This window comes from Hemitrygon akajei, chromosome 29 (genome assembly GCF_048418815.1).
Source record: "Hemitrygon akajei chromosome 29, sHemAka1.3, whole genome shotgun sequence".
Taxonomy (NCBI): domain Eukaryota; kingdom Metazoa; phylum Chordata; class Chondrichthyes; order Myliobatiformes; family Dasyatidae; genus Hemitrygon; species Hemitrygon akajei.
The window spans coordinates 47,671,073-47,743,161 of record NC_133152.1 but is presented as its reverse complement, the minus strand read 5'-3'; the positions used below and the strand labels follow the sequence as shown (position 1 = coordinate 47,743,161).

The window sequence follows — 72,089 nt, the reverse complement described above, 5'->3', positions numbered from 1 at the left end:
TTTGTAATTTACTTTTACAACCAACCCGACCATAGGATGTGCTGGGGGCAGCCCACGAGTGTCTCCACACATTCTGGCACCAACATAGCATGTTTGCAATGTTTAGCAGAACAACAAGCAACAACAACAGCAAAGTAAGCCCCTTTCCTACCTTTCCACACACCCTTCCAACAATGCTCCAACCCCAGGACAGACCATCTCTGGGCCTCTAGCCTCCAATGGACTCATTGATTCACAGAGCCAGGACTTTAGCCATCAGGCCTTGACATCCGGACTTGCCAACTTTGATCTTTGACCCTTGGGCTATAGACTTGACCCAAGAACCTGCCAATGATTGGACTCCAAACTCCAGGTGTCCAACTCCAGTCTTGCCAACTCACTAACCTGTAGGGTGTGAGGGATCACTGGCCCTCTTCAATGCTTGGATATCTAATTCCAGGACCTGCTAATTGAGGGGGATGGTGGTGGTGAATCGTGAGGCATGGCTGGGAATGTGCAGTAGGTCAGGTAGGATGTTCAATGAGGAGTGTCCCTGAGAACAAACTCGAGGAAATCTGCAGATGCTGGAAATTCAAACAACAACACACACAAAGTGCTGGTAGAACACAGTAGGCCAGGCAGCATCTATAGGGAGAAGCGCTGTTGACGTTTCCGGCCAAGACCCTTCGTCAGGACTAGAAACGTCTCGGCCCGAAACATTGACAGCGCTTCTGCCTATAGATGCTGCCTGGCCTGCTGTGTTCTACCAGCATTTTGTGTGTGTTAGTGTCCCTGAGAAACTGGTTTTCCTTTATCCAGCCTGTTGGCACGGTTACTGTCTCCGAGCTCGGTTGAGAATTAGCAGTAGCAATGAATCCTCCATTTGGAGTTGATTTGGACTGAAATTGACAGTGCATTCATCTTCCAGTGAGTTAGTTAGTTAAGACTATCACCCCTAATGGAGCATAAGCTGCCGACAGCAGTTCGCCAGAGTCCTCTGCCCTGGGTCAATCTTACAATTTGTCCCCAGGTGAAGCCTCTTTCTGTCTTCTAGGTGAAGACCCTTCCTCTCACATAGATGAGGTCTTTAGTGTTTCTGTAGCTCTGGGTGTTTATGAGATGGGGTTGCTAATCCCATGCCCAACCCTACTCCTTTAACAGCAGGGCCTGGGAATTTCCATGACGGAGTTCATCATTGTCCAGGGTCATGGAATAATAACAGCAAACAGAAATGGCTGTGTTATTAAAAAGAAAGTTAATCTATAGTTATTCTTAAAGGTTGTGTCCCTGTGTGAGATTTATTTCCGTTTTAATGCCTTCAGGAATCTATGAATTAATACTTCCTTACATTGCTTTTGTATATATTATGAATCACCTTGGAAAAAAAGATCATTATTGGCTTTTATGTCTGCTGGTGCAGAAGATTATTTAACCTTGACTTTCTACAGTTTTTTTTAACCATTATTACCTCTTAGCCATCAGGCTCCTGAAGCAGAGGAGATAATTTCACTCATCTTCACACATCCCAACAATGAGATGCTTACTTCTGAAGACTGTACAACTGGTGTTCTCGATATTTATTGGGTTTTTCTTCTTCTCTTTTGTATGTGCACGGTTTGTCCATCTCTTGTGTGCAGTTTTTTTCACTGATTCTAATGTGTTTCTATTTACCGTGAATGCCCAGAAGAAAATGAATCCCCGGGCTGTATGTGGTGGTATTTATGTACTTTAGTAATAAATTTACTTTGTATTTTGAGAAGATTTATTGAGTTCTGAGGTTTCATATGTTACGTCTGCGCCCCAACTCTGAGGGGCCGAAGGGTAGAAAGTAGCCCCCTCCTTTTTGAGAATCGCAAGATCACTATTAATTCAGGTCAGGAGACCCAGGAAATGAGAGAAAGACATGCAGAATCCACAAAGGGGTTTGAAATGTCCTGGCCCTCAGCGATACAAAGCAACAGGAAGCGGCTGTTTCTCTTGGAGATGGAATTGTGTATTGAGTACTGTGTTTCGTGGAAGCCCTCAGGCAACGTCGGCTGGTTGGGGGATGGCATCATTCCACCCTGATTGACATCTGTGTGTCAATACAGTGGGGATAAAAGAGGGTCTGGGGAATGGCCTCTTCAGACGCACCAGAAGAAACACTAGAGATCCTGTAACAGCGTAATAGCGAAAGCCGGTGAAAAGCCCACGTGCGTCCTTTTCCATTTGCCTCGGAATTGGTGGGCCTTACCACGGAAGAACGGCTTTAGCTAAACCAAAGGAGAAATCCAACGACTTTCGAAGGATTGACATCATAAAAGGAATGGGCAAGTTTTAAACTCTCTCTCTTGACTCCAACCAAAGGCTGCAGCCTGCAGCTTGAATGAACGAGTGACTTTTATATTTCCATCGGACAATACATTATCCCCTAGACAACGATAGAGCTATTTCTTATTGATTATTATTATACCCGCGCTTTTAGATTTAGTATTGACGACGTATATTATCTGTATGTTTGCATTGATATTATTTTTGTGTATTTTTATCAATAAATACTGTTAAAAATAGTACCATCAGACTTCAACGGACCTCTCTATCTTTGCTGGTAAGTGACCCAGTTATGGGGTACGTAACACATAGAGACTTGGGAAACCATGCAACAGTTACTGTCTTCCCTTGGAGTTGGGTGGGACTGAGACTGAGATACTTTGGAGTTATGGGTGTCGTACACAGTGGGTGCAATAGATGCTCTGTTCAGGAAATCACGTTCGAGTAAACGGAGTAAATGGGACTTGAGTTGTAAGGGAAGATCGAATAGGTTAGGACTTTATAGATAGATAGATACTTTATTGATCCCAAGGAAATTACAGTGTCACTGTAGCTTTGCAATTGCACAGATATACGAATATTAGAAAAGAAGCAAGAAAGAATAAAAAAACAAGTTACCTTGAAAATAAAGTTTAGAAGATTTCCAAGTTCACACTGATAAGATAGTAATGCAAAAATTAACGTAATGTTATACAGTAATGGACGCACATTCACACTATCCAGATAAGAGGAGATAGTAGTATTGCACAATATTGCACAGGGTGTCTACAATAGCAGGGTGTGGTAAACAGAGCCAGACAGAGCTCTGGTAAACAGGTTAATAACAGTCTACAGGAGGGGCTCATCACTTCCCCAGCTATAGATTAACTCATTACAGAGCCTAATGGCCGAGGGTAAGAATGACCTCATATAGCGCTCTTTGGAGCAGTGCACTTGTTTTAGTATATTACTGAAAGTGCTCCTCTGTTCAGCCAAAGTGGCATGCAGAGGGTGAGAAACATTGTCCAGAGTTGCCAGCATTTTCTGGAAGGTCCTTTGTTCTACCACAGCCTCCAGTGTGTCCAGTTTGTTGTCCAGTATAACAGAGCCAGCCTTACTAATCAGTTTATTGAGCCTGCTGGCATCACCTGTGTTGATGCCATTGCCCCAGCACACCACCCCATAGGAGATTGTACTGGTGACACCAGACTGGTAGAACAGGTGAAGGAGAGGCCCATCTACTCCAAAGGACCTCAGTCTCCTCAGGAAGTAGAGGTGACTCTGGCCCTTCTCGTACACACCCCCATGTTGGTGCTCCTCTCAACTCTGTCATCCAGGTGCACCCCCAGGTACTTGTAGGTCCTTAACACATCCACGTCCTCACCATCAATAGTAACAGGGAGCAATGCAGGCTTAGTCTTCCTAAAGTCCATCACCATCTCCTTTGTCTTACTGATGTTGAGCTGCGGATGATTCAGCTTGCACCACTTGACAAAGTCCTCCACCAGGATCCTGTATCCACATCCTCCTGTCATCAGAGAATTTCTGCAGATGACACAACTCTGTGTTGTATCTAAAGGCCGAGGTATACGGGGTAAACAGGAAGGGAGCCAATACAGTCCCCTGCGGGGTCTCAATGCTGCTTATAGCCATGTCTGACACACAGTCTGAAGCTGCACGAACTGCGGTCTGCCAGGCAGACAGTCCATTATCCAGGGTACAATGGAAGTACCGATCTGCATTGAACGGAGCTTTCCCCCCAGCAATGAGGGCTGTATGGTGTTGAAGGCACTAGAAAAATCAAAAAGCATGATCCTCACAGTGCTGCCCTCCCCTGATGGGAGGAGGCTCTGTTCAGCAGGTGGATGACAGCGTCATTGACTCCAGTGTGCTTCTGGTAGGCAAACTGCAGGGGATCGAGGGCAGATCTGACCAGGGGTCGGAGGTGAACCAGGACCAGCCTCTCTAGGGTCTTTATGATGTGTGAGGTCAGGGCCACTGGACGGTAGTCATTCAAGATTTTCATTTGGCTCTTCTTGGGTACTGGAACCACACATGAATTTTTTCACACAGTCAGAACCCTTTCCAGGCTTAGTCTCAGATTGAATATGTGCTGCAGAACTCCACACAGCTGCTCAGCACCCTGGGGTCCACACCATCCGGTCCCAGTGCTTTGCTGTGTCTGAATTTCCCCAGAGCTCTTCTCACCTGCCCAGTAGTGAAGGTGAGTCCATGATGACTGGGGAGTTGGTGGAAGGTGGGGACTGCGGTGGGGGGGGGGGGGGGGGGGAGATCAAGACGATAGCAGTTGGTATGTGGACGTGTAGATGGGAGGTGCAGGGGAAGGAGAGGGTGTAGACACTGGTAGCCTGTGTTGTTCATCCACATTATTCCCTGGAGTGTAGGAGAATAAGTGGAGATCTGATAGAGGTAAATAATGAGGGGTATAGACAGGGTAAGTGCAGGCTTCCCCCCCCCCCCCTCCAGGTTGGTTGAGACTAGAAACAGAAATAATAGGTTAAAGGTGAAAGATACATGATGAGAGGATATGATCTAGGGTTAAAGCTTAGAGTTCAAAGTTCAAAGTAAATTTATTATCAAAGTACATATATGTCACCATAGATTAATGTTATTGTGGGCATACCTAGTATATCCATAATAGAATAATAACCTTAATAGAATCAATGAAAAACTCCACCAACTTGGGCATTCAACCAGCGTGCAAATAAAATACAAAAAGAAAGATATAATAATAATAATAATAATAATAATAATAATAATACTAAATAAGCAATAAATATCAAGAACATGAGATGAAGAGACCTTGAAAGTGAATGCACAGGTTACAATAGGTACATTTAATGTCAGAGAAATGTATACAACATACATTCTGAAACTATATTTCTTGGCAAACATCCACGAAAACAGAGGAGTGCCCTAGGGAATGAATGACAGTTAAATGTTAGAATCTCGAAGCTGCCCCAGCTCCACCCTCCCACACATAAGCAGCAGCAAAGCAATGATCACCCCCACCGAGCACTCAAGTGTGCAGTGAAGCATCAATAAAGACACAGGCTTGCAGTAACCCAAAGGCTACTCGTTCACCCGGTAATTCAACATACCACAGGCTCTCTCTCACCATAGTAAAGGAAAAAGAGATGTCCCCATTTCACAGCGAGACATACCAAACAACTCACTGATTTATGATGCTAAATGTCTGTTGCGCCACTTTTTCCGAGCTCTGCGCTCAGGGAGTCGGCCCCAAGGCGCAGATCTCTGGATACACAGCCCACAGTAGATAACCCGCTGCTCCCAATGTTCCGTGTTTTCCGGTGACACCTCGGTCAGGGGAACCGGCCTACAATCAGCCCATCACCAGAGCCACGGAAATCCAGCATCCTGAAGGTGCGATGGTCTTCCAGGCCGCGTCCTTGGGATGTCAAAAAGCTGCCGGTCGTGAGGTCCTGAGAGTGGGTCCCATTCCTGCAAAGAACCAAAGTCAGCGTGTAACTCCAGGTCAGGGTCTTCAAAAGAACTTTGAAAAGGAAAAAAAGAGATATCAAAGATAGAAATAGAGCTGTTTCCGAAAATGCAAGCAAAGGATATGCCTCTTAGCATCATCATCACTTCACTCCGCCCCAGAGGCAGTTGTGGTTCAATGTTGCTCAATGGTGGGGCAAGTGAAGTTGTGCCCTTTGATTCAGGTTCCTGAAGGTCCAGTTGTTGTTTGATGGAACTAGGCAGAATAACAGTTCGGCCTGGACTAGATGGGCCAAATGCTCTCTTTCTGTGCTATAGTGCTCTGTGACTCTAAAGTTGGAGTAAGTAATGAAATTACCAGATTGTTGTAAAACTTATTTTAGTTCATTACTGTCTTTCATGAAACCTATTGAATGTTGAAAGGCCTAGATAGAGTGGATATGGAGAGAATGTTTCCTACAGTGGAAGAGTCTAGAACCAGAGGGCACAGCCTCAGAATAGAAGGACATCCCTTTAGAACAGAAATGAAGAGGAATTTCTTTAACCAGAGGGTGATAGATCTGCAGAATTGATTGCCACAGAAAATTGTGGAAGCCAAGTCATTGAGTATATTTAAAGTGGAGGTTGATAGGTTCTTGATTTGTCCGGGTGTCAAAGGTTATGGAGAGAAGGCAGGAGAATGGGATTGAGCGAGGTAATAAATCAGCCATAATGGAATAGGGAGGCAGACTTGATAGGCTGAATGGCCTAATTCTTCTCCTATGTCTTATGGTCATGGAAAGAAACCAATGTTCTTCCTCAGTTCAAATTCTATGTGAGAGCAGACCAACGTGGTTCACTCTTAACGACTCCTGAAAAGGTTCAGTGTCAGAACTGTAAGGAGCAGCAATAAAATTCAGTAACATCCCTGTCTCAGGACAGAATTGAAATGATTCTCCTCCATAGATGCTGCCTGACCTGCTGAGTTCCTCCAGCATTTGCAGTCTTGTGTTTTTGAAAAGAAGCAACTTATTTTGAGTGTATGCAAATCAGTTTAATTATAACCAATTGAAACAGCACTGGTGAGTAAGTAGAGTTCAGAAAGAACAGCTTGTACTTATAGTCTTTCAGAACGCCCCAGAGGTCTGCACAGCCAGTGAACCACCCTTGAAATGCAGACATTGTTGCCATGTAAGAAATGTAGGCCAGCAATGAAATCATGGGACAATTTTCACCAGGGAAGTTGGTTGAGGGGGTAACAGTTGGAAAGGAAACGCAAGGGAAGTCCCGCTGAACTTTTACAGTGTAGTACCACTGCATTTGTGTATTCCTTCCGAGAGCATAGACTGAAGGCCTTGATTTAAACAGTTACCTTCCCCAAGCAGTAAGACTGATCAACACCTCCACCCACGAATCTACTCCTCCACACCCCCAACCACCACTACTTTATCATTTCCTTTCAGTGTCACCTTGTGTACAGACACCCCTGTACCTCGTGTCAATTTATGGATAAACTATCAATCTATGTATACAACCCAGGCTCATTTCCTGCTGCTGTCTGTAAGGAGTTTGTATGTTCTCTCCATGAGCATGTGGGTTTCCGTCGGGCTCTCCTATTTCCTCTCACAGTCTAAAGACGTACTGGTTGGTAAGTTAATTGGTCATTATAAACTGTCCCATGATAAGGCTAGGACTGAATCAGAATCAGAATCAGAATGAAACAAGAGAAAATCTGCAGATACTGGAAATCCAAGCAACACGCACAGGAACTCAGCAATGTAGGTGCTTGGCGAAGTGGTCTCCTGATCTACATCGCCTCAACCTAAGCTCCATCTGTCAGAAGAAGCAGGATCTCCAAGTGGCCACCATTTTAATTCCACTCGCCGTTCCCATTCCAATACATAAATTCATGGCCTCCTCCACAGTCGCGATGAGGCCACACTCAGGTTGGAGGGACAACACTTTAAATTCTGTCTGGGTAGCCTCCAACTTAATAGCATGAACATAGATTTCTCAAACTTCTGGTAGTGCCCTCCCACTTCACTATTCCCCAGCTCCTTTTCCCTTTCTCACCTTATCTCCTTGCCTGCTCATCACCGCCCTTTGGTGCTCCTCCCCCCTTTTCTTTCTTCCATGTCCTTCTGTCCTCTCCTATTAGATTCCCCCTTCTCCAGCCCTGTATCTCTTTCACCAATCAGCTTCCCAGCTCTTTACTTCACTCCTCCCCGTCTCAATTTCACCTGCCATCTTGTGTTTCTCTCTCTCCTCCTCCCCCCACCTTTTAAATCTACTCTTCATCTTTTTTTCTCCAGTCCTACTGAAGGGTTTTGGCCGGAAAAGTCAACTGTACTCTTTTCCATAGATGCTGCCTGGCCTGCTGAGTTCCTCCAGAATTTTGTGTGTGTTGCTTGGATTTAATATCAGCAGCATATGTTGTGAAATTTGTTAACTTCATGGAAGCAGTACAGTACAATACATGATGAATATAGAAAAATATATATCAATTATAGTAGATATACATACAGTCGGCCCGCCGTATCCACGGGTTCCGCATCTGCGGATTCAACCAACCACGGATCGAAAATATTCAAAAAAAAATTCCGGGAAGTTCCAAAAAGCAAAACTTGAATTTGCCGCGCGCCGAGCACTGTGCTTAACCCATGCGAATGAAGTGATGTGTCGGCATACCCTGCTGTAGCCTCCCACCATTTCGCAGATCCTCAGTCTCTCTCCAGCACTCATTGTTTAAGCATTGTTCGCCTCGCATCTCGTTCATTCGCTACTTGTGTTGTGTGCACCCTTTGTTTCTGTGAAAAAATAGCTCCTAAAAGCAATTCCTCAAAGGCTAAGAGGGCTAAGATAATGAAGTGCTATCTCTCACTGAGAAAATAAAAATCTTAGATCTTTTGAAAGGTGGCATGTTGCTTGCCGAAGTGGGCCGTAAGGTTGGTAAGAACGAATTGAGCATTCACGCAATAAAGCAGAAAGAAGCTGAAGTGTTAGTGCTACCCCTACAACGGCAAAAATGGTCTCTCTGGTTCGTGATAAAGTGCTTGCAAAGACTGAGAAAGCATCAAGTGTGTGGCTAGAGGACATGTCAAAGAACCATATCCCTGTTGATGGCAAAATTATGCATGAAAAAGCACTTAGCCTCTATGAGCACTACTGTGAGGGGGTTGAGGAGAGCAAGAGGAAGGAGTTTAAGGCTAGTAATGGATGGTTGGCTAGCTATGTAAAGCGCTAAAGCCTCAAGAACTTAAAGATCATGGGAGAATCAGCATCAGAATGTGCCCAGAGGAGCTCAAGAGACTCATAGAAGAGAAAGGCTACCTTCCTGAGCAAGTCTTCAACTGTGATGAAGCAGGCTTGTTCTGGAAGAAGATGCCCAATCATACCTACATCCATAAGAGTGCCCAGCAGGCCCTGGGATTCAAGGCCTGGAAAGATTGCATAGAAGAGCATAGAGAAACCCTTACCAACAAGGAACTGGAAAATCTGCTGAAATCCTCTACAGAAGATGATGATGATGATGAAGATTTAGAGGAGGCAGAGCCATCAACTTGGACACTTTGCAGCAGTTTTTCAGCAGGCGCAAGTGTTAAAGGATATGATCCTCGAATACGATCCTTCGATGGAACAAAGCCTCCGTGTCACCCGGGGGATAACAACATGCCTACAGTCACTGCAAGCTTTGTTTGATGATGCAAAGAAAAAGAAGAAACAGCTTCCTATGACAATGTTTCTAACTAAAGCATCAGCAACTGTGAAGCCTCTACCTTCAATGCTTGAAGATCCTCAGCCCTCAACCTCCACAGTTCCTGACTTTAGTATTATTGAGCCGCCTCCAAAGCATCCTTATTCCCTAAACAAGACAGTGTCACAACTACTGTATAGGTATTGCAAGTTTTACTCATTGTTTGATCATTGTTCTCCTCGTGTCTTGTTTGTTCGCTGCTTGTGTTGTGAGCGAGAGGAACATGTACAGTTTTTATTCTTGTCAATATTCTCTAAACAAGACAGTGTAACAACTATTTACATAGCATTTACATTGTATGAGGTATTCCAAGTAATCTAGTGATGATATAAAGGATATGGCAGTATGTGCGTAGTTATATGCAAATACTATGCCATTTTATATAAGGGGGCTGAGCATCCGCGGATTTTGGTATCCACGGGGGGGGGGGGGGGTCCTGGAACCAATCCCCCGGGGGTACCGAGGGACAACTGTATGTATATTAAATAGTTAATTAAAAATAGTGCAAAAACAGTGAGGTAAAGTTCATGGGTTCAATGTCCGTTTAGGACTCAGATGGCAGAGGAGAAGAATCTGTCCCTGAATCGCTGAATGTGTTCAGGGATTGCTGGGTGATGCAAATTATTCTGCACTGTCCCTCAATGAACGAATGAATAAATAAATAAATAAATCATCTTGAGTATTTATATTTATTGTGTATTTTCTTGTCCTTTAACTTATTGTGTGTGTTTTATCTATGCTGCATCTGATCTGGAGTAACAATTATTTCGTTCTCCTTACACTGGACCCATTGCAATTTGTCTATCGCCGCAATAGGTCAATGGCAGATGCAATTTCAATGGCTCTTCACACAGCCCTTCATCTGGATGATATAAACACCTATGTCAGGATGCTGTTCATCAACTATAGCTCAGCATTTAACACCATCATTCCCACAATCCTGACTGATAAGTTACTGAACCGGGGGCTCTGCAATTGGATCCTGAACTTCCTAACTGGGAGACCACACTCTGTGCGGATTGGCGATAAAAGCTCCTCCTCGCTGATGATCAACACTGGTGCACCTCAGGGGAGTGTGCTTAGCCCACTGCTCTACTCTCTCTATACTGTGTGGCTAGGCATAGCTCAAACACCATCTATAAATTTGCTGACAATACAATCATTGTTGGTAGAATCTCAGATGGTGACGAGAGGGCGTATGGGAGTGAGATATGCCAACACGTGGGGTGTTGTCGCAGCAGCTCAATTTTTGAGAACGGCCTGTTCAAGGCAGATTTACAGCTTTGACATATTCTTTCCATTTCCTGATGATTGACTAACTGTACTCCAAGGGGATATTCAGTGACTTGGAAATATTCTTCTATCCATCTCCTTTTTACGGAGCTCCTCGGAGTGTTCTTTTGTCTTCATGGTGTAGTTTTTGCCGGGAGACTGACTCACCAGCAGTTGGACCTTCCAGATACAGGTGTAATTTTACTACAATCAATTGACAGACCTTGACTGCACATGAGTTTCCAAAAACTAATCTCCATTATCTTATTATGTGATGTCTAAAATCAATTGGCTGCACCTGTGATGATTTGGTATGTCATATTAAGGGGGTGAATAATTATGCAATCAATGATATTGTGTTTTATATTTCCAAATAATTTAGATCACCTTGTGGAGATCTGTTTTCATCTTGGCACAAAAGAGTGTTTTTCTGTTGATTAATATCAAAAAAGCCTAATTAAATTCACTGTGATTCAATACTGTAAAACAATAAAACATGAAAACTTGGTGCACAGTATTTAGAGGAACTGTACATTAGGGACATTTAAAAAAACTCTTAGGTAGGCACAAAGATGAATTAAAAATGGAGGGTTATGTGAGAGGGAAGGATTAGATTGATCTTAAAGTAAGCTAACAGGTCAGCGCAACACTCTGTGCTGAAGGGCCTGCACCTGTACTGTTCCATGCTCAGTGTTCTCAGACAGAAACAGCAAATGCTGGAGCTATTCAAAGGACAGGCAGTGCCTCTGGAGACAGAAAGAGATACCGCTTCAGGTCAGTCTGGGAAAGGTAATATCAGAAGAAATGTGATTTAACCTGCAGAGGTGAATCTGTGGAGCAAGTAAAGACAAGAGTAATGATAGGATAGAGATTAAAAGGAATGGTGATGATTGGATAGAGTAAAGGGAATGCTGATGATAGGATGGAGAGTAAAGGGAATGGTGACGATAGGATGGAGAGTAAAGGGAATGGTGATGATAGGGTAGAGAGAGTAAAGGGAATGGTGAAGATAGGATGGAGAGTAAAGGGAATTGTGTTGATAGGATGGAGAGTAAAGGGAATGGTGACGATAGGATGGAAAATAAAGGGAATGGTGACGATAGGATGCAGAGTAAAGGGAATGGTGAGGATAGGATGGAGAGTAAAGGGAATGGTGAGGATAGGATGGAGAGTAAAGGGAATGGTGAGGATAGGATGGAGAGAGTAAAGGGAATGGTGATGATAGGATGGACAGTAAAGGGAATGGTGAGGATAGGATGGAGAGTAAAGGGAATGGTGAGGATAGGATGGAGAGTAAAGGGAATGGTGAGGATAGGATGGAGAGTAAAGGGAATGGTGAGGATAGGATGGAGAGAGTAAAGGGAATGGTGACGATAGGATGGAGAGTAATGGGAATGGTGACGATAGGATGGAGAGAGTAAAGGGAATGGTGAGGATAGGATGGAGAGTAAAGGGAATGGTGATGATAGGGTAGAGAGAGTAAAGGGAATGGTGAGGATAGGATGGAGAGTAAAGGGAATGGTAATGATAGGGTAGAGAGAGTAAAGGGAATGGTGACGATAGGATGGAGAGTAAAGGGAATGGTGACGATCGGATGGAGAGAGTAAAGGGAATGGTGAGGATAGGATGGAGAGTAAAGGGAATGGTGAGGATAGGATGGAGAGAGTAAAGGGAATGGTGAGGATAGGATGGAGAGTAAAGGGAATGGTGAGGATAGGATGGAGAGTAAAGGGAATGGTGAGGATAGGATGGAGAGAGTAAAGGGAATGGTGACGATAGGATGGAGAGTAAAGGGAATGGTGAGGATAGGAAGGAGAGAGTAAAGGGAATGGTGAGGATAGGATGGAGAGAGTAAAGGGAATGGTGACGATAGGATGGAGAGTAAAGTGAATGGTGACGATAGGATAGAGAGTAAAGGGAATGGTGACGATAGGATGGAGAGTAAAGGGAATGGTGAGGATAGGATGGAGAGTAAAGGGAATGGTGAGGATAGGATGGAGAGTAAAGGGAATGGTGATGATAGGATGGAGAGTAAAGGGAATGGTGATGATAGGATGGAGAGTAAAGGGAATGGTGATGATAGGATGGTGGTAGAATATTAGGAACATGTGACGATGTGCCCTGGCATATGACTCCAAATGTTGTGGGAACAGTTGAGTGATGGGCAAGTGCAGTTATCTCCTTTTGTTCAGGAGCCTGGTGGTTGAGAGAAAGTGAGAGAAAGGGGAAGGGAGGACTAGAGAGGGGGTGGGGAGAGAGGGAGGGAAGGAGAAAGAGAGGGATAGAGGGAAGGAAAGAGGGAGAGAGAAGGAAGGGGAGAGAGAGGAAGAGGGGGAAGAAGGGAGGGAGAGAGAGGGAAATGGAGGGAGCGAAGGAGAGAGAGAGATTTATCTATCTATTTATGTACACGTTTGTGGTTACGCGGGGAGAGAGCGCAGTATTGCTCACTGTTCCTGTTCCAGGACGGCCCGCATACAGCCGAGGCTTCTCTCTGTATTTGGCAGAGAATCAGTTTCTAACTTCAGAAATGTCGGAGTGGGGGCTGCGGAAACGCCAGGGCTCTGGGAGCCCCGCCTGCGCCGGGTGGGAGAGGCAGCGGGAACCGGGGGTGGTGTCCCGGGTAGCGAGGGAGGGGTGGCCCGGAGCGAATGGGAAGCCAGCCGGCCTCTCACACACCCCTCGTACGTCAGCCATTGACATCCAATCCCGCCGCCAGTGGCGACACACAAAGAGCGGATCAGGCTGCCTCGGCTTTCACGAGCGGCGCAGCAGCGGGCGGACGCGTATCACCGGCCGGGGCACCACAACGCGAACCGGGACAAGATGGCAAGTGAGACGGCTGGAGAAAAGGTGAGAGCCTTCGCCACCCTGAGGGGCTGAGTGGGTGGGCTGTGGGGGGCTTCAGCGCAGGACACTGCCGCGATTTAGGGCACCGCGTCCCCGGACTGCCGAGGAGACCCGTCCCTCATCCTCATCGCACCGGCTGGATTGTATCGGCTCATTCCTGCTTCCCCCGAGGAGCACGTTGAGCCTCGGCGGGTGAGAGGGGCCCATGTTACCGGGTGAGCGAGACGTCTCCACGGAAAGGCACCAACTCACGTCCAAAGCGCGGACAGTGTCGGAGCCGAGGCTCACACAGCCTGGAGGAGGTGTGACAATCTCCCTGCTGTAACAAACACTAAGTGCTGGAGGGGCTCGGCGGCACCTCCGGAGGGGAAGAAGCAGTCCGAGACCCTTCCTGATGACGGGCCCTTGACCCGGAACGTCGACTCCATTTTCCGCTCGTCGATGCTGAGCTCATCCTGCATTTTGTGTATCATGCTCTGGATTTCCAGCATCTGTGGGATCTCAGTCTACAGCCGCCGGCCCGGTCCCATCCATCCCCAGAGCCCCACTCAGCGGCCGGCCGGCCGCCCTTCCGCTCCCCGGTGCGGGTTTCATCACCCTGAGCTGGCCAGCCCTTCTCCTCCGGCAGGGGCCCGAGTGCGGAGTGTATACGTACACCTCCTGCGTTTCGGCCAGATATCCAGCCTTTAGTCTCATTGTTTTAAACCCCAACTGGGTTTAATTAGGTGGGTCGTGCGGACTCGTCCCGCGTAAACACTTCCTTTCCGAAGAGTCATTCAAACGCCCTCTCTCTGAAGCAGGTAATGGCGGAGGGAGGAAGTTCTTCCTGAAACATTGAGTGTGTGTCTTTAGGCTCCTGTATCTCTTCCCTGATAATAGCAATGTACTGAGTGATGAGGGTCCTTTATTGAGGGATGCCTCCTTTTCGAGGCATGCTCTTTGAAGTTGTCCTCAATGCTGGGAAGGTTAGTGCTCATGATGGAGCGGGCTGAGGTTACAACTCTGCAGTTTTTTTGTGGTTATGTGCAGTGGCCCTCCGTACCAGAGGGTGAAGTTAAACTGTCACCCTGGGATTACCTCCGACCGGGGGTCGTGATTCCCAATAAAACACAGCCCAGACAGGGGTCGGGAACTCTCGGCAGAAGTGTGTCTGTCTGCCAAGGCCGGGGTTTGTCATGTGTGGAGGTTTCGGTGGGGTTACAGCACCGCTTTCCGCTCGAACTAATCGCAGGCTTCACCGTCACCTCCCGGCCTGCAGACTTACGCTAGGGCCTCGCTTGAAAGCAGCGTTTCCCCGGTGCACCACGCTGACTTTTATTGGGAGACGAGGGTTGTACAACGTATTGCGACGAGCAGTGTGTGTACGTGAGGAAGAGCGCGTAGCAGCCTCTCGCCATCAGTGCGGAGACTCGGGTCTGGGAAGCGACCCCGTGTGTGTGGGATTTAGAATCATTGACTGCTCCACATGTCACTCGTACAATGGATTTGGACTCTAACCGACTGTAATCTGCAGTTTTCATGTTTAACTCTGTGAGTGTGTGTCTGTGTGCACGTATATCTGTGTGCTTTCCTGTGTCTGTGTGGCTCAGTGTATGTGTCGGGCTCTGAATGTCTGTCTCTGTGTACATATTATCTGTGTGCCTTCCTGTGCATGTGGCTGTGTGTGTGTCTGTACGTATATCTGTGTGCCTTCCTGTGGCTGTGTGTGTGTGTGTGTGTGCCTGCCTGCCTGCGTGAGTGAGTGAGTATGTGTACACGCGTGCCATGCCTATGAGTTTTTGAAGGAAACTGAACTCTTTAGGAACATTTCTTTATTACCAAATTAGGAAGGTAACTGGTGGATGGCTTTTCTTGCCTTCTACCGTGGCTACTCATTTATCGTACTGTGTGTGCCTGCAGATATGGGAAAACTAACCTCTGTATAACATTTGTCCCAAGCAGCCCAGGGCGTTTAATGTAGTTTTTAATCATTTGTGACGTTTACTTTTTTGTCGGCTGCTGCTGCCGGGCAGAGACATCAGCTGGTGGCTGAAAAATGCGGACCTACTGGTCAGGTCATGTGAAAGGATATGGGAGCTTAAGTACTTTCAGGGATCTGTTGTGTAGCAACAGTGAATGTCATAAATTCCTAATCAGCACGATCTGTATGTACCAGACAGGGGGGAAAAAAACTTGCTGATCTTCCATTAGCCAAAATAACATGATTCTACGCTAATTGTCCCAGTATTTTGAATGTAGATAGGTTTCCGTTTGTTCAGTTATACATACACTCTGTGGCCACTTTATTGGGTATATCCTTGTACCTGCATATTAATGCAAATATCTATGCTCCACTAGGAGTGACAGGTTTAACTGAAGAACTACCCCAATCTTTCCTCACCAGTCAACATCTCACTGAGTTTCCTCCCGTGGAAGCACACCCCTGCTTGTGATTAAGATTATGTGAATAATACGTGGTCAAGAGATTCCGTTGTTGTTCAGACCAAACATCAGAATGGGGAAGAAACGTGATCCAAGTGTCTGTAGAATGATTGTTGGTGCCAGACGGGGTGGTACTACAAATCGATGGTTATTTTTGCTGAACTTAGTTACAAATTAATGGGTTTGAAGATGAACTCCTCAGCAGGTCTTTGCACTGGTGCATTATCTCAGTTCTCTCCCCACAGATGCCACTGAGAATCACTGTTGTTATTTCAAATTTTCAGCATGTCATCTTTTTCTTTTCAAGCTTTAAAACATTTGTGTTGATCAATATAAATGTATGCAGGTTTGAGGGGTGTTTAGTGCCTCTAGCCTTGTCCTGTTTGGAGTTTAGAGAATGGGTGGGGTATCTAATCGAAACCTATGAAGTATTGAAAGGCTGAGTTAGGTTGTGGAGAGAATATTTCCTATAGAGGGTGAGTCTAAGACCAGAGGGCACAGTCTCTGAATAGAGGGACATCCATTGTGAGCAGAGATGAGGAATTTATTTAACCAGAAGTTGGTGAACCTGTGGAATTCATTGCCACAGACAGCTGTGAAGGCCAAGTCCAAGTGGGGGTTGGTAGGTGCTTGATTAGTCAGAGTGTTGAAGTGTACGGTGAGAAGTCAGGAGAATGGGGTTGAGAGGGATAGTAAATCAGCCGAGATGGAATGGTGGAGCAGGCTCGATGGGCTGAATGGTCAAATTATAGTCCTATGTCTTTGGTTTTACTGTCCTTATCCCTGTGCATGTGCTCTGCTTGTAAAGCATTAACATCTATCCCTGGAATAGTGTGTGACAGTGACTCACACATTTTAGGAAGGTACACAGGAGGAACTGGAGAAAATAGAAAAATGAAAGGGTTTGTGGCTGGTTGTTGTAACCAACAATGACAAGGAGCCTGTGCGGAACAGTTTTTGAAGCTGAAAAGCCCTTGCACTGGTGCAGTCCCACTCTCTCAACCTCAGAATTCAGGGTCTAGTGGTACGACCAGGCATTGCCGTGATTGACCATGCATTTTTCCGAGCCTCATCGTGCCTTCACTCTCCGTAGATGGCTGCAGGACCACCTTTCCAGTTGTTGGATGTCGTATTCCACCACCCTATCTCTCCCCCCCCTCTCCCCCCACCAGTCCGTTGGAGCTGACATTGCATATCCCTATCTCACTGGGATATGAGGCCTGCCAGCTGCCCTCAACTGCTTTATCCTGCTTGTTGAAGCAGTATACCAGGGCAGCGAGGGGTGGCTGCTGTCACATGCAAACAGCTACTCGGAGACGTAGGTGAGAGCTGAGTATTTGGTGGGGTCCTGAGATGAGCGAGCTGCCTCAGATTGGACATAACAGGCCCCATCACCAGAGGCATTACACCCAGATTGATTTTGCGGTAGGTTAGAAGGACAGCACAGCACTGTGGGTTGAAGGGCCTGCAAGGTTCTTTGTTCTCTGTGGCGATCTATAACACACTGCCAGGGAGAGTAAACAGTTGACGTTTCATGCCAAGGTCCGTCATCGTGGCTTCCGATGATGGTTCTTGCCTGATACCTCAACTGTTTATCCCCCTCCATATCCCCCTCCATAGATGCTGCCTGACCTCCTGAGTTCCTAGACTTTTTTTTTGTGTGTTACTCTGGATTTCCAGCATCTGCAGAGTCTATTTCATTAGAGATTCTGCAGATGCTGGCAATCTTGAGCAAAGTGCTGCAGGAACTCAGCATGTCAGGCAGCATCTGTGGAGGGGGATAAACAGACTTGTCAGAAGAGAAAAGCGATGTCTGGTTCAATCTCGTCCATTTAACCTTGTTAAAGATCTCAGCCTGAAACGTAGGAAAAGAGGCTGTTCATCAGGGCTGGATAGGAAGGGGGCAGAAGTGAGAATAAGGAGGGTAGATAATCAGTTTTTCATGTAGCTTGTGAGTGAGTATTAGCCCAAATTCTGTGTAGATGGGTAAACTCCCAAAGAGTACCTCAGATATTTAACATTTGTCTGAGAGCTGGTACAGCCTTGATCTTAACAGTCAGTCTGAAGTGCCCCTACAGCCATGTAGTTCTGCACGTACCTGTCAACTTGGATTAAGGGCTTAGGGCCCTTAAAGAGAGATGACAGCAGTGTGCTGAAACAGATGATCTGTGGGTGAACCACAGCGACAACAGAAGGGCTTTTGGAAGTCCTCATAGTGCAGAGCCACCGATGGGGTCCGATGTTCTGTCCATTATTAAGGACTCCCACTACCCAGGGCATGCCCTCTTCATATTGTTACTATCAGATGCCTGAAGACACACACTCAGTGATTCAGGAACAGCTTCTTCCTCTCTGCCATCCGATTGGACATCGAACCCACAAATACTACTTCACTTTTTAAAAGTTATTTTTGTTTTTGCACTACTATTCTTAATTTAAGTATTTAATATACATATGCTTACTGTAATTAATTTATTTTTATTCTCTATATTTATCATGCATTGCACTGCTGCTGCTGCCAAGTTAGCAAATTTCACAACATACGCCAGTGATATTAATTCAGATTCTGACCCCGAGCTCTGTCAGTGTGGATTTACGTGTTCTCCCCATAACTCTATATTTGCATAGAGGTATAGAACTCTACTTCCAGACCCTTCACTGGGTTGAATGGGTGAATCAGAATGCAGCAGTTTGAATGAAGGATGTCGGCCTGAAACGTTGGCTCTTTGTTTTTCTCTATAGATGCTGCCTGACCTGTGGAGTTCTTTCAGCAATTTTGGGTGTGGCATTTTCAAGGGATATGGGATAGGTGGCGTTGAGTCAGAATTCTCCTTGCATTTCTGACGAGCCTGTTTACCCCCCTTCACAGATGCTGCCTGACATGCTGAGTTCCTGCAGCATTTTGTGCGTGTTGCTGAAGATTTCCAGCATCTGCAGCACCTCTAACACAAGATTCTGCAGATGCTGAAATCCAGAGGAACTCAGCAGGTCAGACAGCATCTATGGAGAAGAATAAAAAGTTAATGTTTTGGGCGAGAATCTTTAGCTTTCACGATCAACAGTCCATAGATGCATCTCACCTTCCAAGTTTCTTCAGCATTTTGTGTGTGTTGCTCAAGATTTCCAGGATCTGCAGGATTTCTTGTGCTTGCAGACAGAATACTTGTTCATTTTCATACTGTGATCAGGTTGCAGAAATAATTTACACTCGTTACAATGCAGAATTGCTTCTAAAGATACATCGTCCATCCTCTGCTTGGAGCAGCTCACGGTGTCCTCTGTCTTGGGCCAGTCTTTCAAATGGTCCTCGCGTGTCGTCTCTGATCCTCTCTCTCCCGGGGATAAGTGTTTAGAACTTCTGATGGCATTTCTGTAGTTCTGGGTTTTTACAGGATGTGCTTGTTAACCCTATGCCCAAACATCCTTCTTGTGAAACAGTCAATGGTGAACTTGTATGCCACTAGGGTGAAATATTTTGGGGTGACCTGGTATTCCGTAAAGCATGGTAGAAATGCATACTTTTTCCTTTGGTGAGGTTGTGCTGGGACACTGCTGTGTAACACAATCCTTCCCGAATCCACCGGACAGTTAGGTTATTGCACCGGCTGAATCAATGATGCAAGTGGTATAAAATGTCTCTGGGCCTGTGTGACCACAGAATATCCGGTTGCACTCTGCAGCGAAATCACTTGACGTGCTCACGTGGAGGGCACGGTTAAAGGACACAGATATATTGGGAGGAGGCAGTTAATCTCCTGCTGGAGGCTGTCGGGGTCAGGAGGGTTAGTTTGGACCAGTGACGGTATGGTATTAAATAATCATAGAGTGGGAAATATGGGTTGTCCCTGTGCTGCCATGGGAGTCAGTTACACAGACCCATCCGTCTCCACTTTAAAGATCAGCTTTACTTGTCACAGGTACGTCCAAACATACACTGAGATGTCGACCAGGATGTGCTAGGGGCAGCCTGCGAATGTTTCCACACTGTTGGAACGTGGCAGGAAACCAGAGCACCTGGAGGAGACAGGAATGCACAAACTTGTTACAGCCAGTTACTTGGTAGGAATTGAACCCCGATCGGTGCTGCTGTGAGATGTTATGCCTGCTGATATGACACCGCGCTGCCCAAGATCATATCCAAGTTAGTCCCCTTTGCCCCACGTCCCTCTCAATCTGTTCTGACCTCGTTCATGAATAACTGACCTTTCAACATTGACGTCAACATTCAAGATTGTTTAATGTCATTTCCAGTACACAACTGTAAAAGAGAATGAAATAATTGTTACTCCAGATCCGTTGCAGCACAGTAATAATAAAAAACAATAAATACGAACACATCAGATAGATTGTATGTCCATAAAGTGACTCTAGGCACAGAGGTGTCTGTACACACGGTGACTGACAGGAAATGATAAAGTAGTGGTGTTCGAGGGTGTGGAGGGGTGGGTTAGTGGGTGGAAGTGTTGATCAGCCTCACTGCTTGGGGAAAGGAACTGTTTTTGAGTCTGGTGGTCCTGGTGTGGATGCTACGTAGCCTCTTCCCTGATGGGAGTGGGACAAACAGTCCATGAGCAGGGTGGGTGGGATCCTTCATGATGTTACTGGCCCTTTTCCACCACTTTTCGGTATCTGTGCCCTTGGTGTTGAGTAGGCTGACACTGGTGATGCGTTGGGCAGCTTTGACTACCCTCCTGTTAGACGCAGTGTTGTTTCCATACCACACAGGGATGAAGCGTGTCAGGATGCTCTCGACTGTGCAACTGTAGAATGACCTGAGTATAGATACGCATAGTCCAGCTCTCTCGGCCTCCTACGAAAGCAGAGGCGAAGAAGTTAGTGTAGGAGGTAGGTCACTGATTGTCAGGGTGAAATGATGTGCTGAGCTGCATTCTCCATCAAGGCCACGGCTCAGATTTAGTTGTTTTTTAAGGTTGTATGGATGTGGATCTCCTCCAGACCCTTGTCAAAGCCATCATATCCTTTCTTAGATAAGGAGCCCAAAAATGCTCACAATACTCCAAGTATGTTCTGACCTGCTTAAGCAGCCTCAGCATTAGATCCTTGCTTTTAGATTCTCGTCCTCTTGAAATGAATGCTAACACTGCAGCATTTGCCACCGACTGAACCTTCAAGTTTACCTTTGGGGAATCCTGCACAAGGACCCTTAGAGAAAATCACATCTTAAAAATTGATTGGCTCAAAATTAACAAAGTAATAATCCTCAGAAAATTTCCTCACACATCCGCTTTTCACAGAAAAAAAACTTCCTTCATACTGGTGAACAGGAAATTACATTAAATGATTTAAATTCCTTGCTCCTGATGGGAGTGGGTCCATTGTACCTGTCACTACACTTCCTCTGGCAGCACGTTCTGTAGACCATTGTCATCCCCATGTGAGTGAGAAACTTAACCCTCAGATCCCTCGTAAGTGTTTGAGTCAGCCTTGGGGCTCCGGCCATCTTCACCACTGGTCCTTATTCAAAGTTCAAAGTAAATTTATTATCAAAGTACATATATGTCACTGTATCTAACCCTGAGTCTCATTTTCTGGTGGGCATTCACAGTAAATGCAAAGGAACATAACAGAATTAATGAAAAACCACAGAATAAAACTGGCAATGTACAAAAGACAACAAATTTTGCAAATACAAAAGGAAATAATAATGATAATAAATAAACAAAACTATCAAGAACATGAGATGAAGAGTCTGTGAAATGAATCCATAGGTTTTGGGAGCAGTTAGTTCAGTGAAGGGGTGAGTGAAGTTATCCCCATTAGTTCAAGAGTCTGATGGTTCCTGAACATGGTGGTGTGGTCCTGAGGCTCCTGTACCACCTTCCTGATGGCAGCAGCGAGAAGAGACCATGATGGGGTCCCTATAATGGATGCTGCTTTCCTGTGACGTGGAGAACGTATTGCTCAGAGCTGCCCAGGGTTTCTGTCAGAGTTCTGGGGTCTGGTTGGGCAGGAGTATTCGATTCCTGCTGGGAACATGAAGGGAACTTGTGCAGGCCATCAGAATCAGTTTTAATATCACTGGCATGCGTCATGAAATGTGTGTTTTGAGGCAGTAGTTCATTCCAATACATAATAAAATGATAAATTACAATAAATCATATATACATAAGTAGACCAACAAGCAAGCAAAAAATAAGGAGAACTATTGAGTTAGTGTTCATGGGTTCAATGCCCATTCAGAAATCTATTGGCAGAGAGGAAGAAGCTGTTCCTAAATCATTGTGTGTGTGTTTAGGCTCCTGGACCTCCCTGATGCTAGGAATATGAAGAGGCATGTCCTGGGTGATTTGGGGGGGGGTTGTTATTAATGATGGATGCTGCCTTTACAAGTCATCGCCTTTTGAAGGTGTCCTCGATGCAGGGGAGGCTAGTGCCCTCGATGGAGCTGGCTGAGTTTACAATTTCCTGCAGCTTTTTCCCATCCTGTGCAGTGGCCCCTCCATACCAGGTGTCAGTCCCTGGATGGATGTCGCTACAGGGTTCAGCCTTAGACTGAAGTTAAAAAGCCGGTGATTATCTCTGAATGCCTGTTAAAATCATTCCTATAGAATGGCATGCGTGCCAATGCTGGAAGAACTCAGAAAGTCAGTGGGGAATAAACAGTTGATGGTCTGGACTGAGACCCTTCATCAGGACAATGTCCTCTGGTCCCACACTTGTAGCCTGTGTCATGTACTGGTTTCAGTTGTATCTACAGTTTGTTGACAGAGGGTTAAATTAGTCTATTTCCCAGGAGACTTGTTTAACAGTAGGCTATTTCAGAAGCTTTCTTCTGTGAAAGGATTTGGAGACGAGGCTTATGAAGTCAATGAAAATCAAAAATAATTATACATTGAGTGAATGTGACGAGGGTGTTTCCAGGAGTGGGAGAGGAGGTAATGATACCAGGAATGATAGGGTTAATGTTTGAGGAACATTTGATGGCTCTAGTTGTAAACTAGTTGGAGTTTAGAAATGGGGGGGGGGGGGGGGTATCTCATTGAAACTTGCCAAATGTTGAAAGGCCTAGATAGAGTGGATGTGGAGAGAATGTTTCCTATAGTGGGAGAGGCTAAGACCAGAGGGCACAGCCACAGAATAGAAGGACATCCCTTTAGAACAGAGATAAGGAAGAATTTCTTAAACTGGGGTTGGTAATTCTGTGGAATTCATTGCCATAGATGGGTGTGAGTGTGTATGTTTGTATAATTCCCCTGACCAAGTGTTATGTAATTCTGAGGCTTTATAAGGTGCTGGTGAGGCCTCATTCGGAGTATTGAGAGTAGTTTTGTGCCCCTTGTTTAAAAAAGAATGTGCTGGCATTGGAGAGGGTCCAGAGGAGGTTTAGAAGAATGATCCTGGGAACAAAAGGGTTTATGTATGTGGAGCGTTTAAGGAATATGAATCTAAGGGATCTGAAGGCAGATAAAATGACCCTTGGTGTTGTTCGGATCTCTGACTCCATTTAATGAAGAGGAGGAAGTGTGGTGTGATTTACGTTGTGATTGTGAAACGGGGAAGTCAGTTTCAAGTAAGTTTGACTGACCTTGGTGAAAGGAGAACAAGTTCTAGAACTTTCGTGGGATGGATTATTGTCCTGCTCTTCAAAGTAATGATTATTCCTTGGAGTGATGCCTTTCCATGTCTCTCCACACTGGAACACCAATCAGAACTGCTCTCTCCTTTCTCACCGTAGAGGCCCGCTCGCTCTCTTCACAAGGTCAAATTCAGGATCCGGTTTATTATCACTGACATACACAGTGAACTTCGTTGTATGTTGAGCAATACATACAAATAATTCCAAAAGGCATATGCTCTCCATTGGATGCCTCCTCTGCCTAATAAAGTGGCCACGGAGTGTATGTTTGTGACCTTCTGCTGTAGCCCATCCACTTCTAGGTTCAACCTGTTTGTTTTGTGTTCAGAGATGCTCTTGTATACACGTGTGGTTATTTGAGTTAATATTGTCTTCCTGTCACCTTGATCTGGTCTGGCCATTCTGTGATTTCTCTCATTAACCACAAATGCAAGAAAATCTGTAGATGCTGGAAATCCAGAGCAATACATAGAAGATGCAGGGGTATCTCAGCAGCCCAGGCTGTATCTATGGAAAAGAGCAAACAGTCAGCATTTCGGACTGAGACGCTCCATCAGTCGATGTCGACTGTTCTTTTGTGTAGAAGCTGTCTGACCTGCAGGCTTCCTCCAGCCTCTTGTGTGTGTAGCTCTCTCATTGACAAAGAGTTTTCACCCACACAACAGCCGCTTGCTGAATGTTTTTGGCACCACTCTTGTAAAAATTTTCATGTTCTGCATGAAAACACCAGGAGATCATCCGTTTCTGAGATACTCAAATCACCCTGTCTGGCACCAGCAAACATTTCAGAATCAGGTTTATTATCACTGGCATATTTTCTGAAATTTATTAACTTAGCAGCAGCAGTTCAATGCAATATATAAAATAGAAAAAGAAGGAAAAATAAAAATAATATTAAATAAGTAAATCAATTACAGTATACATATTTTGAATAGATTAAAAATTGTGCAAAAAACCCCCAGAATAATATACACTCAAAAGTGAGGTAATGTTCACGGGTTCAATGTTCATTTAGGAATCAGATGGCAGAGGGGAAGAAGCCGTTCATCAATTGCTGAGTGTGTGCTTCAGGCTTCATATTTCTTTCCCATTCTTATGTTTGGTCTGAGCCACAACTGAACCTCTTGACCATGTCTGCATGCTTTTATGTATTGAATTGCTGCCATGTGATTGGCTGATTAGATATTTGTATTAGTGAGCAGGTGTACAGGTGTCCTCTTGAGTACAGAAAGAGCAGAATTGTGATGTGTTCTGTGTTCATTGAGCCATCGGATGGTGAACAGAAAGAAGCTGTTCCTGAAACAATGAGCGTGTGTCTTGATGAGAACAGAGCTTGTCCTGGGTGGTGAGGGTCCTTAGTGATGGAAGCCAACATCTTGAAGCATTGTTTTTTGAAGATGTCCTTAATGTATGTGGAGCCTTGTGCTGATAGAGTTGGCCGTGCTTGCAACTTTTCCGACGTGGCCCCTCCATGCCAGTTGATGATGCAATCAGTCAGTCAGCGTGCTCTCCACGGTACAACTGTAAAATTTTACTTTGACTTTCGTTTTGAGAGATTTGCTGCAGTCATTGGTTGCAAACTCGTGATTAAATATAGCTGCTGTTGTGCTTTCTTTGTGATTGCATCAGTATGTTGGGCATTGGGTGGACCTCCTTCTCCTTTCTCTTCAGCCACTTTACAGATTGTCCTGGCCTTCAGTCACGGCCCTCTCCATGGACCTCTACACCTCCCCTGACAAATCCCTAAAATCAGCACCTGTTTAGCTGGGAATGCCAGGACCATGACCTGTGCTGTAAAGACTCAAGGGTCAATTTTATTCACCCTGGACATTTCCTTTTATTAGGCATTTGCTGTGGTGTGTTGGTCAGGGCGAGACGTGCAACAGAAAACACCACCATTCAACAATTATAAGGAATTGAAAAATAAAGTTGAAGGTTAAAGTATGTTTATGGGATAAAATGTGCATAAATACCAGAATGTAATCAGTATTATAAAACATGGTTTAGAGTGTTTACGGTGCAGTGATGGGGGACTGAGGGGGTTGTGGGGGAGTCAACTAGAATGGGTGATCAGATTAACTGTCTGGGGAAGCAACATTTAAGATGGCGTGAAGATCTTGTTTTGATAGCCTGGTAGCGCTGTACAGAAGGCATCATTTGGAAAAGGCTGCTTGCCTTTTCTACAAACGTTTGTAAATGAAGGACCTTCTTATGTGTTACCTTGGTTAGAAATAGAGCTACACCTTCTCTTAGAATTGTCATCTTGTTGTGGTGGAGAGGGTTATGAGTCCTGGGAGCGATGCTGTCTGGAGCTTAGCTCCTGGTAGGCTCACCCATGGTAGTGAGGTCAAGGGAGAGATTTCAGATGAAGTTCAATCCAACCAACACCCCTTTGGTGGAGCTGGCCAGAGATGATGACACATCACAACGGCAGTGAAGGTGGAGGAAGGCAACAGCAGGGAAGGGTCCCCAGTCATCTCGTTCTTCACTCTAATTTTTAATCAGAAAGGCTTGAATTATTTTCCGTAAACCAGCTGCAGCTGGAAATGCTTCCTTTGTCCCTGCATTGTCCTTTCACTGCTGTATTCTTAGTATTTTTAATGCTGATTTTGTGTTATTGGGACATGAGGAGAGGTTGCCTCATTTGGGGTGGCATGGTAGTGTAGTGGTTAGCACAGTGGCCTGGGTTCAATTTCTGCCGCCGTCTGTACTTTCTTCTCGTGACTCTGTTGCTTTCCTCCAGGTGCTGTGGTTTCCTCCCACAGTCCAAAGACGTACGTCAATAGGCCATGTAAATTGTTCTGTGATCAGGCTAGAGCTAAATCAGGGTTGCTGGGCAACACAGCTCAAAAGGCCGCAAGGACCCATTCCATGCTGTCTGTCAATAAATAAATTTTTAAAAACTACTAGGAGAAGGACAAAGTTATTAGGATGTGGGAAGAGCGTGCCCCAATTACTTGGAGAAGTGTGAATTTCTTGAGCCGGTTTTAAGCTCTTCTGCCTTTCAATCAATTCAAGGCTTTGTGTTGTTGGGTAAGGAAATAAAGCTGCTTATTGCACAGTGGAAATTCGATCCCACGACATATACAAATGCAAACACTCTGCTTCCTGTTTCCATTCTGTGAGATCTGCTGAGCAGCGGACTAAGGGATTTAACAACGTGACTGGTTTCTCTGACGCCAACCTTTCTCAGTAACAAATAGGAAATTGTTCTGACGACAAAGTGGAGAAAAATTGTAAACAGACTTTGGCCAACGAGCCACGTACGTGGGAAGTTGAATCAAAGGCGACAATGTTATAGGACATCCCTCTGGATTACCTAAATCCCCCCCCTTCAAATATTCGTTCAAATCCCACACAAGCACTTGCAGAATGTAAACTCAAGTAATTATAAATAAATTTGAACAACGAACTGATTACCAGGAGTGTGGAATTATTGGATAGTCATAAAACCCCTATTGTATTGCAGAAAGTGTGTATGACAAAGGGGAGAGCATTGCTGGACTCGGGCAGCTGATGGGTGACCCATTAAGGAGCCTTAACATGAACAAAACCAGGTGCTGACCCCCCCCCCCCACTCCCATGGGAAGGGTATCATCTGAGGCTGCCAATGTCAGATGGTCACTGAGAAATCCAAGCGGGTATTTGGATGCCCTTTCTGATGGTGTGCATCTCAAGTAGCCTCGAACAACCAGGTCCAGCTCTGGGGGTCTTCATGTGTGGCTTAGCTACTAAGCCTGGGGGAACCAAATGTCGCACATGTTCTGGCACTTACATAGCAAGCACACAATGCGGCAAACGCAAGCCCCTCTCCTCCCTCCCAACCCATGTGTTTACACTGTCCTCCAATGCCAGGGCACCATGGTAGCGTAGCGATTAGTGCAACACTATCAGAGCTCGGCCTGTTCTAGCTTGGGGTTCAATACCAGCAACATCAAAAACGTATTTGTATATTCTCTCCAGGACCACATGGGTCTCCTCCAGGTGCTCCGGTTTAGTAGGTTGATTGTTCATTGTAAATTGTCCTTTGACTAGAGTTAAATAGCTGGATTACTGGGCAATGTGGTTCGGTGGAAGGACCTGTTCCACACCTGTATCTCTGAATGAAATAACAGGACAGGCTGACTTTGGGCCTCTGTCCTCCAGTAGACTCGGACACAGAGACACTGGGCCTTCGACTCACCTGGCAGAATCGCAGAGAGTTGCAGACTTCTGCCATCAGCCCTAATTTACTTCTGGACTTTCGATTGACCTTTGGGCTTCAATCGTCGGTGTCAATCCAGGACTGGCGGATGATATCGCTGGATGAGGACCCGAACTCCGGACAGTCTGATGATGGCACCCAAGTGTGCTTGCTGGTCTGCCAGCCTGATATTTGACCATGTCCACCTTGTGGGCTTTCATACAGGGAGCGGAGGCTGAGACCCTGGCCTACTCTTTAATTCCTCGATGTCACCGTCCCTGGTGGATTTCTGATACCATATGCCCCTCGGGGTTATAATTTGTTGTGGTAGTAAAAACCTTTTAAAATTTGAAAATGTATATAGTGTATAAAGCTCTGCTTTATGGTCAGTGGCTTCTTAAACAGATACACCTGTACACCTGCTCATTAATGTAAATATCTAATTGGCCAATCATGTGCAAGCAACTCATTACGTAAAAGCATGCAGGTGTGGTGAAGATGTTCAGCTGTTGTCCAGACCAAGCATGAGAGTGGGGAAGAAATGTGATCTATGTGACTTTGACCGTGGGGGAATGATTGTTGGTGCCAGATGGGGTGGTTTGAGTATCTCAGAAACTGCTGATTGCCTGGTATTTTCATGCACAACAGTCTCTAGAGTTTGCAGAGAATGGTGGGGGGGGGGGGAAACAACCAGTGAGTGGCAGTTCTTGGGGCAAAAACACTGTGTTAATGAGATGATGGTAGGCATTGATCAACTGGACAGTCAGAGGCTTTTCCCTGGGTGAAAATGGCTAATGATTGAAGGAAAGCATAGAGGGGATGTCAGAGGAAGACTCTTTACATAAAGAGTGGTGGTTCAGGCGGATACATTAGGGAAATTTAGAGACTTAGATAAGCACATGGATGATAGGAAATGAGAGCTATGTGGGAGGGAAGGGTTAGAAAGGGTTAAAAGGTCGGCATGACAAGGGCCTGTACTAGAACATAGAACAGTACAGCACAGGAACAGGCCCACAAATTTATGCCGAACCAGTAATCAAATGACCTATTAAACCAATTCCTTCTCCCTACCAATTCCTTCTCCCTACACAATGTCCATATCCTTCCATCTTCCTCCCATTCATCTGCCTATCTAAACATCTCTTAAAAGTCTTCAATGTTTCTGCCTCTACCACCCCAGGTGGTGCATTCCAAGTACCCACCGCTCTCTGATTTACTCCCCGCTCCCCATCCCACCTTAAATGTGTGCCCCTTGTTATTAGACATTTCTGCCCTGGGGGTAAAATACCGGTACTGTCTTGTCTCTTCCATCTAGACCTCTCGTAATCTTATAAACCTCTATCAGATCTCCCCTCGGCCTCCGCCACTCCAGAGAAAGCAGCCTTTTATTAAAGCTCATGCCCTCTAATCCAGGCTTTACTGCACCCTCACGCCTCGACATCCTCCCTTTAATGGAGTGACCAGAACTGTAGGCAGTATTCCGAATGCAGCCTAACTAGGGTTTTATAAACACAAAGTACACTGCAGATGCTGTGGTCATTTGTACGTGTAGAGTTTTATAAAGCTGTGATCTACTGTTTTACGTTCTATCCTCTTTGGAAAAGAGATTTGTGAAAGAAATAACTGTATCCCTAACACGAGCACCTGCAACTAATTAGACCGGAATTTGCCCCAGGGGGGTTTCGGCAGAAACTCAGAACGGTTCCAGGTTGCTGCCTGTGAAGTTTTGGTATTTTTTCTGCAGTTAGCTGTCGGTGTTTGACAGTAAGAACTACAGTGTGTGAATTTCTCTTTTTTTTACATTGTGTTTCAGAAAATTACCGGAAAGTTAGTGCTGGCGGTGAGCACTGCAGTACTTGGTTCTGTGCAGTTTGGTTACAACACTGGGGTCATCAACGCTCCACAGAAGGTAAGGCATTCATTCACAGAAGAAAAAACGTTTAAAATGTTTGTTTCATAATGGGTTTATAATTTTAAACGAGTGCTATACCTGCTCATTCACCTCCTCCCTCACCTTCATTCAAGGCCCCGAAGTTCTTCCAGGTGAGGTGACATTTCACTTGCAAGCTTGTTGGGGTTCTCTCCCGTATCTGGTGCTCTCCCCTCCTCTGGAGAACCTGCCTGTTCCCTGGATTATCTCCCACTGCCTTGTCTCCCGGAAAACCTTCTTTCCAGAGCCTGCCCCTCCTCTCCAAGACCTCCCCCACCTCCATTCTTTATCTCACCTGTCCCCATCATTTCTACACAAACTGGCCAGAGATTATGCTAACCGCTAAGTTACCACAGGCCAAGACCTTTTCTGTCCTGTCTGCTCAAACCTTTCTTTCTTCCAGAACTTGCCCCTCCCCTGTCCTGCCCCTCAATAACAACCCTTACCCTCTAGAACATGCCCTGCCCCACCAATCGATCCCCCTCCTCTGAAGAATAAGAGCGGAGTGCCATGGACGGGGGGGGGGGGGGGGGGGGGGGGGGGCGGATCAGTGCGAGGCGGGCGGGGGGGGCGCGGATTGGTGCGAGGCGTTCCCCTCCCCTTTTCCATATAACCATATAACAATTACAGCACGGAAACAGGCCATCTTGGCCCTTCTAGTCCGTGCTGAACGCTTACTCTCACTTTTTCTTTTTCTTTTTCCAAACCGTGATTCCCCCTCACTCCCCACCTTCCCACTCTCAGTGCACAATAGAGACCCACATCAGAACCTCTCGCACATCATGAAATTTGTTCTTTTTTGTGGCAGCCGTACAGTGCAATACATGCTATTACTACAGTCCTGTTCACCCTGGCTGTACGTGTATATATATATGCTGAAGACTTGCGTAGGACTGTATATAGGTGTTTTGACGTAAATAGGGTAAAGTGTGGTCTGACGTCTATAGAGTAGAGCATGGTGTGACGTCTACGGGGGAGCAGTGGGCGTGTAGATGCAGTGTAACATGATGCTGATCAGTGGAGCGTGGTGTGTGTTGAAGTGGAACAGCTTCAACGACAGTCTCTCACATCGTCAGTCGTCCATGTTTAACTCGGACAGGCAGGCTGAGTAAACTTGTTCTTTCGGCTTTTCACAAACTGCTGATGCTTCCAGAGCATGTTTCACAACCACCTTTCCAAAAATCCCATTCCCAGGGTAGATCACATTGACAAGATTCAAGATTGTTCAATGTCATTTCCAGCACACAAGCGTAAGGGAGAACAAGATAATTGTTACTGCAGATTTGATGCAGCACAAAAAAATGCAATAAGATTAAAAACAGAATAATACTAATAATAAACATAATAAATAAGAGTTTATACATATAGATTGTCCATAAAGTGACGCTCGGCACAGGAGTGTCTGTACATAAGGTGACTCTGACAGGAAATGATAAAGTAGTGGTGGTTGGGGGTGTAGAGGGCTGGGTTAGTGGGTGGAGGTGTTGATCAGTCTTACTGCTTGGGGAAAGTAACTGTTTTTGAGTCTGGGGGTCCTGGTGTGGATGTTACGTAGCCTCCCCCCTGATGGGAGTGGGACAAACAGTCCATGAGCAGGGTGGGTGGGATCCTTCATGATATTACTGGCCCTTTTCCAGCACCTTGTTGTGTTTTCCTGGACAAAACGGATATTAGAAAACGACTGGGAAGTGTTTGGGTAGCCTGTGGGCAGTTCTGCTGTTGCCTGGTGAATTGTGTCTCTTTAAGTCCTGAGTGAGGGGAGACGTGATAAAGTTGATTGAATGGCGAACATGAGGTAGACAGTCAGGGACTTTTCCACAACCCAGCTGTCAGATACTAGAGGGGCTCGGCCCGAAACACTGACTGCATGCATGCTGCCTGACCTGCTGAGTTCAAAGGTACATTTAATGTCAGAGAAATGTATACAGTATACATCCTGAAATGCTTCTTCTTCGCAACCATCCATGAAAACAGAGGAGTGCCCGAAAAATGAATGGCAGTTAAACGTGAGAACCCCAAAGTACCCCCCCAGCTCCCCCCTCTCGTGCGCAAGCGACAGCAAGCAAAAATCCCCGCCCTCCCTACTCCAGCAAAAAAAAATAGCATTGGCACTGCCACTGAGCACTGAAGCTCAAGCAAAGACACAAACTTGTAGTTACCCCAAAGACTTAGTGTTTCACCAGGTATTTGACATACTGCAGATTCTCTCTCTCCCTGCTAAGGGAGAAAGGTGTCTCCATTTTCCCAGCGAGCTGGAAGACATAACAAACAACTCGCCACTGGCTTACAATGTTAAAAGTCCGTTACATTGCTTTTCTTGAGCTCTGTGCCTGAAGATCACAAAGATCCCGGGTCTCCAGGCAGACAGTCGCAGATAACCCACTCCCCTGACGGCACACGGGTCTCCTGTCATGACACCGACCCTCGATCCACCTGTCTCCAGAGCCCTGAGATGCCAGGCTTCCGAATCGGTGCCGGACTCTTAGGCCGAGCCCTTGGTGTGCCGAACAACGGCCAGTTATGAAACCCTGAGAGTGGGTCCCATTCCTGCAAAGAACCGAAGTCGGTGTGTAACTCCAGGTCAGGGTCTTTGAAAGAACCCTGAAAAGGAAAAACAGAGATATTAAAGATGAAAATAGAGCTGTTTCCGTAGATGCAAGCAAAGGAGTCGCCGTTAGGCGCCATTAACCCTCCTAAAGTTCTAAGTGCACCTAAGTTCCTCCAGCATTTTGTGTGTGTTAATCTGGAGTTCCAGCATCTGCAGAATTTCTTGTGTTTCTGAAATACAAAAGTGCGTAGCTTTAAGTTTCAAGGAAGTATTTTTAAACCTTTACAAAGCAAGTTAGCAGAATCAGGTTTTGTATCACGAACATAAGTCGTGGAATTTGTTGTTTTGTGGCAGCAGTACATTGTAAGAACTATACAATTTCTATTGAAATTCATAAATTAAATAAGTAGTGAAAGAAGCTAGTGAGGTAGTATTCATTAGGTTTATTATCCATTCATAAATCTGATGGTGAAGAAGTTGTTCCTGAAACATTGAGTGTGCGCCTTCAGGCTCCTGTACCCCCTCCTTGATGGTAGCGATGAGAAGAGGGTATATCCTGGGTGATGGGATCCTTAGTGGTGGATCAGGCCTTTCTGAGGCATCACCTTTTGAAGATGTTCTCGATGCTGGGGAGGCTAGTGCCCATGATGGGATCTGGCTGAGTTTACAACCCTCTGCAGCTTTTTCCCACCCTGTGCAGTGGCCTCTCCGTACCAGATGGTGATGCAACCAGTTAGAATGCTCTCCACGGTACAGCTGTAGAAATTTGTGAGTGTCTGTGGTGACATACCAAATCTCCTCAAACTCCTAATGAAATATAGCTGCTGTTGTGCCTTCTTTGTAACTGTATTGATATGTTGGTTGTATTAATACATATTCATATATTCAATATATTGAACATGTTTTTACACAGTGGTGGGTGGTGGTCGAGGCATTCCGTGAGTACGTGAACCGGAGGAGACTGAAAGGATTAAGGACCATGTCAGAATAGGAATAGCTGAACGTGTGGCATGTTGGCCTGACCCATACTGCTTTGCATTCAATATCACTCACTCCCTTCCAGGGAAGTCATAGATTTCTGCTTTTGGTTTTATAGTTTCTAAGAAAAAGGTTTTACCGTGTATGTTAAGGCTGGGCAAAGGGCATCCATCTGTTTTAGGGCAGGGCTGGGGTAATTTAGTTTGGAGGTGATCTCTCGCGTAATTAGACCCTGGCAGGAGTGAAACGTGCTTGGAATGTGTTTCAGAATGCAGATTAAACTCTCTTTAGGGCAGGGTATGTTAACCTCAGATGAAACTAGTTAACCATAAGACTTGGGAGCAGAATTGGGCCATTCGGTCCATTGAGTCTGCTCATTCCATCACGGCTAATTTATTATCTCACTCAACCCCATTCTCCTGCCTCTTCTCCATAAGTTTTGACACCCTGACTTATCAAGAACCTGTTAACCTCCTGTGAGTGAAGGCAGTTCCTGAGTTTTCTCTAACAAACCACCTTGCTGCTCTTACTAAAATTCCCAAGTGACTAGCCTGGACTCTGAGTGGTGGTCATTATCCCGAGCTCACCACAACTCTGAGGGATAGGTGGTTTTGAACTCTTTAACTTCCGAGGTGACAGTTGAGTGGTGAGAAGCATGGAACCAGCGAGGTGTCCTTGTGCTGTGACCTCTCATTGAATTCAAAGTCAAATTCGAGCTATGCCAGTCGCTGGCCATAAAGTAAACTGCAGGGGTTGTCATCACTGAGGAGCTTGTTTACAAAAGATGGCTCTCTGCTGCCACCTACTGTTGATAATATTACACTGTCCATTGGTCCACTCTCCACTGTCAGATTCCTTTTATCTTTCCCACCCACCTGGCTTCACTATCATTTATAGCTATCCTCCTTCCCCTCTCCCAACCTCTTATGCTGCCATCTTCCACCTTCCTTTCCAGTCCTGGGGAAGAGTCTTGGTGCGAAACGTTGGCTGTTTTATTCATTTCCTTACCTGCTGAGTTCCTCCAGCATTTTACGTGTGTTGCTTTGGATGTCCAGCATCTCCAGAATTTCTTGCGTTCAGAAACAGGATTTGTTGTTTTGCGGCAGCAGTATAATGCAATACATATTAAAAAATACTAAACACGAGATTCTGTAGATAACACACACAAAATGCTGGAGGAATTCAGCAGGTCAGACAGCATCTATGGAGACCAATAATCAGTTGATGTTCAGCATTGGTGAAGGGTCTCGGCCGAAACTGTTGGCTGTTTGTTCATTTGTATAGATGCTGCCTGACCTTTCGAGTTCCTCCAGCATTTTGTGTGTAGTGCTTAATGCAAAATGCTATCAGTTACAATAAGAAATGTGTTAAAAATTAGTGCAAAATTAGAGAAAACAGTGTTGTATATTATAAAATACATAATGATGCTGTAATGTACATACAGTGTACTACATGTATATAATGCATAACATACAAGATCACGACAGTTTATTTAACATTATTACAGCTCGGGGTGTGAGTTCAGAGTTCAATTCTGGTGCTGTCTGTAAGGAGTTTGTACGTCCTCCCCATGAACCACATGAGCTTCAATAATATATATACACACACAAATAAATAAATTGCATACCCTTATATGTGATGTATTACATAAGGAGGGCAAAAATATAGTGAGGTAGTGTTCATGGATTCATTGTCCATTCAGAAATTGGATGGTGGAGGGGAAGAAGCTATTCTGGAAATGTTGAGTGTGGGTCTTCAAGCTCCTGTATCTCCTCCCTGACGGTAGCAATGAGAAGAGGGCATGTCCTGAGTGATGGGGGTCCTCAATGTTGGATGCTGCCTTCTTGAAACATCACCTGTTGAAGATTGGCACTTTATCGACTAACTGAAGGCTTCACCCAGCTCCCTGTGTTTTTCATTTTGCACACAAGAGGAAGATCTAATGTTAATCTCAGGTTAACATAATTGTGCTCAGATCACTGATCGTGAGACAATGCTGCGAAAGATCACGGTGTGAAGGTCTAAGATTAGCATTACATGTATATTGAAACATACAGTGAAATGTTTTACTTGGATCAGGGACCACCACAGTCTGAGGATCTGTTGAGGGCAGCTCGCAGGTGTCATCTCGTTTCCAGCACCAAAGTAAGGTCACATGTATATCAAAACATCGAACCATATGGTGAAATGTGTTTGCATCAAATCAAATCAGCGAGGATGTGCTGGGGGCAGCCGGGCACCAACATAGCACAACTCACTAACCCTAACCAGTATGTCTTTGGATTGTGGGAGGAAACCAGAGCACTTGGGGAGAACATACAGTCTCCTCACAGACAGTTATGAGCTATGAACCCAGGTTGCCGACGCTGTAAGGCACTGTGTCACCGTGCCACCTCGTTTCCGGGAAGTGGTTTCCGATCCTGAACCAGTCGTTCGACACTTCCTTGTTGACATCTAATCTGCTCCGTTCATGGGGACGTCTTCCATGGAGGGTCATACTCTTCCATTGGTTAACATTTTCATCTGTAGTAATAAGTGTTGCATAGATGTTTAATGTCTGTAATTCCTCTTCCACCTGCTGTCCTAGGGTAGTGTTAACATAAGAGCATTCAATGTCGGTAGTGTTTTCTAAATTTGTCTTTTCAGTTCTTATTTTTCTTTAAGTTTTCCAGATCAGTTCCAGAGATATTATACCAAAATAATACTTTAATATAGGTGTAGCAAAAGTATTTTTGTTACATTTTTACTGTTGAGCTCTGTTTGACAAATTTTCTTAAGACTGTCAAAGTTCTGTCAAAGTTTCCTTTATTGCACTATGATCTCTTTGCTTGTTGATATCCCAGGTATGTACTCATCCTTCGGTTGGATTGTAAACTGCTGCTCGGTTTTCTATTCTATTAACTCTATTGCACCTTTCTTTAGGTTTAATATTCTGCACTTATCCAATCCAAAGTTCATTTTATATCTTTTGAAAATGGTTTTAGTATTTAATTACTTTAGCTTAACTGATAAAGGGGCATACAATTTCAAATCATCCATGTAGAGGAGGAGTGTGAAGGTGCAATTAATTTGGTTGCTTCTGATTTGATATTCAATTTGATTCATAAATTAGCGAGCAGGTTTAAAGCGAGAGAAAACCGCGGTGGGCTTAGTCACCCTGAAAAATGCTGTGGTGTGTTTTAGATACAGCAGTTGCTCTTTTTGGTTGTTAATGGATATAGTACATCAGATGTGGAAATTTCACAAGTATTGTGTGTGTATTATATCTCTTAACCATGAGTTATGAATTAATTATGACAATTAAATGCTTTTCGCTAGTTAATATAGCGACATGAAAGATTTCTGCTTGATTTAGAATTACAGAATCTCTCATCAGTTACTCATCATGCCCTCCTGCTCCTTCAGTATGCTGTGCTTATCTGAGTCAGCGGTGATTGGTTCTGCGATGTTACAGTTTTATTTATAGTTTGCATACAAGTATTAGGATGATATTTTGACAGGTGATTTGTGATTTCTTTAGATAAGAAATTCAAGCTTATTTTTCAGGATTTTTAAGAAAATTGTTGATATATGTTAATAGGTAAAGATGATTTTATTTTTATTATTAATTTCAGGTTATTGAGAGCTTCATTAATGACACTTGGTTATACCGTTACAATGAGCCAGTTAGTAAGTCGTCGCTCACCAGTATCTGGTCACTGGCTGTAGCTATATTCTCCGTGGGAGGCATGATTGGATCGTTTTCCGTGGGATTGTTTGTGAATCGGTTTGGAAGGTAATACTTGACATTGTTAATACAAACATAGTCATCACTTACTGATTCGCTTTGTAAAATATCACAGGATGTGGGGCTCAGTGTCAGACAAATCTCACACCCTGGAAATACGTTCAGAATCCGAATCAGATGTAATATCACTGGCATGTGTCATGAAATTTGTTGTTTTGCAGCAGCAGCACTTTACAATACATAATAATGTTTCTTTTTAAAAAAAAAACACACAAAAGAATGGTCCGTGTTAATGAAACGGCCTGATGTGCACAAGTTGAAACTCATGGTTTCTCCATTCGCTGATCCTCCTTCGATCACCCCGGACATTGTCGAATCATGGCCCCCCCCCCGCGGGTTGAGTCCTACAATCTCTCCTCTCCTGCATCTTCTCCTTTCATCCCCCGCCAAGCAGAAGCCCCAGCTCACGCCGGTGTCAGGCACACAACCCGAAAACACACTCCCTTCATTGGACGGCTCACACTCCAAAGCCCCCATTATCTCTAACCAGAACCCAAACACTGCTCCCACAGAATGCCCATTATGCTCACAGTGTTACAGTCGTATAACAAAGCTTGCAACTATAAGAGAGACATATAGACATAGTGCATAGGATTAATTGGGAGATATCAGGACCAGTACACTTTGGCCCAATTAAGCAGCTGCCAGAATTAGCCAAATAGTTGAGAAGGTACAGAAAAAAGACAAACTGCCATTTAACTGAGTAACAAATTATGTATTTAAGAGAAATACAGAACAAATTAGAACACTACCAATACTACTACAGAACTATAAATCCATGTATCAGTTCCTAATAGTTATTGACGGGGGAATTCATCCAGTGTACGTTGCCATGTTCCTCCGACTGTAAATAAACAAAACCAGCACAGAGCGCTAGTGCAGATAATAGACTGCTTTCATTGCCTTCCTGCATGAAGCAGAGTCAAAATTCAATGCTTTTTGATTCGGCGTTGGTCAGCCCAAATGAGCAACTGACACAGTTGTTCGCTCTGAGCACGGGGTAGTGTCCGGTGGCCACTCAACTGCACACGACTGATGCTAGTTGGAAACATTCTCCTGTCCCAGTTAGAGATGTAGTGTCCCGAATAAACAAAGAAATACCAGGCTGTTTTCTCGATTAGATTTTGTTCTTTAGGAGTTATCCCATAAAAGCAACTGCCCCGATTAACCGATGCCCCAATTAACTGTCTATAAGAAAAAATTAAATAAGTAGAATAAAAAGAAGTTAGTGAGATGGTGTTCATTGTCCGTACGGAAATTGGATGGCAGAGCTGAAGCAGCATTTGTTCCCTTTGATATCTTAATTAATTTGATTTTTAAAAATTGGTGATACAATGTGGTAACAGGTCTTTCCAGCTCAATGAGCCCATGCTACCCAGTTACACCCATGTGACCAATCAACCTACTGACCTGTACGTCTGTGGAATGTGGGAGGAAACCAGAGCACCTGGTACAAAGAGTTTACAGACGCAGCAGGACTTGAATTGGAAACTGCAGGATGCCTGTGCGCTGACTGCATTGGATATAATGTGGCTGCTCTCTCCCCAGGCGTAACTCCATGTTATTGGCAAACGTCCTGGCATTCCTTGCTGCCATACTGATGGGATTCTCGAAGGCGGCCAGATCATATGAGATGCTGGTATTGGGCCGGTTCGTCATTGGGATCTACTCTGGCTTGAGCACGGGCTTTGTGCCAATGTACGTGGGCGAGATTTCCCCCACCGCCCTGAGGGGAGCCCTGGGTACCCTACACCAGCTGGGTGTCGTGTTTGGGATCCTCGTTGCCCAGGTGAGAGTCGTTACTGAAGCTTTAAACGGCAGCGTTGTGCCCCAAGGCAAAGTACCAAGCGGGCATTCATGCATTCAGAGGGGGCAAGTTCAAAGGAGAGGGGTGCGTGCCTGGTGGGGGAGGGGGCCTATCATCTCAGGTCTGTCCAAGTGCATCAGCTTCCACACTTTCAGCTCAGCTGATCCATTAAACAATTGTAGATTTAGAGAAATTGGAACAGAACAGATCAGGCCCTCTAGGCAAACACCGTTCCAAATTAACCTAAATCTTTTCTGGGTGCACATGATTGATGTCCCTCCATTCCCTGAATATGGATGTACCTATGCTATGGTCTCTTAAACACCTCTATCTTATCTACTTACCAGCACCCGGCACCCACCACTGTGTAGAAGGAAGCATCCCACACATTTCTGTTAACCTTTTACTTATGTTCTTTTGTGGAAGAAAGATTCTGGCTGTGCCTCTCATAACTTTATCAGTTTCTGCAAGTCCGCTCCTCAGCCTCCAGGAAAAGTTTGTCCTCTCTCTCGTTGTAGCTCATCCCCTCTGTCAGCACGCTGGTAAACCTCCTGCACTAAATCCTTCACCACCCCCCGTGAAGGAGCGACTGGAACTGCACACAGTATGCTAGGTGCGGCCTAACCCAAGTTTTATACGGCTGCTGGCTGCATTACTGAGGTGGTGAGAAGTGTAGACAAAGTCCACAGAGGGGAGGCTGGTTTTGGTGTGTCCACAGCTCAGCAGTTTCTAATGGTCACGCAGACTGCACTTTTTTGGTAGCTTTTCCACTTTATTCACATTCTGTTATTGTTTTACCTTGTTCTACCTCAATACACTGTGTAATGACGTGATCTGAATGAACAGTATGCAAGACGAGCTTCTCACTGCGTCTCGGTATGAGAGGTGATAATAAGCCAATTTCAATCAGAGGAAAATCCACCAACACCTGCCAGTTTGCCGAGCCGGCGCTGTTGGGCTGATCGTTGCCGTGCCTGACTGACCACTCTCCACTCGTTCCCCTCAAACCTCTCCATAAGCAAAGAGGAGCAAGAATAGGCTTAGCCTGTCAACTCCACCCTGCCGTTCAATGTGACCATCGATGCTCAGAGCAGGCCTCTTCCATCACTTCTAGTTCCTCAATCTTCCACATATTTACCCATCTCTACACACACAATTCCAGGCCTCTTCCATCACTTCTAGTTTCTCAATCTCCACACACACAATTCCAGGCCTCTTCCATCACTTCTAGTTCCTCAATCTTCCACATATTTACTCATCTCCCCACACACACAATTCCAGGCCTCTTCCATCACTTCTAGTTTCTCAATCTCCACACACACAATTCCAGGCCTCTTCCATCACTTCTAGTTTCTCAATCTCCACACACACAATTCCAGGCCTCTTCCATCACTTCTAGTTTCTCAATCTCCACACACACAATTCCAGGCCTCTTCCATCACTTCTAGTTCCTCAATCTTCCACATATTTACTCATCTCCCCACACACACAATTCCAGGCCTCTTCCATCACTTCTAGTTTCTCAATCTCCACACACACAATTCCAGGCCTCTTCCATCACTTCTAGTTTCTCAATCTCCACACACACAATTCCAGGCCTCTTCCATCACTTCTAGTTTCTCAGTCTCCACACACACAATTCCAGGCCTCTTCCATCACTTCTAGTTCCTCAGTCTCCACACACACAATTCCAGGCCTCTTCCATCACTTCTAGTTCCTCAATCTCCACACACACAATTCCAGGCCTCTTCCATCACTTCTAGTTCCTCAATCTCCACACACACAATTCCAAGGTCCTTGGGTGGGACCTGATGAGGCAGGACTTATTTAGAGATACCGCGCTCAACAGGCCTTTCCCGCCCAACAAGCCACGCCACCCAACAGCCCACCTACTTAACCCCTAACCTAACAGAACAATTTACAATGGCCAATTAACCAGAATGTCTTTGGACTGTGGGAGCTGTGAGTGTGTGGGTAGGGTTGGGATTTCGCCTGGGGGAATTAGACTTTTGGAATTTGTGCAGCTTCCCTGATGTGTTTTTCTCTCTCTGTCTCTACAGGTGCTTGGCATGGATGCCTTGCTGGGGAACGAGTCGAGTTGGCCATTCTTGTTGGGGTTGCTCTTTATTCCTGCCTTGGTTCAGTGCATCGTTTTGCCTTTGTGTCCTAAAAGTCCACGTTACCTCCTCATCAACAAGAACGAAGAGGAAAAGGCAAGGAATGGTAAGCTTATCTGGGGAGACGCAATGTCTACCCCCACCTTTCATATTGAACAGAGATGAGGATGTTTCCTGTTGTGGGGGAGTCTAGGTCCACAGACCAAAGCCTCAGAATTCAGGGACATCTCTTTAGAATGGGGTTGAGGAGGGATTTCTTTAGCCAGAGGGTGGTGAATCTGTCAAATTAATTGCCACAGACGGATGTGGAGGCCAAGTCATTGGGTATGTTTAAAGCGGCGGTTGATAGGTTCTTGATTAGTCAGGGTGTCAAATGTTAAGGGGAGAAGGCAGGAAAATGGGTTTGAGAGGGAAAATAAATCGGCCATGATGGAATGATGGAGCAGACTCGATGGGCTGAATGGCCTAATTGTGCTTCTATGTCTTATGATATTGTGTTAAGATTAAATTTACTCTTGACAGCTCAGCAAAGCATCATGTTTAACTTATTTTTAAATGGTCTCTTTACAATGAGGCCGTTTGCTCCATTGAGTCAGAGAAGCTCCCAGAGTAATCCCTTCTGTCCACCTGACCTTGGACGCTGCCTCCGTGGAGTTTGCATGCATTCCCTGGGACTGGTTGAGTTTCCCATTGGTGATGGGATGGGGATTTGTCCCTGTTGGATGGGGTTGATGGAATTTCTCCCAGGGAGTTGCTGTGGGCTCAATAGAGCCACACAGAACAAACACGAATACAGGCCCTTTGGCCCAATTCGTGCATGTTAAAGAAGATGCCCATCTAAGGTGTTCCCATTTGCCCACTATTGACCTAGATTCATCTTAACCCCCTCCTATCCATTTACCTGTCCAAGTGTCTGCCAAAGGCTGGACAGCCTCCTCTGTAAGTGTAAACCGAGAATGTGGGGCTGCAGCAGGAGAGGAAGTGGGGAGTAATTATTTATTTAGAGACACAGCACGGAATAGGCCCAACGAGCTGCACCCCCCAGCAACCCACCTGAGCCTAATCACAGGACAATTTACAATGGCCTACTAACCGGTACGTCTTTGGACTGTGGGAGGAGACCAGGACACCTGGAGAAACCCCCACGCAGTCACAGGGAGGACGTACAAATTCCTTACAGGATTGAACTCTGAACTCAGACGCTCTGAGCTATAAGGATGATCCCTTGGGGTCCTGGTACTCTGCATCTATGCGTCAGGAATGAGGCCCTGACTTACAATTTCGTACGTGTATCTTTACTGTGAGATTATTTAGTCCGTCCAGTCTGTTTGCTTGTGGCGGCAGTGGAGCGCGGCATGCTTGACACCGCGTGTGAGAGTGGGCTAGTGGTTTCACCCGTCACCTTTCCCCTCCAGTCCTGAAGAAGCTTCGCGGAGTGTCAGATGTCACCGCGGACCTGCAGGAGATGAAAGAGGAGAGCAGGCAGATGATGAGGGAGAAGAAAGTGACGATCCCCGAGCTCTTCATCTCGCCGATGTACCGTCAGCCGATTATCATCGCCATCGTCCTCCAGCTGTCACAGCAACTCTCAGGAATCAACGCCGTGAGTATCAGCGTCCCCTCCATAGCGCAGCTAGCAAAGTGTTGTGAGATTCGTCAGACTGCTGCAGTGTTTGTCAAAGTAAATTCATTATTGAGGTGAAAATATCACCGTGGATCTTCATTTTCCTGCAGGCACTCACAAGAAAATAAAGGAATACATTAGAATTTATGAAAAAATAAGTATTTATAAATTGCAGGTATAAAATGTTAAAATGAAAATCTACAGTGTGTATATAGTGCATATAGTCCACCCAGACACAACGTGTGCGCGTGAGTGTGTGTGTATACACCTACAGTCTATATTATACTGAGAAAATGAGTTCTACATTAGAATGAAGATAGGTTGAGTGAGCTAACGCTTTACTCTTTTGAGCAAAGGAGGATGAGTGGTGACTCGATAGAGGTGTACAAAATTTTCTAAGTTGAAGAAAGTGCATTCAATCCTTTACTGAGAAACCAGCAAAAATGAACTGTCTTGTAATGAACAAACTAATGAAACTACTAGAACTAGTGATATAACAAAATAAAGGGTCTAAGTGTATTCAAACATATTTAATTGGCAATCTTAAACATTAGCAGTTAACCGTAACTAAGGGAGGCACTGATCAAGTGGACAGGTAGTCTCTCTCCCAGAGTGGAAAGGGCTAAACCAGGGGACATAATTTTAATGTGATTGGAGGAAAGTATAGTGGGAGATGTCTGAGACAAGTTGTGGGAGAGTGGTAGGAGCGTGGAATGTGCTGCCGGGGTGGTGGTAGAGGAAGATGTATTAGGCAGATGCAAGAAACGCTTGGGTAGAAAAACAGGGGGCTATGTGGAAGGGAAGAGTTAGATTGATTTTTGAGTAGGTTAAAAGGCCAACACAATAGTGTGGGCCGAAGGGCCTTGTAGTGTTACTGTGGTTCTATGTTCTGGATCACAACGAAGTGCAAACATTACACTTGCACCACAGACTGCCCAACATCCCCTGGGTCAGTCCCGGCGCTGACCGTCTGCCCAACATCCCCTGGGTCAGTCCCGTCGCTGACCGTCTGCCCAACATCCCCTGGGTCAGTCCCGGCGCTGACCGTCTGCCCACATCCCCTGGGTCAGTCCCGTCGCTGACCGTCTGCCCAACATCCCCTGGGTCAGTCCCGTTGCTGACCGTCTGCCCACATCCCCTGGGTCAGTCCCGGCGCTGACCGTCTGCCCAACATCCCCTGGGTCAGTCCCGGCACTGACCGTCTGCCCAACATCCCCTGGGTCAGTCCCGGCGCTGACCGTCTGCCCACATCCCCTGGGTCAGTCCCGTCGCTGACCGTCTGCCCAACATCCCCTGGGTCAGTCCCGGTGCTGACCGTCTGCCCAACATCCCCTGGGTCAGTGATTGTATTGTTTTGTAATTTTCTATGTTCTGCCTGCACAACCTCTCCTGTCAACTTGTTTCAGATATTCACCACCTCTGTGCTGTAAATCCTGCCTTTAAACTTATTGCACAAATATTTCTGCTGGTGTTTTCTCAACCTGACTCTTTTATCCACAGATATTTTATTATTCCACCAGTATTTTCGAGAATGCCGGGGTGGAGCAGCCAGTTTATGCCACCGTTGGATGTGGCGTGGTTAACTTTGCATTCACATTTGTGTCGGTAAGTGTTCATTTTAACTGAGGTTCCTTCCTCAACTTTGGGAGAATTTGGCATTAAGACCTTCCCAGAGGAAAGGTTTAACAGAGAAAGCGGAGGTTGATAGGTTCTGATCAGTCAGGGCATCAGTTGTTATGAGGAGGAGACAGGAGAATGCGGTTGAGGAGGACAGTAAGCAAAAGGAGGGCTTTGATTTCTATCCCAGAGAGGTCAGTGAACTCTTGCATAAGTTTACAGTCATTAACATTTGGTGGGGAACTTGCCCACCCACGAAGTTTTGGGGTTTTGGAACTGACTGCCCAGTCGTGGAAGGAGGTTCGACCATAAGATATGAGAGCAAGTCGGCCCATCGAGCCTGCTCTGCCATTCCATCGTGTCTGCTTTAGTACCCCCCTCAGCCCTATTCTGCTTTCTCCCAGTAACCTTTGACACACTTAGTAATCTTAAAACCAATCAATCTCCACTTTAAACACAACCAATAATTTGGCTGCGAGAGCCACCTGTAGCAATGAATTCCACAGATTCATCACCTTCTGGATAAAGAAGTTTCTCCTCATCTCTGTTCTAAAATGAATATCTCTCTATTCTGAGGCTGTGCCCTCTGGTTCTAGACTCTCCTGCTACAGGGGACATCCTCTCCACATCCACTCTATCTTGGCCTTTCAATATTCATCATTTTCAGTGAGATCCTCCCTCATTCTCCTAAGCTCTAGTGAGTAGGGGCCCAGAGTCAACAAATGCTCCTTGTATGATAACCCTTTCATTTGGAATCATTCTTGTGACCCTCCTCTGCATCCTGTCTTGGATAAGGGGCCCAAAACTGCAAGTGCAGTACCATCCTACAGAAGTTCCCATCATGTTATGGGGTGACAACTCGAAGAGCTGCGCCTGGCTGGGTGACAGACTTGGTGGGGAGGTGACACTAGGCCGGAGAAGGGATCAGGGTAGTATGGATATCAAGGTGTCAAGCCCCATGATCAGTGAGTCCTGGAGCCTGTACCAGACATCAAAGTACAAAGGTTGAAGACTGAAGTCAGCAACCCTTTGAGGCCCAATAGTTGACGGTCGATGTCGGCCTGTCCAAAAGACGGAGGCCCACTGTCTACCAGTCTGGGCTGGGTCGGAGGCCCGGAAGGTTAGACACTGCCCGTCTGTTGAACATTGTGAGGTTGCTATGTTGGTTCTGGAATGTGTGGGCTTGCGGGCTGCCCCAGCACATCCTTGGGTTGTGTGAGTTGTTATTCCCTTTGTCTCAAAATCCATCAAGTTCTGCTTCTTGTGGAGCCATTCTTGACCCTCTGGGGGGAGGTTTCTAAAGGTTCACCATCCCGAGTGAGGAAATGTTTCCTCATCTCTGTCCCAAACGGCAAACTCTGGCCCCTGGTCTCGGACGCCTGAGCCGGGCCCGAGCACCTTCCCCACGACGTGTAAATTCCAACAGATCCCTAGCCGTACACAGTCGGGAGCAAGATGCTTGTCGGGAGTTTCTAACCAAATGTGTTTGTCTCTTCAGCTGTTTGTGGTGGAGCGTGCAGGACGTCGGACTCTACACCTGATCGGCCTGGGAGGCATGGGTATCTGTGCCATCACGCTGACCATCGCCCTCGTCCTCCTGGTGAGTGGGGTGGCCTGCACACGAGCAGCTTAACCGCCGTCTCAGCTCCAGGCAACGTCCTGACCTCTGGTCCTGTGCGTATGCTTGCTGTGACCACGTGCGTGTCCTCCGGGTGCTTCTGATTCCTCCCACAAATGTACAGGTTCATCGGGATTGTAAGTTGCCCCCAGTGTGTGGCTGAGGGGTATTATCTTGGGGGGGGGGGGAGTGGATGAGAATAGGTTATTGAGTGGCTGTTTGGTGAATATAAGGGTTGGAAGACCTGTTTCTATATTGTGTATCAGCAGCCTGTTGTCATGGAGTCTGATGTTGGCACATAGCAAGGACAACCAAACCATAAACACCAGGTCAGCTGGGGGTAGAAGTGGCTCAGGCACGCCCGTTAGAAAGAGCAACACTAATGTGGTTTTAGTCTACATGGGTGGTTGATGGTCAGGTTGAACCCGAAGGGCCTCTGTCAATGGGTGTATGGCCTGAACTACCAGGCTCAGGTAAAGTGGCAGAGACCATCAATGACTTACCATGGTTTACTCCAAAACCTCCAGTTCCCCATTGCACCCCAAAGGCATGTGAATCAGTGAGTTATAATCACAAGAGATTCTGCAGATGCTGGAAATCCAGAGCAACACACACAAAATGCTGGAGGAGCTCAGCAGGTCAGGCCACATCTAGAGATCGAGTCCTGATGAAGGGTCTCGGCTTGGAATGTCAACTGTTTATTCCTCTCCATAGATGCTGCCTGACCTGCTGAGTTCTTCCAGCATTTTGTGAGTGTTGCTTTGAGTCAGTGAGTTAATTGGCCAAAATTGCCCCCAAGATTGCTGGTGAGGGGAGGAGTAAAGTGTAGAATTACGCTGTAAGCGGATTGGTGTGGATTTCAGCCAAAAATAGAATTATTTACAAGGGCAATCCTAAACACAGTAATTTAGCTTTGCCTTGCAATGCCAGCCAGTAACCCCAATCGGGGTTCAGTTCCTGCTGCAGCCTGTAAGTTCTCCCTGTGAACCCTCATGTGGGTTTTTCTGGGTGCTCCAGTGTTCTCCACAGTCCAAAGTTGTACATATTAGGGTTAGTAAGTTGTGGGCATGCTATATCGGCGCCAGAAGCATGGGAGCTCTTTTCAATCCTTGCCGATTTGATTTGACACAAACCACACATTTCACAGAATGTTTCTATGTACATGTCACAAATAAAGCTAACCTTTATCTCCTTATAAACTTGGTCGTTTAGAATGCAACTTCCTGAAACTTGCTCCCTGGTTTTGCCCTGTTGTGCTGAGACACACCTTGGGTAAACAGTTTACGGTTCTTTCTGAATAAGAATGAGCTGGAGTTATTGTTTGGTTTCACATTGGGTGAATAAGTTCGATGTTTATAATGATGGCATTCTAATGCGATGATGGTTTTGACCCAGAAACAACTGCCATGGATGAGTTACATCAGCATCGTCGCCATCTTTGGCTTCGTGGCCTTCTTCGAGGTTGGGCCTGGGCCCATCCCCTGGTTCATTGTCGCTGAGCTCTTCAGCCAAGGCCCAAGGCCGGCTGCCATCGCCGTGTCTGGTCTGTCCAACTGGACTGCAAACTTCCTCGTTGGCATGTGCTTCCAGTACGTGGAGGTAGGTACATCGCGTGGCCTGTCTCATTTTTGACCTCAGGAGGGGAAGACTGCGGCAGGGTTGTCAGGAAAAGGCTGGATGACTTTGGGTGGGAGAGTGAGGAGAATTAAATGGGATCTGTGTAAGTGGGTGCAGGATGGTTGGTGTGGGCCTTGGCTGAACATGCAGAGAAGTATTTACTGAGTTAACCTGTGTTGTAAGGGATGGTTGAATAGGTTAGGACTTTATTCCCTAGAGTAGAGTTTCCCAAACTTATTTATGCCATGGACCACTCCCATTAACCGAGGGGTCTGTGAATCCCAGGCTGAGAACTCCTGCACTTGAGCGTTGAGGAATGAGGTGAGATTTAATACAGGTATACAAACCTATGAGGGGTATTAGATAGGGTAAATGCGGGCAGGCTTTCCTACTGAGGTTGGGTGAGACTAGCACTAGAGGTCATGGGTTGAGGGTGAAAGGTGAACTATTTAAGGGGGGACATGCGGGGGATCTTCTTCACTCAGAGGGTAGTGAGAGTGTGGAACGAGCTGCCAGTGGAAATGGAGGATACAGGTTTGGTTTCAACTTTTAAGAGAAATTTGGAAGGTACATAGATAGATAGATAGATACTTTATTCATCCCCATGGGGAAATTCAACATTTTTTCCAATGTCCCATACACTTGTTGTAGCAAAACTAATTACATACAATACTTAACTCAGTAAAAATATGATATGCATCTAAATCACTCTCTCAAAAAGCATTAATAATAGCTTTTAAAAAGTTCTTAAGTAGTTTACTTAAATACATTAAATACAATCAACCCCGGCACTTTAACATATCTTACTCCTGGCGGTTGAATTGTAAAGCCTAATTGGGTAGATTCATAGTTCAGCACGGACTGGGTGAGCCGAAGGGTTTTTCTGTGATATGTAGTTACCTATGACTCTAAGGACAATCTATAAGCTTGCTTGGCCGGAACTCTACTTCCCGAGACGAAGGGGTGGACTTTTGACAAATTGCCTCTAGATTCCACCAGGAGGCTATGGTCAACTCCCCCAACAAGTTCGGCATGCAGGAGCTAACAGCCTGGGGGCTGATTCCCAGAGAGCATCAGCTGAACGGCCAGTGACCCTCCCACACACGTGCCTGACCTGCTGGTGGTTGTTTCCCATGTATTCTTGTTTTAGATAGAGATAGGTTCTCCAGAGTAGTAGTGATAGAATGAGGGGGTCAGTGGAGTTATTGGTGAGTGTTAATCTTGGTAGGAGACTTCAAGGTGTTGCAGACAACATTCACATCAGCTGATGTTTGGAGAATTGGGCCCCATGTGAGAAGTGCCTGATATTTTAGATTATATATGTCAAACTCCAGGCCCGCGGGCCGGATTAATTATCTTTGGCCCGTGAGATAATATCTAATTACTATTAAAGCTGGCCCCAGTAATCGAAGCGCCTATGGCGTATGATATGGCTAATGCTGAGTTTATTCAGGTACCAGGTTTTCAGGGTTTTTAGTGTTTATTCGGCAGTCTTCTTCATAAGAAACGGAATTTGTAAAGTGAAACACTTTGTAGTTATAGCAGAGACTGAGACACATGAGAGCAGGCTGAAAAAACGGAGGCAACGAAAGCTGCATTCGCACGCGTCCGACTGATCCGGCCCGCATGAAGCTGCATTTTGCTCAATCCGGCCCGTGACCTAAAATGAGTTTGACACCCCTATTTTAGATGCATAGACAGATTGGACAGACAGAGTTTTTTGCCCAGGGCAGAAATGACTAATACGAGGGGCCATAATTTTAAGGTGATTTGAGGAAGACTTGGGGGAGATGGCTGGGTAGTTTTTTTACACATAGGGTGGTGGGTACATGGAACATGCTGACAAGGGTGGTGGTAGAGACAGATACATTAGGGACATTTAAGAGACTTTTAGATAGGCACATGGATTATAGAAAAATGGACGGCTAAGTGCTTGATCTTGGGGTAGGTTTAAAGATTGGCACAAGATTGTGGGCCCAAGAGTCTGTATTGTGCTATACTGTTTTGTGTTCGTACCTCCTTGAGCAGAGGCTGGTAAAAGCAGTAAATGAAACCTTCCTTTGTTGTTGGGGTGTGATTGAAAAACCTCTCAGTAAATTGGGGAGAAGAATGGAGGAATTCAAGATCACTAGAAAACTTTGATTGGATTTTGCCCCTAGATGTTTGGTAGGAATGAGCTCCCAGCTCCTTTGTAAGTTGATATTTCAGGCCAAGATCCTTCCTCTGGATTGATTCATTCCAATTCATTCATCCTGATGAACAGTCTCGGCCTAAAATATCGACTCTATTCATCTCCATAGTTGCTGCCTGACCCGCTGAGTTCCTCCAGCATTGTGTGTGTGTTGCTCTGGATTTCCAGCATCTGAGAAACTCTTATGTTTCTGACTAAACCACTAAAAGCATTTTTCTTCCTTCCTAACAGCAACTCTGCGGCCCTTATGTTTTCATCATCTTCACCGTGTTACTGGTCTTTTTCTTCGTGTTCACCTACTTCAAGGTCCCTGAGACCAAGGGGCGGACATTTGACGAGATTTCCTCTGGATTCCGCCAGGGGGCTGGGGTTGAAGTTGATGTCGATGCTGATGTTGACTCTCATGAGAAGGGCACCCTGGAGGAACTCAACACCCTGGGGGCTGATTCTCAGGTTTAATGTGGCACTGAACCACTGAGGGAGACTGGAAGACGTGGGGATGTGTAGCCAACACTACTGAGAAAAATGTAAGGGGAGGGGGGAGGTCGATGGTCTCGTCAGGAGGCTCCTGTTTATGTGTAGGAAGCGAGTTCCAATTTTTCTGGCAGTTCACATCTCCAATTTTCATAAAATCTTCTGTTGGACAGCAAAACTAACTTTTTGAATATTTTGCAGTTTTGACTGACAAAGTTATCAATTAATGTTTCAAAGCTTTCCATGTATAGAATTAAGTATTTATATGCGGGGTATGTTTATAGTGTTTATAGAACAATAAATTATAGTGCTAATGTAAATATAATGAGGCAGTGGCCCAATGTAAATGTACAAACAGATTTAAAGTTCCTTTAGCTGTAGACTTTGGTTGTATATGAGTAGACTTTCTTACTGTACAGCACACATTGTAGAAAACTACTGCAGATTCACTGGAAGCCCAGAATATATTTTTAAAAATTGTCATAAATTTCTGGTACGTTTGTGTATTGGAAATGACATTAAACAATCTTGAATCTTAAATGCATTTTCAAGCAATATCCCTGATTCTAAACCATGTTTCTCTGACCTTCAATATGACAATTTACGCTGGAATAAATTAGCAGAGGAACATGATTGTGAGCAGGATGAACACTTGTCTGCGAGTTCAGACAGTGGTGGCCAAGACGAGTGTGACTGGTAGTCCTTTCCCAAGTGGTGAATGCATCTTCCCCACCCCCCCCCCCCCCCCCCCATTCCCTAGAAACGGTTTAAGCCATCTTGTGCACCTGGGGAAGGGTGCACTGTGGGTGGTGTACAGGGTTACCATGTAAATCCCAATGTGTATCAAGTTGCGTCTTGCAGAGACCTCAGCGACACTGTGTTTGTGTGTGAGATTTGTGAAAGTCAGTGTTTCACACTTTATGTAAGGACCATGATGTTTTTAAGTGAAGAACACTCCAATGCCAATGGTGGCAAAACAAGTGAGTCTGTGTCTCTTTTCAGTTTAATTTAAACACCGTTCCATTGTCAATCCAAAGTATTAATCACATTTGAGGAATATGTGGTGCAGCTGGTGGACTGACCTCCCTCCTGTCTGGGGTCAGCCACTCATTGGCTACTGAAATATGAGTTTTATAGATTATCTGATTCCCATGGTTTTGATTTGATTTCTTTCAGAAGTAAGTCCTGCTCAATGCATGATTTCTGCTGTTCAAATGCTTTGACCTAATATCTGGGCTGGACTTCTCTGCCCTATCAGGGCAGACATCAGTCAGACTGGTGTCTCAAGGATGTTCCCTCACTCAGTGTCCCACCCTTGATCAGCAAGGTAGCGCAGTGGTTAGTGTGAGGGTGTCTGGCATCCTCTACAATGAGTTTGTACGTCCTCTGTCTGGTGTGTGTGGGTTTGCTCCGCGTGCACTGGTTTTCTCGCACCATCCAAAGACGTACCAGTTGGTAACTTAATTGATGATTGTAAATTGTCCCATGATTAGGCTAGGGTTAAACTGGGGGTTGTTGGGTGACGCAGGTCAAAAGGCTGGAAGGGTCTGTTTCACGCTGTATCTCTAAATAAAATATAAAAGCGTCTTGCCCTGTCCTCTGCACTGTACCCTGCATCAGTTTGCCCAGAACAGACCTCAAAGCATGACTGAGACCAATGTGGATCTCTGAGGGTTAAGGTAGTAGGCAGCTTCCCCATTTACTCACTTGAGCTCTCTTACAGGCAGGGAGCTCAAAAAACACTTGGGGCTAGCTTAAACAAAGAATGACTTTTAAAGTTCGACAGTTTTTATAGTTATTTTCAGTGTAAAGAAAGAAAACCATTAAACTGGATAATTACTGCAGATGGATTGATAGTATCTTGATGGCAGTTTTTGTACTATAAGAACAGGTAAAAAGAAATCTTGTTCAGAACAAGTTCTGCAGCCATTAGAAGGGTGAGGAGACAGATGGTGAAGTGGATGTCTGCCTCTCCGTTCCGGGACACATTCTCTAGGTCAGATTCTGGGGTTTGCACTGTTGGAACTCTAAAATTATTTTTTAAAGAACGTAGTGCATTCAGATGCAAAATATTTATCTGGCTGAGTAAGTAACACATCTTCTTTGGTTGTTTTTATAATGCCGTTGTATCTTATCTGTAACTGTTCCTCAGTAGCAATGATTGTGTCTACTGGAAATGATGTAAAACCTGATGTGTTAAAAAAAAAAAAAAAAAAAAAAAAATTAATCTAGCACACTTGTTTAAAATAGCGTTTGTACACAGATTTTTTTACTTATTTCTCTGAGAACTCACCTTAGTGACAACTAAGCTGAAAAATTAAAAAAAAAACAAACATACTCATAGCTTTGTGTTATTGCTAAGACCTGATTTAAAGAGTGTCGTTGTGGCGTAGAGGTTAGTGTAATGCTATTACAGCTCGGGCATCTGAAGGTAGAGTTGAATTCCAACATCCTATTTAAGGAGTTTTTTACATTCTCCCCATAAACTACCTGGGTTTCCTCCCACAGTTCAAAGGCGTACTGGTTTGTAGGTTCATTGATCATTACAAATTGTCCTGTGATTAGGTTAGGGTTAAATCGGTGGGTTTCTGGGTGGTACAGCTCAATGGGCCAGAAGGGCCTGTTCCATGCTATCTCCAAATGAAGAGATTGTGGGTGGCAATGTGGTGTGTGTCTGGAGTTCAAGTCCCAACAAGGCCAAAGTAAATTTATTATCAAAGTTTATGTTTGTCACCATATACAACCCTGGGATTCATTTCCTTGTGGGTGTTTACAGTAAATAAAAAGAAACACACTAGAATCAATGTAAAACTGCACACAAAGGTGGACAAACAGCCAATGTGCAAATTCAAAAAGGAAAAAAAAGCAAATGATAACGAATAAATAAAATTGAGAACATGAGTTGTAGAGTCCTTTCAAAGTGAGTCAGTTCTGCGTTAGTGTGAGTGAAGTTATCCACTCCAGTTTAGGAGCCTGATGGTTGAGGGGTAATAACTGGTGGTGTAGGCCCTGAGGCTCCTGTACCTCCTCCCTGACTGTGCAGTGAGAAGAGAGCGTGACTGTAATAGCAGTAGTAGTGCTAGTTGTCTGACATGACCGATGATGACAGGAAACCTGTGGGGGAGAGTTTTTAAAATGGAAAAGCTGTTGCACTGGGGCAGTTCCACTCTCCCGACCTCAGAGTCTGGGTCCAGTGGTACGAGCAGTCATCACAACTGGGGTCTTCCTTGGTTGCAGTCGACGACCATGACTTCTGATCCCTGTCATACTCTTCACTCTCCACAGAGTGTCGCAGAGCTGCCCTCGGGCCATTATTTCTCCCTGTTGAGGTCATCTGCTCAGTCCATCAGAGCTGACTTTGCACGGTAGGACAGGCATGTCCCTATCACTGGGGTACGAGGCTGTTGGCTACCCTCACCTGGTTTAGCCCACCTGTCGAAGCGGTACCTGTGTGGCTGCTGCCGCATGCAAACAGCTACTTGGAGCCACAGGTGAGAGCTGAGTGCCAGGTGGGGACCAAAGGTGAGTGAGCTGCCCCAGAATGGACATGACAAGCCCCTTCACCAGAGGTGTTACCCCTTGTTGGACATCACATATACCCATGAAATAGTAATTCATTCATTATGTGCCATGATGAATGATGGGGTCAATCGTGGCCTTTTCGTGACCATGATTGTTCTTGGCAAATTTTTCTACAGCAGTGTCTTTACAAGACGGGTGACCCCAGTCTTTATCAATACTCTTCAGAGATTGTCTGCCTGGTGTTGGTGGTCGCATAACTGGAATGTATGATGTGCACCAGTTGCTCATACAACTGCCCCCATGGCTTCACATGACCCTGACTGGAGGGACTAAGCAGGACTTGCTGCTCCTTGCCCAAGGGTGACCTGTGGGCTAGCAGAGGGAAGGAGTGCCTTACACCTCCTTTGGTAGAGATGTTATCTCCACCCCAGTAATAGTAATACTAGTTTTAAGAAACTAGTATCAGTAATTGGGATGAGCAAGTCAACTGGAGTCTATTGTCATTTACACAAGTACGGTGAGTTACAGGTATAACAAGATACTTGGAGAAGTATCACAAACACATAGGCCTAGACAATTGATAATCGTGTTTATTACTGTTAATGTACTGAGGTCCAGTGGAAAAACTGTTTTGCCAGCCGTCAGTTCATCACATCAGTGCATAAAAAGGTTAGATTAGTTTTATTTGTCACATGCATGCAGTGAACTGTGCTATTCGCTTCAATAACCAACCCAGTTTGAGTATGTGCTACAGGCAGCCCACAAGTGTCTCTGCAGTAACATGGCTTCCCCACAAATTACAAAAACTGAACATCAGTGTCTCTAACTTCCAGTAATTTCTCCCACTCCCTACACCTCCTTTCGTTCCCCATTCTCACCTGTCCGTCACCTCCCCTTTGTCCGCTTTCCGCTCCAGTCAGATTCCCTCTTCCGCCCGGCTGGCCGCTGCTAGCAGCACTGGACTTGGAGGTGAGTGCTCCTGGATTTCCCTCTGGCTGGCTCCTTGCAAACTTTCTATCCATGCTGGGCTGAGCATCGAGCTAGCAACTTGGCGTCGTAAACAAAATGCAAATACTAAAGAAAAACACGGTTGGCGCCTGATGTACCACAAAGAGCAGAGAGAAACAGCAACTATCGCCTGCCTGCTTCTCACTTCACCCCTCCTCCCCCACCCAACTACCTTCCCCTCACCTATTACCTGCCAGTGTCTCACTTCACCCTCCTACCTTCCCCCTCACCTGGTTTCACCTATCACCTGCCAACTTTTCACTTCATACCCCTCCCTCACCCTCCTCCCTTCCCCCTCACCTGTTCTCACTTCTGCCCCCTTCCTTTCCCGGACCGCTGAGAGTCTCGGCCCACCCCCAGCGCACTGGGCTGCCTGCCTGAACGTGTCCACCAGAGGGCGCTGTCTCACACGATTCACGCTGGGAACCGAGGGTTCTGTGTGACAGAGCATAGCTTCACTGGTAATTGTACTTAACGTGTTCCCCAACAGGTTGCCTCACACCACCCACCCTCAGGATCAGAATCAGGTTTATTATGAGTGAAATCTGTTGTTTTGTGGCAGCAGTACAGTGCAATACATATAACAATTACAGCACGGAAACAGGCCATCTCGACCCTTCTAGTCCGTGCTGAACGCTTACTCTCACCCAGTCCCACCGATCCGCACTCAGCCCATAACCCTCCATTCCTTTCCTGTCCATATACCTATCCAATTTTACTTTAAATGACAATACCAAACCTGCCTCTACCACTTCTACTGGATGCTCATTCCACACAGCTACCACTCTGAGTAAAGAAATTACCCCTCATGTTACCCTTAAACTTTTGCCCCCGAAGTCTCAACTCATGTCCTCTTGTTTGAATCTCCCCTACTCTCAATGGAAAAAGCCTATCCACGTCAACTCTATCTAAACCCCTCATAATTTTAAATACCTCTATTAAGTCCCCCCTCAACCTTCTACGCTCCAAAGAATAAAGACCTAACTTGTTCAATCTTTCCCTGTAACTTAAGTGCTGAAACCCAGGTAACTCTAGTAAATCTTCTCTGTACTCTCTCTAATTTGTTGACATCTTTCCTATAATTCGGTGACCAGAACTGTACACAATACTCCAAATTCGGCCTTACCAATGCCTTGTACAATTTTAACATTACATCCCAACTCCTATACTCAATGCTCTGATTTATAAAGGCCAACATACCAAAAGCTTTCTTCACCACTCTATCCACATGAGATTCCACCTTCAGGGAACTATGCACCATTATTCCTAGATCACTCTGTTCTACTGCATTCTTCAATGCCCTACCATTTACCATGTATGTCCTATTTGGATTATTCCTACCAAAATGTAGCACCTCACACTTACCAGCATTAAACTCCATCTGCCATCGCTCAGCCCACTCTTCTAACTGGCCTAAATCTTTCTGCAAACTTTGAAAACGTACTTCATTATCCACAACGCCACCTACCTTAGTATCATCTGCATACTTACTAATCCAATTTACCACCCCATCATCCAGTTCATTAATGTATATGACAAACAACACTGGACCCAGTACAGATCCCTGAGGCACACCACTAGTCACCAGCCTCCAACCTGACAAATAGTTATCCACCACTACTCTCTGGTATCTCCCATCCAGCCACTGTTGAATCCATTTTATTACTTCAATATTAATACCTAACAATTGAACCTTCCTAACTAACCTTCCATGCGGAACCTTGTCAAAGGCCTTACTGAAGTCCATATAGACAACATCCACTGCTTTACCCTCGTCAACTTTCCTCGTAACCTCTTCAAAAAATTCAATAAGATCTGTCAAACATTACCTTCCATGCACAAATCCATGTTGAATGTTCCTAATCAGACCCTGTCTATCCAAATAATTATATATACCATCTCTAAGAATACTTTCCATTAAGTTACCCACCACTGACGTCAAACTGACAGGCCTATAATTGCCAGGTTTACTCTTAGAACCCTTTTTAAGCAATGGAACCACACGAGCAATACGCCAATCCTCTGGCACCATCCCCGTTTCTAATGACGTTTGAAATATTTCTGTCAGAGCCCCTGCTATTTCTACACTAACCTCCCTCAAGGTCCTTGGGAATATCCTGTCAGGACCTGGAGATTTATCCACTTTTATATTCCTTAAAAGCGCCAGTACTTCCTCCTCGTTAATCATCATAATTTCCATAACTTCCCTACTTGTTTCCCTTACCTTACACAATTCAATATCTTTCTTCTTAGTGAATACCAAAGAAAATAAATTGTTCAAAATCTCCCCCATCTCTTTCGGCTCCACACATAGCTGTCCACTCTGATTCTCTAAGGGACCAATTTTATCCCTCACTATCCTTTTGCTATTAATATAACTGTAGAAACTCTTTGGATTTATTTTCACCTTTCTTGTTAAAGCAACCTTGTATCTTCTTTTAGCTTTTCTAATTTCTTTCTTAGGATTCTTACATTCTTTATATTCCTCGAGCACCTCATTTACTCCATGCTGCCTGTATTTATTGTAGATATCTCTCTTTTTCCGAACAAAGTTTCCAATATCCCTTGAAAACCATGGATCTCTCAAACTTTTAACCTTTCCTTTCAACCTAACAGGAACATAAAGATTCTGTACCCTCAAAATTTCACCTTTAAATGATCTCCATTTCTCTATTACATCCTTCCCATAAAACAAATTGTCCCAATTCACTCCTTCTAAATCCTTTCGCATCTCCTCAAAGTTAGCCTTTCTCCAATCAAAAATCTCAACCCTGGGTCCAGTCCTATCCTTCTCCATAATTATATTGAAACTAATGGCATTGTGATCATTGGACCTGAAGTGCTCCCCAACACATACCTCCGTCACCTGACCTATTTCATTCCCTAACAGAAGATCTAACACTGCCCCTTCTCTAGTTGGTACCTCTACATATTGCTACAAGAAACTATTCTGCACACATTTTACAAACTCCAAACCATCCATCCCTTTTACAGTATGGGCTTCCCAGTCTATGTGTGGAAAATTAAAATCTCCCACAATCACAACCCTGTGCTTACTACAAATATCTGCTATCTCCTTGCAAATTTGTTCCTCCAATTCTTGCTCCCCATTAGGTGGTTTATAATACACCCCTATAAGTGTTACTACACCTTTCCCATTCCTCAATTCCACCCAAATAGGCTCCCTAGACGAGCCCTCTAATCTATCCTGCCAGAGCACCGCTGTAATAATTTCTCTGACAAGCAACGCAACACCTCCCTCTCTTGTCTCTCCGATTCTATCACACCTGAAGCAATGAAATCCAGGAATATTTAGTTGCCAATCACACCCCTCCTGCAAACATGTTTCACTAATAGCTACAACATCATATTTCCAGGTATCAATCTATGCTCTAAGCTCATCCACCTTTCTTACAATGCTCCTAGCTTTAAAATAAATGCATTTAAGAAATTCTCTACCTCTTCCTCTCTGTTTATCTCTAACAGTACAAAGAACTTTACTGTCTTCTTTTTCTTCCTTCTCCCGTACATCTGTTCCTACACTCTGGTTCCCCTCCCTCCTCATATCTAGTTTAAATCCACTGGAGCCTCTCTAGCAAACCTACCTGCAAGAATATTTGTCCCCCTCCAGTTCAGGTGTAAACCGTCCCACCGGAACAGGTCCCACCTTCCCTGGAAAACTGCCCAATTATCTATAAATCTGAAGCCCTCCATCCTGCACCATGTCTTCAGCCACGTGTTGATCTGCGCTATCTTACTATTTCTAAACCCACCTGCACATGACACTGGTAGCAATCCTGAGATTGCTATCCTGGAGGTCCTGTCCTTTAACTTGGCACCTAGCTCCCTAAACTCACCTTTCAGGACCTCCTCACTCTTCCTACCCACGTCATTGGTCCCTACATGGACCACGATATCCGGCTGCTCACCCTCCCTCTTGAGAATACTGAGATCTCGATCCGAGATATCACGGACCCTGGCACCAGGGAGGCAACAGACCATCTGGGATTCTCGATCTCTTTCACAGAACCTCCTATCTGTCCCCCTAACTATCGAATCCCCTATCACTACTGCTCTCCTCTTTTCCCTCCTTCCCTTCCCGTCTGAGCTGAGGGTCCAGTCTCGGTGCCAGAGACGCAATCACTGCAACTTGTCCCTGGTAGGTTGTCCCCACCAACAGTATCCAAAACGGTACACTTATTGTTGATGGGAACGGCCACAGGAGTTCTCTGCTCTTCCTTCTATTCCCCTTCCCTCTCCTGACAGTCACCCAACTACCTGTACCCTGACTCCTAGGGGTGACTATCCCCTGAAACTCCTGTCTATTTCTGCCTCCGCCTCCTGAATGATCCGAAGTTCATCCAGCTCCAGTTCCCCAACACAGTTTGTCAGGAGCTGCAGCTGGATGCACCTTTTGCAGGTGTAGTCATCAGGGACAGCTGTGCTCGCCCTGACTTCCCACATACTGCAAACAGAGCACTCAACTGCCCTAGCTGCTGCCTCCATTACCTACTCCTAAGCTAATTAGATTAGTGAAAGGAGTTTACCCAGCCTTACCTCACCTGGAGTGAAGCTCGTACTCAGCCTCTGCTCGCTATTTAAATTCTCCCGCTGCCTCACGGGCCGACTTTCACGTGCTTGTGTAGTTATGCCCCGTTCAACCTTGCCTCTGCCTGATTGAGCCAAAGCCGACCCACTCTGCCTCAGTCCACTACGACGATGGCCGCTGTATGTGGTGGTCTTTCTTTTTAAACCTTTGGCGCGCAGTCTAGCCTCTTTGCCCCGATCAGTTAAAAAAAAGCAGCTTCTCTCCGAGCTTCTTTTACCTCTTCCCTCTCCGCCTCTTGCTGCGATTTAAATAACTGATTTAAATAACATAAAACTCATAAATTAAAATGATAATTACATAGGTAAGTAAGCAAATATTTAGATAGCTAGGTCGATAAACTAGTAAGTAAGAAGATTGATTAACGGATGGATGAATAGATAGACAGACATAGATATAAATAGATTGACAGTTGGACAGATATAGATAGTCGGACAGATAGACAGATATAGACAGTCAGATATAGACAGGTTATGATAGACAGATGTAGATATAGACAAACAAATGTAGATACACAGACAGACATATAGATAGATAGTCAGAGAAATATAGACTGACAGATATTGTTAGACAGATATTAATGGACAGATATAGATAGACAAACAAGTAAATAAATAATGCAAAAGAGGTAACACGAGGAAATCTGCAGATGCTGGAAATTCAAACAACACACACAAAATGCTGGTGGAACACAGAAGGTCAGGCAACATCTATAAGGAGAAGCACTGTCGACGTTTAGTCCTGACGAAGGGTCTCGGCCTGAAACACCGACAGTGCTTCTCCCTATAGATGCTGCCTGGCCTGCTGTGTTCCACCAGCATTTTGTGTGTGTAGTGCAAAAGAGGTAGTGTTCATCGGTTTATTGTCCATTCAGAAATCTGATGGCAGAGGAGAAGAAGATGTTCCTGAAACACTAGGACATGCTCTCTTCTCATTGCTACCATCAGGGAGGAGGTACAGAAGCCTGAAGGCACAAACTCAACGATTCACAAAAAGCTTTTTCCCCTCTGCTATCAGATTTCCGAATGGACATTGAACCCAAGAACATTACCTCGCTAGTTTTTATTTCTATTTTTGCATTACTTGTTTAATTTAGCTATTATATATATTTAGTTTAATTCATATTTTTTCCACAGACACTGGCTCTGTAAAGTTTTTGCTAAATGCAAGTTACTGCGCTACCCTTAAGGAGAAATCCCTGCAGGTTGTGTGTGCCAATACTACAAAGTACAAACTAGTCCAACTGCCAGGTAAGGTCTTAGGTGATATTGTTCCTGGGTTTTCAGGTTTGGACTGTAGACGGTCCATGATTCAGCTCCATACATGTAACGTAGAAAGGACGAATGCTCTATAGACCAAAAGTTTTATTTGGACTTTTATGTTGTGGTCTTCAAAGACTATTTTCCTTAGTCTTGTATAGGTTCCACCAGCACATCTCAGGTGGTGTTGATCTCCGAGCCAGTGCTTGCTTTTGAGGAGAGAGTGCTGCCATGGTATGGAAATCGGTCTACATTTTCAAGGGTGATATTGCTATCTTTTATGGAGGGTTGGAGAAATGGCTGTTTGGGCAGTGGCTGATATAGGATCTGTGTCTTTTTTTATATTCAAAACATGACCCAGAGCTCTATGTGTCTCGGCAAAGGCATTAAGGATACGTCGGAGGTTTTCTTTAGAGTGTGCCGTGCTGTGTTGCTGTCCGTTGACTGAGGCTCTGTGATGGTGGTGGAGCTGAACTGTTCTTGACCTTGAAATGGTTGACGGTCTTGAGGATCAGCTGGATTGACAGACACACTATCACCAGTGTACTGGAGGAGATCAACATAAACTATCTCCACCCACCATGATAATGTCATGTCATCTGGATTTCTAACTCGCGTCTCCCCAGACAGATCCTTTACTCCCCGTTGAAGGAAGGTCAGCGAGCCCCCGGGTAAACACTTCAACGACAACATCAAAATCAGCCTGAAGGAATTCAACATGGCATGTAAAAACTGGGACGAGGTTGCACTCAGTAGACACTGGGGGAAATCTGCTCAAGGGGGAGCTGTGTCACATGAGAATGATCTCCACTGTGTCACAGAGAACAAATGGCAGCTATGAAAGGAGAGACTGAACAACTAAACTACCCAAACACTGACCACAGTCACCACCTACTCTTGCCCACACTGCACCAGAATATGTGGATCCCAGATCGGCCTCTGACGACCCATCAATAGACAACCCCCTCAGACAACATCATACTTGACTTGAGTGGGACCTCCGTTTAAGATGGCACTACTGAATGTTGGTGACAGCTTACTGGTGGATCTCAAAGCCAGAAATTTGATTGAACACTCTATTGACAACACTCTTTATTTGTAAAATTTTGGTAAGTGATCATCGCAATCAATGAAGAGGCAAGTGAAGACGAGGCTGATCCGAGGTTTAGGGTGTGTGGATGCGAGGCAGAGCTGGAGTGAGATCAAGGTGCGTTGCAGAAGATGGAGTTGGAGTCGTAGTCGGAATTGGAGACATTGTTGAAGCAAGTGGAGTGGAGAAACGATTTCAAAGCCCATCCACCTAGACTGGGAGCAGGGTTTGATCCATCTAAGTGCTGTGCTGATTTGGAAAGGTCAAGAAGTGACCCAGAGCATATTGATGTGGTGAGGCCGGAGGTCGAGGGACAGCGGATGCTTGAACAATTCAAACGCCGGGCCAGATGGACTGAAAAGGCAAGGTGTCTGGACTGGAGGCAACGGTCAAGCCAATTCTGATCCGTGACCTCTCTTCTTGGCACTGCGGCTGTGTCGTGCCCGCGATGCTCCGGGTTTAGTGTCCGAGAGCTTCACAGTGATTTGTCTATGTGTGATGAGCTGAGACTGAGAGTCTGAGCTACTCCCGGCTTCGGGTTCATGGACTCAGTTTTGTTCCAATTGTTGGTTTGACTTGATTTGTTTTTTTCTCTCTGTGCATTGGGTGTTATTCTTTTCTTTATCGGGTTACTTCAGGTTTCTTGTTCTGTGGCTGCCTGTCAGCAGACAAATCTCAGGATGTATAATTTATACACACTGTGATCACAGTATTATTACTACACTGTCTGCGGGCACATCATTTTGGATAACAAAGTGAACTGTGAACTTTGATCATGGTATTGTCATCACTTTGGAGTTCTTTGCACATTATTGGTTTCTGCATCAATAACTGGAGATGGTGAGATGAAGATTCATTTCTGGGACAAGGGAAAGGGTCTGAGTAGAATGGATTGAAGGACACAAGGCTTTAGAAGAAAGAGTAGGAGATTCTAAGATGGACATTTTGGGTCTGGACAACGGTTGTGACGCAATTCCTCACCAGAAGCTGACGATAACAATTAAAGCATATTGAAGAAACTGGCAGCAAAGTTCAAAGTAAATCTATTATCAAAGTACATACAGTATATGTCACCAGATACAACCTCGAAATTCATTTTCTCGCGGGCATTCACAGAAACACAATAGAATCAATGAAAAACCACACACAATCAATATACAAAAGACAATGAATCGTGCAAATTCAAAAATAAAAAGAAATAATAATAAAAATACATGCTTACATTAAATATGGAGAACATGAGGTGAAGAGTCCTTAAAAGGGAGTCCGTAGGTTATGGGATCAGTTCAGTGTTGGGGTGAGTGAAAGTTGAGTGAAGTTATCCCCTCTGGTTCAAGAACCTGATGGTTGAGGGGTAATATCTGTTCCTGAACCTGGTGGTGTGAGTCCTGAAGCTCCTGTACCACCTTCCTGATGGCAGCAGTGAGAAGAGAGCGTGGCCTGAAGAACAAGATGGAAAAAGAAAATAATTTAATGAATAGAGAGTGCTGAAGATTGAGTGATTACATCTTCCTGAAAACACATTTGTGGCTAATTACTGGGTTTGTAACTGCTGCTAATTTGGAGCCTCCTGTTTCTCCATCAGTAAAGGCTAATTTTGGTTTAGTCAATTCAAGCGGTCATTGTGGAAGAAAAGGGAAATGTTTTTAAAGTTATCTGCATGCTACTGCTAAAAGATCAGAGTGAATGAGTCACAAATACCAGGTTCATACCCAGTAATTACCCAGTGCCACCTGATTTCTCCATTTATCTTCTGTGCCCCCCCCCCCCACACACTAATCAACTTCTTTACACCATTCAAATCTCAGGACTTATTCTTGCATGAGTCTTGTTAACGCTATGATAACACAAATCCAAAGATGGCTGTAATATAGGCTACCATATTACTCCAGGTTGGGTCCATGCATCCCTGGGTAGACAGAACTGAAAGATGGGAGCTTCTCGTTCCTACCACTGGGGTGGGGAGGAGGTACAGGAGATTCTCGTTCCTACCACTGGGGGGGAGGTACAGGAGATTCTCATTCCTACCACTGGGGGGGGAGGTACAGGAGATTCTTGTTCCTACCACTGGGGGGGAGGTACAGGAGATTCTCGTTCCTACCACTGGGGGGGAGGTACAGTGGATTCTCGTTCCTACCACTGGGGAGAAGGTACAGGAGATTCTCATTCCTACCACTGGGTAGGAGGTACAGGAGATTCTCGTTCCTACCACTGGGGGGGGGAGGAGGTACAGGAGCTTCTCGTTCCTACCACTGGGGGGGAGGTACAGGAGATTCTCGTTCCTACCACTGGGGGGGGGGAGGAGGTACAGGAGCTTCTCGTTACTACCACTGGGGGGGGAGGTACAGGAGATTCTCGTTCCTACCACTGGGGGGGGAGGTACAGGAGATTCTCGTTCCTACCACTGGGGGGGGAGGTACAGGAGCTTCTCGTTCCTACCACTGGGGGGGAGGTACAGGAGATTCTCATTCCTACCACTGGGGGGGAGGTACAGGAGCTTCTCGTTCCTACCACTGGGGAGGAGGTACAGGAGCTTCTCGTTCCTACCACTGGGGGAGGAGGTACAGGAGATTCTCGTTCCTACCACTGGGGGGGAGGTACAGGAGATTCTCGTTCCTACCACTGGGGGGAGGAGGTACAGGAGCTTCTCGTTCCTACCACTGGGGGGGAGGTACAGGAGATTCTCATTCCTACCACTGGGGGGGAGGTACAGGAGCTTCTCGTTCCTACCACTGGGGAGGAGGTACAGGAGATTCTCGTTCCTACCACTGGGGGGGAGGTACAGGAGCTTCTCGTTCCTACCACTGGGGAGAAGGTACAGGAGCTTCTCGTTCCTACCACTGGGGAGAAGGTACAGGAGATTCTCGTTCCTACCACTGGGGGAGAAGGTACAGGAGATTCTCGTTCCTACCACTGGGGAGAAGGTACAGGAGATTCTCGTTCCTACCACTGGGGGAGAAGGTACAGGAGCTTCTCGTTCCTACCACTGGGGGAGGAGGTACAGGAGATTCTCGTTCCTACCACTGGGGAGAAGGTACAGGAGATTCTCATTCCTACCACTGGGGAGAAGGTACAGGAGATTCTCGTTCCTACCACTGGGGAGAAGGTACAGGAGATTCTCGTTCCTACCACTGGGGGAGAAGGTACAGGAGCTTCTCGTTCCTACCACTGGGGGAGGAGGTACAGGAGATTCTCGTTCCTACCACTGGGGAGAAGGTACAGGAGCTTCTCGTTCCTACCACTGGGGGGGGAGGTACAGGAGATTCTCGTTCCTACCACTGGGGGAGGAGGTACAGGAGATTCTTGTTCCTACCACTGGGGGGGAGATACAGGAGCTTCTCGTTCCTACCACTGGGGAGGAGGTACAGGAGCTTCTCGTTCCTACCACTGGGGGGGAGGTACAGGAGCTTCTCGTTCCTACCACTGGGGGAGGAGGTACAGGAGCTTCTCGTTCCTACCACTGGGGGGGAGGTACAGGAGCTTCTCGTTCCTACCACTGGGGGAGGAGGTACAGGAGATTCTCGTTCCTACCACTGGGGGAGGAGGTACAGGAGATTCTCGTTCCTACCACTGGGGGAGGAGGTACAGGAGCTTCTCGTTCCTACCACTGGGGGAGGAGGTACAGGAGATTCTCGTTCCTACCACTGGGGGGGGAGGTACAGGAGATTCTCGTTCCTACCACTGGGGAGGAGGTACAGGAGATTCTCGTTCCTACCACTGGGGAGAAGGTACAGGAGCTTCTCGTTCCTACCACTGGGGGGGGGAGGTACAGGAGATTCTCGTTCCTACCACTGGGGGGGGAGGTACAGGAGATTCTCGTTCCTACCACTGGGGGGGAGGAGGTACAGGAGCTTCTCGTTCCTACCACTGGGGGGGAGGAGGTACAGGAGATTCTCGTTCCTACCACTGGGGGGGGGAGGAGGTACAGGAGATTCTCGTTCCTACCACTGGGGGGGAGGTACAGGAGCTTCTCGTTCCTACCACTGGGGGGGAGAAGGTACAGGAGCTTCTCGTTCCTACCACCGGGGGGGGAGGAGGTACAGGAGATTCTCGTTCCTACCACTGGGGGGGAGGTACAGGAGCTTCTCGTTCCTACCACTGGGGGGGAGGTACAGGAGATTCTCGTTCCTACCACTGGGGGGGGAGGTACAGGAGATTCTCGTTCCTACCACTGGGGGGGAGGTACAGGAGCTTCTCGTTCCTACCACTGGGGGGGAGGTACAGGAGCTTCTCGTTCCTACCACTGGGGGGGAGGTACAGGAGCTTCTCGTTCCTACCACTGGGGGAGGAGGTACAGGAGCTTCTCGTTCCTACCACTGGGGGGGAGGTACAGGAGCTTCTCGTTCCTACCACTGGGGGAGGAGGTACAGGAGATTCTCGTTCCTACCACTGGGGGAGGAGGTACAGGAGATTCTCGTTCCTACCACTGGGGGAGGAGGTACAGGAGCTTCTCGTTCCTACCACTGGGGGAGGAGGTACAGGAGATTCTCGTTCCTACCACTGGGGAGGAGGTACAGGAGATTCTCGTTCCTACCACTGGGGAGAAGGTACAGGAGCTTCTCGTTCCTACCACTGGGGGGGGAGGTACAGGAGATTCTCGTTCCTACCACTGGGGGGGGAGGTACAGGAGATTCTCGTTCCTACCACTGGGGGGGGAGGTACAGGAGATTCTCGTTCCTACCACTGGGGGGGGAGGTACAGGAGCTTCTCGTTCCTACCACTGGGGAGAAGGTACAGGAGATTCTCGTTCCTACCACTGGGGGGGAGGTACAGGAGATTCTCGTTCCTACCACTGGGGGGGAGGTACAGGAGCTTCTCGTTCCTACCACCGGGGGGGGAGGAGGTACAGGAGATTCTCGTTCCTACCACTGGGGGGGGAGGTACAGGAGATTCTCGTTCCTACCACTGGGGGGGAGGTACAGGAGCTTCTCGTTCCTACCACTGGGGGGGGAGGTACAGGAGATTCTCGTTCCTACCACTGGGGGGGAGGTACAGGAGATTCTCGTTCCTACCACTGGGGGAGGAGGTACAGGAGATTCTCGTTCCTACCACTGGGGGGGAGGTACAGGAGCTTCTCGTTCCTACCACTGGGGGAGGAGGTACAGGAGATTCTCGTTCCTACCACTGGGGGGGAGGTACAGGAGATTCTCGTTCCTACCACTGGGGGGGGAGGTACAGGAGATTCTCGTTCCTACCACTGGGGGAGGAGGTACAGGAGATTCTCGTTCCTACCACTGGGGGAGGAGGTACAGGAGATTCTCGTTCCTACCACTGTGGGAGGAGGTACAGGAGCTTCTCGTTCCTACCACTGGGGGAGGAGGTACAGGAGATTCTCGTTCCTACCACTGGGGGAGGAGGTACAGGAGATTCTCGTTCCTACCACTGGGGAGGAGGTACAGGAGATTCTCGTTCCTACCACTGGGGAGAAGGTACAGGAGCTTCTCGTTCCTACCACTGGGGGGGGAGGAGGTACAGGAGATTCTCGTTCCTACCACTGGGGGGGGAGGTACAGGAGATTCTCGTTCCTACCACTGGGGGGGAGGTACAGGAGCTTCTCGTTCCTACCACTGGGGGGGAGGAGGTACAGGAGATTCTCGTTCCTACCACTGGGGGGGGGAGGAGGTACAGGAGATTCTCGTTCCTACCACTGGGGGGGGAGGTACAGGAGATTCTTGTTCCTACCACTGGGGAGAAGGTACAGGAGATTCTCGTTCCTACCACTGGGGGGGGAGGTACAGGAGATTCTCGTTCCTACCACTGGGGGGGAGGTACAGGAGATTCTCGTTCCTACCACTGGGGGGGAGGTACAGGAGCTTCTCGTTCCTACCACTGGGGGGGAGGTACAGGAGATTCTCGTTCCTACCACTGGGGGGGAGGTACAGGAGATTCTCGTTCCTACCACTGGGGGGGAGGTACAGGAGATTCTCGTTCCTACCACTGGGGGGGAGGTACAGGAGCTTCTCGTTCCTACCACTGGGGGGGAGGTACAGGAGATTCTCGTTCCTACCACTGGGGAGAAGGTACAGGAGATTCTCGTTCCTACCACTGGGGGGGAGGTACAGGAGATTCTCGTTCCTACCACTGGGGAGGAGGTACAGGAGATTCTCGTTCCTACCACTGGGGGGGGAGGAGGTACAGGAGATTCTCGTTCCTACCACTGGGGGGGAGGTACAGGAGATTCTCGTTCCTACCACTGGGGGGGGAGGAGGTACAGGAGATTCTCGTTCCTACCACTGGGGGGGGAGGAGGTACAGGAGATTCTCGTTCCTACCACTGGGGGGGAGGTACAGGAGATTCTCGTTCCTACCACTGGGGGGGAGATACAGGAGCTTCTCGTTCCTACCACTGGGGGGGAGGTACAGGAGATTCTCGTTCCTACCACTGGGGAGAAGGTACAGGAGATTCTCGTTCCTACCACTGGGGAGAAGGTACAGGAGATTCTCGTTCCTACCACTGGGGGGGAGGTACAGGAGCTTCTCGTTCCTACCACTGGGGGGGGAGGTACAGGAGATTCTCGTTCCTACCACTGGGGGAGGAGGTACAGGAGCTTCTCGTTACTACCACTGGGGGGGGGAGGTACAGGAGATTCTCGTTCCTACCACTGGGGGGGGAGGTACAGGAGCTTCTCGTTCCTACCACCGGGGGGGGAGGAGGTACAGGAGATTCTCGTTCCTACCACTGGGGGAGGAGGTACAGGAGATTCTCGTTCCTACCACTGGGGGGGGGAGGAGGTACAGGAGATTCTCGTTCCTACCACTGGGGGGGGAGGTACAGGAGATTCTCGTTCCTACCACTGGGGGGGAGGAGGTACAGGAGCTTCTCGTTCCTACCACTGGGGGGGGAGGTACAGGAGATTCTCGTTCCTACCACTGGGGGGGGGAGGAGGTACAGGAGCTTCTCGTTCCTACCACTGGGGAGAAGGTACAGGAGATTCTCGTTCCTACCACTGGGGGGGAGGAGGTACAGGAGCTTCTCGTTCCTACCACTGGGGGGGGAGGTACAGGAGCTTCTCGTTCCTACCACTGGGGGGGGGAGGAGGTACAGGAGCTTCTCGTTCCTACCACTGGGGAGAAGGTACAGGAGATTCTCGTTCCTACCACTGGGGAGAAGGTACAGGAGATTCTCGTTCCTACCACTGGGGAGAAGGTACAGGAGATTCTCGTTCCTACCACTGGGGGGGAGGTACAGGAGATTCTCGTTCCTACCACTGGGGGGGGAGGAGGTACAGGAGATTCTCGTTCCTACCACTGGGGGGGAGGTACAGGAGATTCTCGTTCCTACCACTGGGGAGGAGGTACAGGAGATTCTCGTTCCTACCACTGGGGGGGAGGTACAGGAGATTCTCGTTCCTACCACTGGGGGGGAGGTACAGGAGATTCTCGTTCCTACCACTGGGGGGGAGGTACAGGAGCTTCTCGTTACTACCACTGGGGGGGGTGGTACAGGAGATTCTCGTTCCTACCACTGGGGGGGAGGTACAGGAGATTCTCGTTCCTACCACTGGGGGGGAGGAGGTACAGGAGCTTCTCGTTCCTACCACTGGGGGGGGAGAAGGTACAGGAGCTTCTCGTTACTACCACTGGGGGGGGAGGAGGTACAGGAGATTCTCGTTCCTACCACTGGGGGGGGAGGTACAGGAGATTCTCGTTCCTACCACTGGGGGGGAGGAGGTACAGGAGATTCTCGTTCCTACCACTGGGGGGGAGGTACAGGAGATTCTCGTTCCTACCACTGGGGGGGAGATACAGGAGCTTCTCGTTCCTACCACTGGGGGGGTGGTACAGGAGATTCTCATTCCTACCACTGGGGGGGAGGTACAGGAGCTTCTCGTTCCTACCACTGGGGGGGAGGTACAGGAGATTCTCGTTCCTACCACTGGGGGGGAGATACAGGAGCTTCTCGTTCCTACCACTGGGGGGGAGGTACAGGAGCTTCTCGTTACTACCACTGGGGGGGAGGTACAGGAGCTTCTCGTTACTACCACTGGGGGGGGAGGAGGTACAGGAGATTCTCGTTCCTACCACTGGGGGAGCTACAGCAGCCCGATGACCCACTGTCAACAGCTCCTACTCCCAGCACCTTCAGATTTCTGACTGATCTGTGAACCCATGAAGACCACCTCGTTATTCAACTTCCCATACCTGTTCCCGCATGTCAGTGCATGTCCTCCTCTATTGCCATGATGAGACCACCCTCAAGTTTGAGGACAACTCATTTTTCATCTGAGTGGCCTTCAACCTGACAGCATGATCATCAATTTCCCTTCAACATCCAGTAATTTCTCCCCCTTCCCCTTCCCTCCCTTTTCCCATTCTCCATTCTGGTTACTGTCTCACCCCTTCTCTTCTTCCTACCTGCCCATCACCTCCCCACTGGGTCCCTCCTTCCCTTTCACCTATGGTCCACTCTCCTCTCTTATCAGATTTCTTCTTCTTCAGCCCTTTTCCTTTTCTGCTTATCACCTCCCAGCTTCTTACTTCATCTCCCCTCCCCACCACTTACATTCCCCCTCACCTGGTCTCACCAATCACCTCCCAGCTTCTTACTTCATCTCCCCTCCCCACCACTTACATTCCCCCTCACCTGGTCTCACCAATCACCTCCCAGCTTCTTACTTCATCTCCCCTCCCCACCACTTACATTCCCCCTCACCTGGTCTCACCAATCACCTCCCAGCTTCTTACTTCATCTCCCCTCCCCACCACTTACATTCCCCCTCACCTGGTCTCACCAATCACCTACCAGCTTGTCCTTCTCCTCCCCTCATAATCTTATATTGGCTTCTTTCCAGTCCCGACGAAGGGTCTCATTTCTAAACATCGACTGCTTGGGTGGGTTAGTGAGTGGACGTGTTGATCAGCCTCACTGCTTGGGGAAAGTAACTGTTTTTGAGTCTGGTGGTCCTGGTGTGGATGCTATGTAGCCTCGTCCCTGATGGGAGTGGGACAAACAGTCCATGGGCAGGGTGGGTCTGCTCTCACCCCATCCTCCTGCCACCCCACCAGGGATAGGGTTTCCCTTGTCCTCACCTACCACCCCACCAGCCTCCGTATCCAGCCCATAATTCTCTGTAACTTCTGCCATCTCCAACAGGATCCCACCACCAAGCACATCTTTCCCTCTCCCCCCACTTTGTGCTTTCCACAGGGATCGCTCCCTATGCAACTCCTTGTCCATTCGTCCCTCCCCGCTGATCTCCCTCCTAACACATACTTACAAAGCAAAACAAGTGCTACACCTGCCCCTACACCTCCTCCCTCACTACCATCCAAGGCCCTAAACAGTCCTTCCAGGTGCGGTCTGTGAGTCTGTTGGAATCATCCACTGCACCCAGTGTTGCTGGTGTGGCCTTCTGTATATCGGTGAGACCTGACGAAGATTGGGAGACCGCCTCGCCGAGCTCTTACACTCCGTCCACCGGAAATAGTGGGATCTCCCAGTGGCCACTCCCAATCCGACATGTCAGACCATGGCCTCTGAGGACATACTCAGGTTGGAGGAGTAACACCTTATATTCTGTCTGGGTAGCCTCCAACCTGATGACATGAGCATTGATTTCTCAAACTTTCAGTAATGCCCCCACTCAACATTTCCCATTCCCATTTCGCTCTCTCACCTTATCCCCTTACCTGCCCAGCACCTCCCGCTGGTGCTCCTCCCCCTTCCCTTTCTTCCAAGGCCTTCTGTCCTCTCTTATCAGACTCCCCCTGTCCCATGTTCCTGTGTCACAGTGTAGTTTCTGTACCGTATCCCTGTGTCACAGTGTAGTTTCTGTACCGTGTTCCTATGCCACAGTGTAGTTTCTGTACCGTGTTCCTGTGTCACAGTGTAGTTTCTGTACCGTGTTCCTGTGTCACAGTGTAGTTTCTGAACCGTGTTTCTGTGTCACAGTGTAGTTTCTGTCCCGTGTTCCTGTGCCACAGTGTAGTTTCTGTACCGTGTTCCTGTGTCACAGTGTAGTTTCTGTACCGTGTTCCTGTGCCACAGTGTAGTTTATGTCCCATGTTTCTGTCGCCACAGTGTAGTTTCTGTCCCGTGTTCCTGTGCCACAGTGTAGTTTATGTCCCGTGTTTCTGTCGCCACAGTGTAGTTTCTGTCCCGTGTTCCTGTGTCACAGTATAGTTTATGTCCCGTGTTTCTGTCGCCACAGTGTAGTTTCTGTCCTGTGTTCCTGTGCCACAGTGTAGTTTCTGTACCGTGTTCCTATGCCACAGTGTAGTTTCTGTACCGTGTTCCTGTTGTCACCGTGTGGCTTCTGTGCAATACAGTGATACAGCTTGTTCGGATGCTCTCTGCTGTGCATCTGTAGAAACATGTGAGCGTAGATGTGCATCGGCCAGCTGGGGAAAGCATCAGCATTGTAGTGACACAGGGGAAACTGACTGTACCGTATCCCTGTGTCACAGTGTAGTTTCTGTACCGTGTTCCTATGCCACAGTGTAGTTTCTGTCCCGTGTTCCTGTGTCACCGTGTAGTTTCTGTACCGTGTTCCTGT

At 46.5% G+C, this 72,089-nt stretch overlaps 1 protein-coding gene across 1 annotated transcript; it reads left to right on the top strand.

The window, feature by feature from the left end:
• The first annotated feature begins 13,448 nt into the window (after positions 1-13,448).
• LOC140718496 (solute carrier family 2, facilitated glucose transporter member 1-like) lies at positions 13,449-52,446 on the top strand. The gene is made up of 10 exons (XM_073032383.1): positions 13,449-13,603; positions 29,615-29,710; positions 36,872-37,032; positions 38,593-38,833; positions 40,912-41,074; positions 42,384-42,571; positions 44,093-44,197; positions 45,708-45,809; positions 47,223-47,426; positions 49,867-52,446. Exons 1-10 carry the CDS (start codon positions 13,577-13,579, stop codon positions 50,092-50,094), a joined length of 1,515 nt encoding a protein of 504 aa, XP_072888484.1. The 5' UTR covers positions 13,449-13,576; the 3' UTR covers positions 50,095-52,446.
• The last annotated feature ends 19,643 nt before the right edge of the window (positions 52,447-72,089 follow it).

Bases quoted from the DNA above. Each gene is read 5' to 3' on its own strand.
- LOC140718496 (XM_073032383.1), top strand. From the start codon at position 13,577: ATGGCAAGTGAGACGGCTGGAGAAAAG. The intron at 41,075-42,383 runs GTAAGCTTATCT...TTTCCCCTCCAG, and splicing joins AGAGGAAAAGGCAAGGAATG to TCCTGAAGAAGCTTCGCGGA. The intron at 44,198-45,707 runs GTAAGTGTTCAT...TTGTCTCTTCAG, and splicing joins TTGCATTCACATTTGTGTCG to CTGTTTGTGGTGGAGCGTGC.